This window comes from Indicator indicator, chromosome 5 (assembly GCF_027791375.1).
Source record: "Indicator indicator isolate 239-I01 chromosome 5, UM_Iind_1.1, whole genome shotgun sequence".
Classification (NCBI taxonomy): Eukaryota; Metazoa; Chordata; class Aves; order Piciformes; family Indicatoridae; genus Indicator; species Indicator indicator.
In genome coordinates this window covers 906,289-967,236 of record NC_072014.1, presented here as the reverse complement: position 1 = coordinate 967,236, position 60,948 = coordinate 906,289, and the positions used below count along the sequence as shown (strand labels likewise).

The following is a 60,948-nucleotide window of genomic DNA, read 5'->3' as shown; positions in this document are numbered from 1 at the left end:
AGGAACTTCTGCACTGTGAGGGTCACAGAGCACTGGAACAGGCTGCCTGAAGGGAGGTTGGAGCCAGGAGGGGACAGCCTCTGCTCCTTGGGGGCAAGGGACAGGAGCAGAGGAAATGGTTCCAAGCTGCAGCAGGGCAGGTTCAGGCTGGATGCTAGGAAATATTTCTTGGCAGAGAGGGCTCTCAGATGCTGGAATGGTCTGCCCAGGGCGGTGCAGGAGTCACCATCCCTGGAGGTGTTCCAGCAGCCTTGGAGCTATGCTGAGGGACATGGTTTGGTGCTGACCCTGCAGTGCTGGGCGGAGGCTAGGACTGGATGAGCTTGGGGGTCTCTTCCAGGCAGATGTATTCTGTGATTTTCTCACAGAAAGCTTTTGAGACATGTTTTCAACCACTGACTGTGAGTGATTTTTCTAGGGCTGTGATGTGCCTGCCAGGAAGGCTCCTGGGGCCATTTTCTTCATCAACTTAGAGAGCTGCTGCCACACTAAGTTCCTGTCTAGATGTGTTCTGAACAGATTTCCTATGACCACTCATTGCAGTGAATACAGCAGGACCTTTTTCACGAACAAACAAACAAGGCTCCTAGGAGGCCTTCTTGTGGCCTTCCAGGATCTGAAGGGGGCTACAAGAAAGCTGGGGAAGGATTTTTGAGGGTGTCAGGGAGTGATAGGACTGGGGGGGAATGGAGCAGAACTAGAAATGGGGAGATTGAGATTGGATGTTAGGAAGAAGTTCTTCCCCATGAGGGTGGTGAGACACTGGCACAGGTTGCCCAGGGAGGTGGTGGAAGCCTCATGCCTGGAGGTTTTTGCAGCCAGGCTGGATGTGGCTGTGAGCAACCTGCTGGAGTGTGAGGTGTCCCTGCCCATGGCAGGGGTTGGAACTGGCTGATCCTTGAGGTCCCTTCCAACCCTGACAATTCTGTGATTCTAAGCAAGCCAGCCCCCAACTCCCAACACCACAAGGTGCCTGGGATTGAAGTGGAACACAGAAGCAGTTTACCTGTCAGGCTCACTTCCCTCCTTCATTCCCTGCTCTTCATTGGTAGGTTACTAAGGACAAATCATCAGTCACTGACCTTGGCTCAGGGTGACAGCCCCAGTGAGATAACTCTGGACTTATCCTGGGCAGCAACAGGTCCACCAAAGCCTAATCAACCACAACCATTTAGCAAATATGTTGAAATGCAACTTTTTGGCAAGGTGGGTGAGGAGAAGCATCTTTGTTTTTCATTGCTATGGCAAAAAGGAAAAAAAAAAAAACAATGGGAGGAATGAAAGGCAGCAGAAAACTTTTATTCAGAAGCTGAAATGGTGTGCTTTACCCTGACAGTTAATACTGAACCCTTCCAGCATCTGAAATGGCTCCAGGAGAGCTGGGGAGGGCCTTCTGACAAGGGCTTGGAGTGACAGGATGAGGGACAGACAATGGCTTTGAGCTGGAAGAGGGGAGATTGAGACTGAAGAGAAGGAACAAATTTTTGACAGTGAGGGTGAGGACAGATTGGAAGAGGTTGCCCAGGGAGGTGGTGGAAGCCTCATCCCTGGAGGATTTTGCAGCCAGGCTGGATGTGGCTGTGAGCAACCTGCTGTAGTGTGAGGTGTCCCTGCACATGGCAGGGGGGTTGGAACTGGATGATCTTTATGGTCCCTGCCAACCCAAACCATTATCTGAATCTCTGAACCTATAAACTGTGCCTGGGGGGTAGCTTGTTTTGCCCTGCAGCTGGAAGGGAAGACCATAGCACAGGGCTGTGGATTTGGCATCAAGCAGAAGACCTCCAGCTCTTTTTGCTGCAGTTAGGGCTGCCTCTCTGAATACTAAATCTGCACAGTCCATGAGTGAAATTCAATAAACAAGCATCAGCTGAGTGGCGAAGGAACTGAAAACAAACATAATTGGGATTCCTCTCTTTCCAGTTTGTTTCTCACCATCTCCTGCAATATTTTTTTTCCCTTTTCTTTCCTCTTTCTTGATCTCTGATTTTAGCAACTGTGGACAGAACATCAGAATCTCTTCCACAATAGAGTTGTCCCTAGCATGAATGCAGTGGCATCATCATAGAATGGGCTGGGTTGGAAGGGACCTCCAAGGCTCATACAGTTCTACCTCTCTGCAGTCAGCAGGGACATCCCCAACTGGATAAGGTTGCCCAGGGCCTCATTGAGCCTCACCTTCAATATCTCAATCACCTCCCTGGGCAACCTGTTCCAGTGTCTCCCCACCCTCACTATCAAGAATTTCTTCTTCCTGGTTCATGGAACCATTGAATCATAAAATCACAGAATCATAGAGTCACAGACTCATAGAATCATGAAACAGTCCAGGCTGGAAGCAACCTCCAAAGCTCATCCAGTCTGACCCACCCTGCTGACATCCCCAACTAGTTCAGGTTGCCCACAGCCCTATCCAGCCTCACCTTCAGTATCTCCAGGGGTGGAGCCTCAACCACCTCCCTGGGCAACCTCTTCCAGTGTTCCACCACCCTCATGCTGCACAACTTCTTCCTCACATCTAATCTCAATCTGCTCTGCTCTACTTTGAAGCCATTGTCCCTGCTCCTGTCCCTGCAGGCCTTTGCAAACAGTCTCTCTGCAGCCTTCTTGCAGCCCCCTTCAGGTCCTGGCAGGTTGCTCTTAGGTCTCCCTGGAGCCTTCTCAGACTGATCACCCCCAGCTCCCTCAGCTTGGCCTTGTAGCAGAACTGCTCCAAGCCCCTGATCAATTTCATGGCCTCCTCTGGACCCTCTCCATCAGGTCCATGTCCTCCCTACCCTTGGGTGTTCTCAGTCACCACAAAAAGGCAAATTCTTAGAGCAGCTGTTTCCCCTAAGCACACCCAGATGGATCAGCTCCTACAAGGGGCAATGCCACCACACTCAGACCCCTACAACCCACCAAGAGCTTTAAGCTCAGCCACATTCTTCATTTGCACTTCCCCAAGAGGCACACAAGCACAAGAAGTGCTGCAGAGCCTGAAAACTGTGCCTGTCATGCACTTCAATGAGTCAAGACCTCAAGCAGGGATGTCAGAACCCACCTCAGCCCTGCAGGGTCAGGAAAAGGAGACCAGGGCACAGTCAGACACCAGGCAGAAATGCCTGGATTCAGAGATACAGCTCACAAGGACAACTTAGCCCAGTGAATGCTACCTCACAGCCAAAGGAACACGGAATAAGGCTGGATGGACAGGGGCACACCACCCCAGGACAACAGCAGGGAGATCACTGCTTGACACTGCTCAGGTCTGTGAGCCACAGAGACCTCCCCTACATTCCAGAGGAAGATGTGGCTCAGCCAGCACCAGTGAGAACCTACTGCTCAGCAGCAGACAGAGAGCAAGAGCCCAGGCCTTGCCTCAACCCAAGTGAGGAACCATTGCTGCTGGGGGGGAGCAGGACCCAGCACATGCTCCTGGGACTGACCCTCTGCCACCACCTGCACACCATACCCATGGGGCCACAGCCCCCCATCTGGGGCCATGAGACATCAAAACCCCCAGGGTGAGCTAGCTGCAAGGGGCACCAAACCACACAGGGCTTGCAAGTCCCACAGGGCTAGCAGAGTTAAACAGCACAGGGCACCTAAACCCCACAGGGACAGCCATAAGAGACCCCCTAAAACCCACAGGACTCCCTAAACCTCACAATGCCAGCTGCAAGGGGCCAGAAATCACACAGGACCCCCTAAACCTCACAATGCCAGCTGTAAGGGGCCAGAAATCACACAGGACCCCCTAAACCTCACAATGCCAGCTGTAAGGGGCCAGAAACCACACAGGACCCCCTAAACCTCACAATGCCAGCTGTAAGGGGCCAGAAACCACACAGGACCCCCTAAACCTCACAATGCCAGCTGTAAGGGGCCAGAAACCACACAGGACCCCCTAAACCTCACAATGCCAGCTGTAAGGGGCCAGAAACCACACAGGACCCCCTAAACCTCACAATGCCAGCTGTAAGGGGCCAGAAACCACACAGGACCCCCAAAACCTCACAACGTCAGCTGTAAGTGGCCAGAAACCACACAGGACTCCCTAAACCTCACAATGCCAGCTGTAAGGGGCCAGAAACCACACAGGACCCCCTAAACCTCACAATGCCAGATCTAAGTGGCCAGAAACCACACAGGACCCCCTTAAACGTCCCAATGCTAGCTGCAAGGGGCCAGAAACCACACAGGACCTCCTAAACCTCACCATGCCATCTATGAGAGGCCATAAACCCCACAGGGCTCTCTAAACCTCACAATGCCAGCTGTAAGGGGTGATAAACCACATAATACCCCCTAAACCACACAATGCCAGCTGTAAGGGGACATAAACCCCACAGGGCTCCCTAAATCTCACAATGCCAGCCACATGCAACCCCTAAATCCCACAGTGCCCCTTAAATCCCCAGGCAGCCAGCTGCAAGGAACCTTGAACACCACATGGCTCACTAAAGCAGGAAAAGGCAGTCCCTAAACCCAACAGGACTCTCTAAGCCCTACAGGGCCAGCTGACAGGGGACCCCAAACTCCAAACTGCCAGCTGCAATGGCTCTCAAATCCCCACAAGAATGCCTAAACCCCACAAGGTCAGCAAGAACAGAAAGGGCTCCTTAAACCCATAGGGTCATCTGCAATCCTAAAACGCATCATAAACCTGACAGGGTCAGACAAAAAGAATATCCAAACCCCGCAGAGTCTGCAAGTCCACACAGCCAGCTCAGAGGGCCCTGAACAACCACAGGGCTCCCTAAATCCCAGAGAGCCAGTTGCAATGGGTCCTAAACTCTACAGGGCACCCTAAATCCCACAGAGCCAGTTGCAAGGGTCCCTAAACCTTACAGGCTCCCTAAATCCCACAGAGTGAGTTGAAAGGGATCCTAAACTCTACAAGGCTCCCTAAATCCCACAGAACCAGTTGCAATATGTCCTAAATTCTACAGGGCTTCCTAAATCCCATAGAACCAGTTGCAATTGGTCGTAAACCCTACAGGGTTCCCTATATCCCACAGAATGAGTTGCAATGGGTCCTAAACACTACAGGGCTCCCTAAATCCTAGATGGCTGCTGCAAGGGCTCCTAAACCCTACAGGGCTCAACAAACACAAACAAACAAACAAGGCCAACAAACAAAGAAAACATACAAGCAAAACAAAAATTAAAAAGAATAAAAAAAAGGAAAAACGAAAGAAAAATAAAGAGGAAAAAACAAGAGGGAAAAAAATTTAAAAGGAGAAAAAAATTTTTAAAGGAGGAAAAAAAAGAGGGGGGGAGAAAGAGAGAGGGGGAGAAAGAGAGAGGGGGAGAAAGAGGGGGGAGAGAAGAGGGGGGGAGAAAAGAGGTGGGTAAAATAAGAAGGGGGGGGAAAGAGGAAAATAAAAAGAAAAAAAAAAGAGAAAAATATTAAAGAAAAAAAAAAGGGGGGGGGGGGAAGATATAAAAAAGCCACCAAAAAAGCCACACTAAACCCCCCAGGGCCGCATGCAAGAGGGTCCTGAATCCTCAACTGCTCTGTAAACCCTCCCGAGCCGAGGGGTCCGGGAGCAGCGGAGGGAATCGTACCCGGCAGCAGCTGCCTTCCGGGGCGGGGCGGGGCGGGGCGGGGCGGAGCGGGGGCGGGCAGCGGCGAAGCGAAGCGGAGGGGGGACGGCCGCACCATGATGGCGCAGCGGGCGCTGCCGAATCCCTACGCGGACTACGACAAGTCCTTGGCCACCGGCTACTTCGATGCCTCCGGGAGGGTGAGTGGGGCCCGGGTGAGGCGGCCGGGGCGGGAGCTGGCCCTTCCCGCGCTGAAGCGCGGTGTCAGAGAGGGCCCTCCCGGGGACACACCGCGCTTCAGGGCGGGAAGGGCCAGCTCCCGCCCCGGCCGCCACGCCAAGGCAGGCACCCGGGAGGCCAGCCTGCGCCTTCGGGTACCTGGGAGGCCAGCCTGCGCCTTCGGGTACCCGGGCACCCAGCCTGCCCCTTCGGGTACCCGGGCACCCAGCCTGCCCCTTCGGGTACCCGGGCACCCAGCCTGCCCCTTCGGGTACCCGGGCACCCAGCCTGCCCCTTCGGGTACCCGGGCACCCAACCTACCCCTTCGGGTACCCGGGCACCCAGCCTGCCCCTTCGGGTACCCGGGAGCCCAGTTTGCTCCTTCAGGTACCTGAGGCTCTCACAGAGACCTGCCTGCTTAAAACCCACCTAGCTCCCTGGCTGTGCTCCCACCGGGGGTGCCCAGTTTGCCAAGACTCCATCCGCCTTGCCGCTGTTTCCTTCACATTTGGGGTTGGTTTGTTGTCTTTTTTTCCCCTCCAACAGCTGACCCCCGAATTCACACAGCGGCTGAATAACAAAATCAGGGAGCTGCTCCAGCAGATGGAGAGGGGCCTGAAGTCTGCCGACCCTCAGGACTGCACCACGTACACGGGTTGGGCAGGTAGGGTGGCCGATCCGGTCGGACTCAGCAGGAGCTCTCCAGAGCCTGATTTCTAGGTCAGGCCAAGGCAGACCAGGGGGCTTAAGGCCACTTGAACGACCACCCTAGAACCGTATCAAGAATGGTGCTGCTTTCAGGTGCTTTAATCTATTAAGAGGCTGTCTTCAGCTGATTTTGAGGTGCAGAGGGAAGACTGGTGTTGCAGGGCAGTACTTGGGCTTGTCTTGGTTAAGAATGCTGAACTTAGGTGGCAGAGAAAGCCAGCACCCGCTTGAGAACAAAATGGTGGTGCCTTTGAAGGGACTGGTTCCAAATCTGGCCCTATTGGGGCTGGTGGCAAGTAAATGGTGCCCCGTGAAGCAGGCACATGTGTGTGGTAGGTCACTAACCTGCAAGGAGGCCTTGCATATGGCAGTGGTGAGCTTATGGCCTGAGGGTAACATCCCATCTTTTATGTGTGGGCTGAATTTTATCTTGTGACATTGTCTGATTGGCAGGTTGTTCCATTCCTGTGCCCCAGGTAATGCCCCTCCACTTAGCCAGGGCTAGTTCTGCTCCAGTACCTGCTGGAAGGAGCAGAAATGCAAATGTGAGTATAACGAAGGTTGAAACCTTCCTCACACTAACTCATGTGTGCAAAGCTTCCAGGAGCTTGTCGTCCTCCTGTTCTGCGTTTTCAGCCTGGGTTTCCTTCCTTGGGAGCATGCCATGCCTTCCCCTCCCTGTTCCTACCCACTGGAGCCAGGCAGGACACACCTTTCTCCACCACCTCATCCTTGGCTACAGCTGGGTGCTTTGTCAGCTTTCCAGCCTTCTGCACTGTGCCAGGCCCTAGGGTCCCTCCCAGCCCTTGAGTAGTTGCAATTAATCTCATGCTTATTGCAGGATTTTTTTTTTTTGCTGTTTTTTTTTGTTTTTTTTTCTTTTGAGGTTTTTAGCAATAGACTGCAATCCTAAATGACATCTTTCTACATTTATAGGATGGGTGTGGCTGGCTTGTGCTTGGACGCTGTGGAACTTGATGCCAACAGTTTGCTGGTGTTCATTGTGTTGGTGCTAAATTAACACCGCAGCTTGATGGCACCCCTGCCAGAAAAGCCTGCTTAAAAATTTTTGTTGTAAGGTAGACAGGGAGCACTCCAGAGCAGTTCCTAAGAAACTCTAGGATGCCTGTATTAAATTCTAGCGTGGGAGAGCATTGATTTCATCACTTGCTGCCTGGCAGCACACTGCTGCTGCTGCCTGCAAATTAGTGCCTTTTTGTTCAGCGTTGCCTGATTGCACCTTGGGAGACAGCTTCAGTCTTCCAAAGCCTGTGTGACCCTGCTCTAAGGTCCCCTAAGATGAAAAGCACTCTACATAAAGATGATCTGCAGTCATGAGGGTGCTGCTTGTCATGGAATCATAGAATCATAGAATTGTCAGGGTTGGAAGGGACCTTAAGGATCACCCAGTTCCACCCCCTCTGCTGTGGGCAGGGACACCTCACACTAGATCAGGTTGCCTAGAGCCACATCCAGCCTGGCCTTAAAAACCTCTGGAATTGAGGCTTCCACCACCTCCCTGGGCAGCCTGTCCCAAGTTGTTATGATGGTAGAGCCTACCTCTGGCCAGCATAATTCAGGAGCTAAAGCAGGAGGACAGTTAGGAGTACTCTGTAAGGCTGCAGGAAGATAACCACCTTTGCCCAGAGCCCATGTGCCCTTCCTTAGGGTGGCTTTAGGGAGCTTTGTGTTGTCAAGTGATTGTACTGTGAGTGCTGGAGTAGGATTTCAGGTCACTGTTATTTGGAAGGGAGTTGCTCAAGAGGGACTCTTCTCTTTTCCTCCCAGGGATCATTCTTCATAATAGCAGCCTTCTAGTACCTCAAGGGGGCCTAAAAGAAGGCTGCAAAGGGTCTGTTTGCAAAGGCCTGCAGGGACAGGACAAGGGACAACGGAAAGCAGCTCCACAGATAAAGACCTTGGAGTGCTGGTGGACAGCAAGTTCTCCATGGAACAACAATGTGCACTTGTGTCCAAGAGAGCCAATGGGATCCTGGAGGGCAGCAAGAAAAGTGTGGCCAGCAGGGCTAGGGAGGTTCTGCTCCCCCTCTGCTCTGCTCTGCCCTGCTGAGACCACAGCTGCAATCCTGTGTCCAGTTTGGGGCTCCCCAGGTCAAGAGAGACAGAGACCTGCTGGAGAGAGTCCAAGGGAGAGGCAGGAGGATGCTTAGGGGACTTGAGCATCTGCCCTGGGAAGAGAGACTGATAGCCCTGGGGCTGTTTAGTGTGGAGAAGAGAAGGCTGAGAGGGGATCTGATCAATGTCAATAAATATGAGGGGTGGGTGTCAAGTGGAGGGTGCCAGCCTCTTTTGGGTGGTTCACAGTGATAAGCCAAGGAACAGGGAGAAACTCCTTTCCAGTGAAGGTGACAGAGCACTTGAGCAGGCTTCCCAGGGGGGTTGTGGAGTCTCCCTCTCTGGAGCCTTTCAAACCCCACCTGTAGTCTGCGTTCCTGTGCAGACTACCCTAAGTGCTCCTGCTCTGGCAGGAGGGTGGCAGGACCTGGTGATCTCTTGAGGTCCCTTCCAACCTCTGATATACTGTGATACTGTGTTTGAAATGAGAGAAGAAGACATGTGGACTGGATGTTAGGAACAAGTCCTTTAACCATGAGGGTGGTGGAATACAGGAATAGGTTACCCAAAGTGGTAGTTGAGGCCCCAGTGCATGGAGATATTCAAGGTGAAGCTGGACACGGCTCTGAGCAACCTGATCTAGTTGGGGATGTTGCTCACTGCAGGGGGGTTGGACTAGATGCCCTTTGGAGGAGCCTTCCAACCCAGAGTATTCTATGATTCTACGATTCACTGAGCACACAACCTTCTTGACTCGGCTAATAAGATTGGAAGAAAGCCTGGACATGCTTCCTGCAGGTCACAGCCAGGCAGCAGAGTGAAGTCTGCAGATGTTAGGCTGTACTTTGTCATCCCACCAGCTTTTCTAATCCTGGCTGCATTAATTTATTCAGTGCTGGTTTCCAGAGACACAATTAATTGGGCCAAGACAGCAGCTTTTCCCTGTAATTGCTTGTGTAGAAAAGCCTTGTTGAGTATCTCCTTATGTAAATCATTGCCCAGCAGGCTGAAAGTAACCTGCACCCTAGTGGCTGCTAATAAGAGAGGTTTGAAATGTGGCTCACTGAGCACAAGCCCTGTGTGAAATGGAGAATCCTTCAGTGTCCTACATCACACCCAGCAGCACACAGCATATGCTGCTGTTGTACTTCGGGGCCTGATTCTTTCCCAACAAACTTGAGAGAGCCCTGTCTCCCTGACCTGTGTTTGTGCCAAGGAAGCCTTGGTGACACGGACAGTGGCACTGAGGCTCCCTCAGCACCAAGTTGTGTGCTGTGGCTGACAGGCTGGAGGGAAGGGATCCATCCAGAAGGACCTGGACAGGCTGCAGAGCTGGGTCCATGGCAACCTCATGAGGTTCAACAAGACCAAGTGCAAGGTCCTGCAGCTGGGTCGAGGCAATCCCAGGCAGGGACTGGCTGGAGAGCAGCCATGAAGGAAAGGCCTTGGGGGTGCTGCGGGAGGAGAAGCTCACCAGGAGCCAGCAGTGAGCACTTGCAGCCCAGAGAGCCAAGCAGAGCCTGGGCTGCAGCAAGAGAAGTGTGGCCAGCAGGGCCAGGGAGGGGATTCTCCCCCTCTGCTCCACTCTGCTCAGACCACACCTGGAGCTCTGGGTCCAGTTCTGGAGCCTCTGTTCCAGGAAGGATCTGGAGGTGCTGGAAGGTGTCCAGAGAAGGGCCATGAGGATGAGCAGAGGGCTGGAGCTGCTCTGCTCTGGAGACAGCCTGAGAGAGTTGGGGTTCTGCAGTCTGGAGAGAAGAAGGCTCTGAGGAGACCTTCTTGTGGCCTTCCAGGATCTGAAGGGGACTCCAAGAAAGCTGGGGAGGGACTTTTAAGGGTGTCAGGGAGTGATGGGACTGGGGGGAATGGAGGTTTTTGCAGCCAGGCTGGATGTGGCTGTGAGCAACCTGCTGTAGTGTGAGGTGTCCCTGCCCATGGCAGGGGGGTTGGAACTGGCTGATCACTGGGGTCCCTTCCAACCCTGACACTTCTGTGAATTTATAATGCTATGATTCTATGACTTTTTTCCCTGGGTCAACAGAAGATCTCTGAGCTCTTTCTTACTGTGGATGGCAGGTTTGGAACTGCTCCCAATTAGGTCAAGAAATCTCTTGTGGCAACCCAGTGTCCTTTGTGAAAAGGCCTCATTGCAGCTTAGCTCCTGGTGGACAAGGAGGCCTGTTCAGAGCCATCTAATAAGCATCCCTGTGGTGGAGCTAACACCTGTCCCTTTTACCCTCTGTTCAGCATGAAGGGGAAGCTTTGTCTCAGGGCTGCAGTTCTCCCACCAGCAGGACTGTTTGCAATGGTAATGCAATCCAACATAAAGGACAAGGCTGAACCTGCAGGGAAGTTGAGGCTCAGCATTACTTAGTTCTCTTTGATCAGCAGAATGGTCCTGTGGATGAGCTCTACTTACAGCATGGTGCAGTGCTTTAGCTCTTTAGCAGGACCTCCAGTGATGACAGCTCTGTTGAAAGCAGTGGTTGCTGAAGTCAGTGGTGCCAAGCCCAGCTGGAGAGCTGTAGCCAGGGGAGTCCCCCAGGGATCAGTGCTGGGTCTTGTCCTGTTCAACATCTTCATCAATGCCATTGATGAGGGGACAGACAGACAGACAGAGTCTGCTCAGCAGGTTTGCTAATGACACCAAACTGGGAGGCTTGGCTGAGACCCCTGAAGGCTGTGAGGCCGTTCAGAGACTTGGACAGACTGAGAGCTGGGCAGAGAGGAACCTAATGAGGGTCAACAAGGAGAAGTGCAGAGTCCTGCACCTGGGAAGGAAGACCTCACCTGGAATATTGCATCCAAGTCTGGGCTCCCCAGTTCAGGAAGGACAGGGATCTGCTGGAGAGAGTCCAAGGGAGGGCTGCAAGGATGCTGAAGGGCCTGGAGCACTGCCTGGGGAGGAGAAGCTGAGAGCCCTGGGGGTGTTTAGTGTGGAGAGGAGAAGACTGAGAGAGGATCTGATCAATGTCTATCAATAGCTGAGGGCTGGGGGTCAGGAAGGAAGGGACAGGGACAGGCTCTGCTCAGTTGTGCCCTGTGATAGGACAAGGGGCAAGGGATGGAAACTACATAACAGGAAGCTCCACCTCAACATGAGGAGGAACTTCTTCACTGTGAGGGTCCCAGAGCACTGGAAGAGGCTGCCCAGAGAGGTTGTGGAGTCTCCTTGTCTGGAGCCTTTGCAGCCCTGTCTGGATGTGTTCCTGTGTGACCTGTGCTGGATTCTCTGGCCCTGCTCTGGCAGGGAGGTTGGACTGGAAGATCTCCAGAAGTCCCTTCCAACCCCTAACATCCTGTGAAGTTGTCACCAACCAACTGATGCAAACAATTCCATGTCCACTCTGTCCATTCTAGTCTCCTCCTCTGCCCTACTCAAAAGAAACCTCTACTGCAAAGACCCCTCTGCACCTACAGTGCTGTTCACACAGGACAGTAGAAGCAGAGGGGTGGTGTTTGCTGCCCTCCTGAAGATGTTAAACAGGCTGTATGAGGGACATGCAAAATTGAATTTGCCTCCTGATTCCCTGCAGTGAGCAAGTACCTCGGACATGAACACTCCAGGGTCCTGGTGCCCTGCACCCTGGAGATGGCAGTTTCAGTCATGAGAGCCCTGCTAAAGGATCTGCTGTCAGCAGCACATGATCACTGCAGTCCTGGACCATCAAGTGATGTCTGCTGCATTGTCCATTATGTGTGGCTGTGTAGGAGGTCTTACACTGCAAAGCAGAAGTGCTGGAGCTCCTCTCCTATGCAGACAGACTGAGAGACTTGGGGTTGCTCAGTCTGGGGAAGAGAAGGATCCCAGGAGACCTTCTTATGGCCTTCCAGGATCTGAAGGGGGCTACAGGAAAGCTGGGGAGGGACTTCTGAGGGTGTCAGGGAGTGATAGAACTGAGGGGAATGGAGCAAGACTAGAAATGGGGAGATTCAGATTGGATGTTAGGAAAAAGTTTTATACCATGAGGGTGGTGAGACACTGGCAGAGGTTGCCCAGGGAGGTGGTGGAAGCCTCATGCCTGGAGGTTTTTGCAGCCAGGCTGGATGTGGCTGTGAGCAACCTGCTGTAGTGTGAGGTGTCCCTGCCCATGGCAAGGGGTTGGAACTGGCTGATCCTTGAGGTCCCTTCCAACCCTGACAGTTCTGTGATTCTATGAGTGAAAAATTGAAGTCTGAAGAAACTACAGAGAAAGGTCCAATAGTAACCAGACCAAAGCCCACACATCTTCAGGAGTAGCAGGCCACAGGCAGCCACTGCATGGAACTTCAGCTGGAAACAAAATCATGACTCTTACTCAGAGGTCACAAAAGTAGGTCACATTTCCAGCTGGGACTGTGCACACAGACCTTCAGGGCACACAGAAATGGAGCAGCTCCACAGCTTTCCCAGCCCCATTTGCCTGATGGTGCCATGTGTGTGTAGCACTTAAAGCCTGCCAAGCAAACACCCTGCCAGCCAGCACACCCCACCTAGTCAGGTTGGGTGAGGAAGGTATTGCTGGAGAGAGAGTGAGCTAGAGCTGTGGAATAGCTCCTGCATAGCAAAACTGCCTAGCTGGGCAGCCTCATCCAGTGGAAACTTGCCTCCAAGCTGCCCTGCTCTGAATTTTGCTGCATGTAGCTTGGCACATGGGTCAGTGTAGGATATCCTGGAATCACAGAATGGGCTGGGCTGGAAGGCACCTCCAAAGCTCATCCAGTCCAACCCCCTCTGCACTCAGCAGGGACATCCCCAACTAGATCAGAGCCCTGTCCAGCCTCACCTGCAGTATATCCAGGGATGGGGCCTCAACCACCTCCCTGGGCAACCTCTTCCAGTGTTCCACCACCCTCATGCTGCACAACTTCTTCTTCACATCCAATCTCAATCTGCTCTGCTCTACTTTGAAGCCATTGTCCCTGCTCCTGTCCCTGCAGGCCTTTGCAAACAGTCTCTCTGCAGCCTTCTTGCAGCCCCCTTCAGGTCCTGGCAGGTTGCTCTTAGGTCTCCCTGCAGCCTTCTCTTCTGCAGGCTGAACACCCTCAGCTCCCTCAGCCTGGCCTCACAGCAGAGCTGCTCCAACCCCCTGAGCACTTTCCTGGCCCTCCTCTGGAGCCTCTCCATCAGGTCCATGTCCTTCCTGTGCTGAGGGCTCCAGAGCTGCACACAGCACTGCAGGTGAGGTCTCAGCAGAGCAGAGCAAAGTGGCAGAATCACCTCTCAGGCTCTGCTGGCAATGCTGCTTTGGATGCAGCCCAGGCTGCCCTTGGCCTTCTGTGCTGCAAGCTCACCCTGCCTGCTCCTGGCCAGCTTCTCATCCCCCAGCACCCCCAAGGCCTTTTCCTCAGGGCTGCTTTCTCTCCCCTCCTCCCCCAGCCTGTCTTGACAGTGAGGATTGTTCCAGCCCAGGTGCAGAACCCTGCACTTGCTCCTGTTGAACCTCATGAGGTTCCCCTGGGCACCACCTCTGCAGCCTGTCCAGGTCCCTCTGGATGCCATCCTGTCCCTCTGGGGTATGCACAGCACCACTCAGCTTGGTGTCAGCTGCACACTGCTGATGGTGCCCTCACTCCTCTACCCAGATAACTCTATTTGGTATCAGTCTACATACGTCTGTAAGTGTTGCCTCTATACATGGACCTGCCCTCCTGTGCTGCCTTTCCTTCCTTTTGGGCTCACAAATAGCAACAGAGCATGCAGTGGGCTGAATTGGAATGCTTGGGAGTATGAATTCCTTGAGGAATGAGTTGAGAAGATTTGCTTTGTGCTCTTTGCAAGGCCTTTGTGTTTTAAAGAATAGAGGAAGCCAAGTGATTTGGGGATGCAGCTCACCCCTTCCATCCTTTAGTACAGGTCAGTGGTGTTTTGGAGTCTTCCAAAGATGCTTGGGGCTGGGAGGAAAGGAGGTGAGAAATGTTTTAGAAGAGGCAAAGAAGGCAGAGGAAAACAAGGCTGAGCCATCTGCTTTCTAATAATTCAGCTCTAGCATTGATCTTGGCATGGTAGTTATGCACACAATTAGGGTGGTATGATGGCAGTGGGAATAGAAGCTACTTGTAAAAGCAGAGAGTTGTATATTAAAGCAGATAAGTCAAGAGTGCTAGTTGTGCTCAGCTAGCTCTCAGGCCTATTAAAGCCTAGGTGCTAAATAAATCAAGGAGAGCCACTTGACATTTGCTAGTTGGAAGAAGGCTCCCCTTTAAAGAAGGGCTTCATATCCACAGCCTTACAGCCTTGAGTGATGGCACTGTGCAGCTGAACTCTCTCTGGAAATACTGACACCGAGCTGAGAGTGAGGAGCAGGCTATTAGCCTGAGCAGGAAATGGCAATCTGCCCTTACTCTACATGTGGAATTGAAGTGTCTGTAGCACAGAGCTTTGCAGATGGGAAAACAACCTCCATTTGGAGCTGTCCTCACTGCCATGAAAAGGAATTTTGCAGCATGCTTTCCCCCCTTCACCTTACCCCATCAAAATCTGCAGAGGTTGGCTCTCTTAAAATAGGCTTAAATGTAGGACCTGAGTCCTCTTGAAATGGTTACTGGTAAGGGGAGAAATGAGCTTTTCTCAGAGTGATGTAGGGCCAGTAGCTTTCTTCAGGGCATGTCTGAGGATGACTTTGAGATCAAAGGGGTGGTTAAAAGTGGCCCTTTTCAGACACAGACTGAAGACTCCTCAGTTACCTCAGAGCTTGATGAAGGCAGGGCAGGTAGAGGCAAAAGACTGCAGGGGATGTGTGACTTCTGAGTGGGGCAGTTGTTCCTGTAGCTGCCTAGCCAATTGAACACCTCCAGGGAGCACCATGCAGCCTTCTCCAGTGGTCCAGGTAGATGTTTGTTTCAGACAAGGGATATCTCATGAGTTATGTATTGCCAAGGAGAGTTGGGCAGCCCCTGATCTAGGATGCAGCAGGTGTAGGGCTTGGCACCAGCCCAGCAGCAGGAGATCACAGGATCACACAGAATCACAGAATGGTAGGGGTTGGAGATGATGGAGCTGTAACGATCTTGTGGGTGCTTCTCTGTGGGAGGGGAGAAAACAACCAAAAAAGAGCCCAGTGGGATGTCTTAAGGGTGCTGCTTCTCAGTGCTGATGGATGAGATGTCACATTTTGTAAAGCCCAGCCAAGTGACAAGCCCTTTACCTGTAGCATGGGAAAAAACTGCTTGAGGTGGGGTAGCATCTTGGCACTGGTCTGCTACAAGTACCACTTGCACTTGGAGGTTTAGTTCTTTTCCTTCCACTGTTTAGCAGCAGTCCCAGATCCAGTTGACAGATTTAGATGGGTTTGTGTAGGGATCATAGAATAGAAGCATAGAATGGTCCAGGCCAGAAGGGACCTCCAAAGGTCATCCAGTCCAACTCCCCTGCAGGGACATCCCCAACTAGATCAGGTTGCCCACAGCCCTGTCCAGCCTCACCTTGACTATCTCCAGGGATGGAGTCTCAACCACCTCCCTGGGCAACCTCTTCCAGTGTTCCACCACCTTCATAGTGAAGAACTTCTTCCTAACATCCAATCTAAGTCTGCTCTTCTCCAGCTTAAAGCCATTGCCCCTCATCCTGTCATTGCAGGCCTGTGGAAACAGCTTCCCTCCATCCCCATCATCAGACTCCCATCCCCTTCTGCTCCTCATTACTAACACTACATAAGCTACATCTCAAAAGCTCTGCTGCCCTTCAGGACCTCCTGGGTGGGACACTGCTGTTTGTCTTACCCTGCAGCCCACTCGTGAGCAGCATCAGGTGCAAGGAGGTCAGCAAGGAGGACAAGCTGTGGTTGCTGCAGCAGCTCTGAGATGTGCTCAAGAAGCCCATCTAGAACACTTCTGCCCTAAATGAGGCTGAGGACCAGGCTGTGAGGTTCACTCCAGCAGCCAGGGAGCATGGTGGGCAGGGTGAACCTTTCTGCTGTGTGTTCCTTTTGCAGGCATTGCTTTGCTGTATTTACACCTGCATGATGTGTATGGAGACCCATCCTACCTTCAGGTGGCCCATGAGTACGTGAAGAAGAGCCTGAGCTGCCTGACAAGACGATCCATCACCTTCTTGTGTGGAGATGCTGGGCCCCTGGCAGTGGCTGCTGTTGTCTACCACAAGCTGCAGAGCCACAAGCAGGCAGAGGACTGCATCACTCGGTAAAACACTGGCCTGTGCCTTTGTCCTGACGTTCCTCTTGCTCACAGAGATGCTCTGGGCTTGCACCATGTGCTCTCCACCAAGCCTGAACGTGGCCTGCATCAGCAATAGTGTGGCCAGCAGGAGCAGGGAAGTCATCCTGCCCTGTGCTCAGCACTGGTTAGGTCACACCTTGAATGCTGTGTCCAGGTCTGGGCTCCTCAGTTGAAGAAGGACATTGAGAGACTTGAATGTGTCCAGAGAAGGGCAGTGAGGGAGAGGTCTGGAGCAGAAGGCTGGGGAGGGGTCTGGAGCACAGCCCTGTGAGGAGAGGCTGAGGGAGCTGGGGGTGTTTAGCCTGGAGAAGAGGAGGCTCAGGGGAGACCTCATTGCTCTCTACAACTCCCTGAAGGGAGGTTGTAGCCAGGTGGGGGTTGGTCTCTTCTCCCAGGCAAGCAGTGCCAGAAGGAGAGGACACAGTCTCAAGCTGCACCAGGGGAGGTTTGGGCTGGAGGTGAGGAAGAAATTCTTCCCAGACAGAGAGCTTGGCCATTGGGATGTGCTGCCCAGGGAGGTGGTGCAGTCACCATCCCTGGAAGTGTTTCAAAGCAGCCTGGATGAGGCACTCAGTGCCATGGGTGAGTTGATTGGATGGTGTTGGGTGAGAGGTTGGATTTGATGATCTCAAAGGTCTTTTCCAAGCTGGGTAATTCTGGGATTCTGATTCTGTGGTGTGTTGCAGCCTTACATGAGAGAGAATCCAGTAATGCAGCAAGGCAGCACAGACTTGTTCTGCCCTGGGGCAAGGGCTAGGTTGAGGACAAACACTTGGCTGACAGCCTGCAGGTTGGGGAGCAAGGATGGTGTTCATCTGGCAGGCTTAAAAATAGTTCTGGTAAGCACAGGGAGGGAAAAATGCGAGTGTGAGCTTGCAGCACAGAAGGCCAAGGGCAGCCTGGGCTGCATCCAAAGCAGCATTGCCAGCAGAGCCAGAGAGGTGATTCTGCCACTTTGCTCTGCTCTGCTGAGACCTCACCTGCAGTGCTGTGTGCAGCTCTGGAGCCCTCAGCACAGGAAGGACATGGACCTGATGGAGAGGCTCCAGAGGAGGGCCAGGAAAATGCTCAGGGGGTTGGAGCAGCTCTGCTGTGAGGCCAGGCTGAGGGAGCTTGGGGTGTTCAGCCTGGAGAAGAGAAGGCTGCAGGGAGACCTAAGAGCAACCTGCCAGGACCTGAAGGGGGCTGCAAGAAGGCTGCAGAGAGACTGTTTGCAAAGGCCTGCAGGGACAGGAGCAGGGACAATGGCTTCAAAGTAGAGCAGAGCAGAGTGAGATTGGATGTGAGGAACAAGTTCTGCACCTGAGGGTGGTGGAACACTGGAAGAGGTTGCCCAGGGAGGTGGTTGAGGTCCAATCCCTGGAGATACTGAAGGTGAGGCTGGACAGGGCTGTGAGCAACCTGACCTAGTTGGGGATGTCCCTGCTGAGTGCAGAGGGGGTTGGACTGGATGAGCTTTGGAGGTTGCTTCCAACCCAGACCATTCTGTGATTCTATGAACGTTTAAAAACCACAGAAGGTGAGTTTTGGTATTTTTTTCCAACCCCCTAAATGTAGCTTTACAGCCATGTTGATGAAGAGCAGAAATGTGGTAGAATTGTTAGGTTAATTGTGTCACTCATTTCCACTTGCTATTTGTTAAAGCTAGGATTGGCAGCATCCCTTTCAGCTGCTGAGTGCAGCTGCTTATGATTCATTTATTTCTGTTTCCTGCCTTTCCTCAGCTGTTTTCAGAATGTATTTTTGTTGGGTACTTAAGAGAAGAAAAGGACAAACAAGGTGTCCTACAGTCAGGTCAGCCTGTGGCAGAGGAAGGAAAAAAAGTTAAGGAGCTGCACTTGCAAGCTTGAGGGAGTGCAGCTTTCAGAATGTGAGAAAAAAAACAGCCCTGCAAAGATTTTCCCTTTATGTCTGGTCAGCACAAAACCAGGACAAAAAGCCTGACACTTCAGAATAGCACTGAGTGTCCTCCAGCAGCCATCAGCAGGTGATACATAATACCAATTAAAAAAGCCTTAGGTGTGGGAATCAGAGGTGCCTGCATGGTTTGGATGCCAAGTCCCTGCTCCCCTAACTAACAGTGGCAGTTGGTTTCTGTGGCTAGCACAGAATCACAGAATGCTCTGTGTTGGAGAGGACCTTAAAGATCATCTGCTTCCAGCTCCACTGCCATGGCCAGGGACATCTCCTCCTAGCCCAGGTTGCTCAAGGCCTCATCCAGCCTGGCCTTGAACACCTCCAGGGAGGAGGCATCCACAACCTCCCTGGGCAACCTGTGCCAGTGTCTCCCCACCCTCACTGGAAAGAATTTGGTCCTAATATTCAGCCTAAATCTTCCCTCTTCCAGCATAAAGCTATTTCCCCTTGTCCTGTCACCACAAGTCCTTGTAAAAAGTCCCTCCTCAGGTCTCCTATAGCCCACCTCAAGTACTGGAAAGCTGCTCTAAGGTCTTCCTGGAGTCTTCTCTTCTCCAGGCTGAACAGCTCCAACTCTCTCAGCCTGTCCTCACAGGGGAGGAGCTCCAGTCCTCCCCCATGATATGCTCAGTCTGAAAACAGAACTCTCTTTGTTCTTGAAATAATCATCAGTGGTTTGGTCTTTGCTTAATACTGTGTCAGGGTGGTGAATCTCACTCTGATTAATGTATTTGCTGACAAAAAGGGAACTAATCTGTCAAGGAGTACTGGCCAGCTGTAAATGCATAAGCCCCTCGTTGTGAAAAATCCTGAGCTGATCTTCTCTTGCAGCAGCATCCCCCTCCCCACATCCCTCCTGTTCTGCCTGCAGTTTCCAGGCAGGATGGGCACTGATGATTAATTCTGCACTGCCATCTAATGGCAGAGCCTTGCAGATTGGTTTCTCCATGCCTCTGAGAGGAGGCAGCAAGAAAAATGTGGTGTTCTGGAAGGGACCTTCATCCTGTCCTTCCTCTGCCACCAGTTCCCACAGCAGTTAGCCTTGTCATGCTGCCTTTAAAAGGAGAGAAAGAGCTCTCTCCATCCAGACTCTGAAGTGGGTTTTGAGTGTGCTGTTTAGTTACAGAGGAGCTGCTAAGTCATGCAGTGCAGGTGCCTAGGGAACACCCTTCTCTTACACCTGTGGAGAAGGAGGGCCTCCCTCCATGGCGTTCTCTCATCTTTTAAAGCACCTCAACTTCACAGAGCCTGAGCAGAGAATCTGTCAGCCAGGTTCTACCTCCTTGCAGGAGAAGAGGCAGAAGCTTGCTTTTTCTCAGCTCCTTGCTCTTGCCTAAATGAGTTCACAGTATCACAGCAGCATAGTACCTTAGAGGTTGGAAGAGACCTCCAGAGATCATCCAGTCCAACCCTCTGCCAGAGCAGCAGCACCCAGAGGAGTATGCACAGGAATGCATCCAGGTGGGGCTGGAAAGGCTCCAGAGAAGGAGACTCCACAACCTCTCTGGGCAGCCTGCTCCAGTGCTCTGGCACCCTCACACCAAAGAAGTTCCTCCTCCTGTTGAGCTGAAACCTTCTCTGGTCCAGTTTGTCTCCATTGGTCCTTGGCTTCTTGCTGTGCACCACCCAAAAGAGCTTGGCCCCCTCCACTTGACCCCCAGCCCTCAGCTGTTGAGAGACATTGATCAGATCCCCTCTCAGCCTTCTCTTCTCCAGCCCCAGGGCTCTCAGTCTCTCTTCCCAGGGCAGATGCTCAAGTCCCCTAAGCATCCTCCTGCCTCTCCCTTGGACTCTCTCCAGCAGGTCTCTGTCTCTCCTGAACTGGGGAGCCCCAAACTGGACACAGGATTGCAGCTGTGGTCTCAGCAGGGCAGAGCAGAGGGGGAGCAGAACCTCCCTAGCCCTGCTGGCCACACTTTTCTTGTTGTCTCCCAGGCTCCCCTTGGCTCTCTTGGCCACCAGGGCACATTGCTGTCCCATGCAGAACTTGCTGCCCACTAGGACTCCAACAAGTGTGCTTTTGTGCTCTACAGAGGCTAGTATTTCAAGGCAGCCCATTTTCTAAGAGCTGGTAAAACCCTGAGCTGTGTTCCAGCAGTCCTCTTTTCCCTGCCATCTCCCACTAGTTCAGAAGGTGAAAAGTTAGCTTTTAGAGCCAGTGGCATATGAAAATCCCACCTTGCTTTCCAGGGGGTCTTGCTTTCCCTCTGTCCGGAATGTACTGATTTTTTGGCAGCGGAGGTAACAGGTTGATAGGTGAGCAGGAGTGCATTTTCCTTCAGGGATCTTGATTTACCCCCTCCCATCTGAGAAGCACATTGTGCCTGCCATCAGGCCAGCAGTGTCCCAGCCACCTCTTGCTGCCTGTGTGCCATGCAGCCCTGCCCCACATCAAAGGCTGGCAGGCTTCCTCCCCAGCTGGAGGTAGAAGCAGTAATGCATAAAGAGCATCTCCTTGAGATTTCCCCAGGAAAAGAAGATTTCACATCCAGCCCTCAGAAAAGGCCTTGGTCTACCTGGCCTTCAGCAAGGCCTTTGACACTGTTCCCCACAGCAAACTCCTGGCCAAGCTGGCAGCCCATGGCCTGGACAGGTTCACTCTGTGCTGGGTTAGGAACTGCCTGATGGCTGTGCCCAGAGAGTGGTGGTGAATGGTCCCACTGCCAGCTGGCAGCCAGGCACTAGTGGTGTCCCCAGGGATCAGTGCTGGGCCCCATCCTGTTCAATATCTTTATTGATGATCTGGACAAGAGGATTGAGTCCATCATCAGTAAGTTTGCAGATGACGCCAATCTGGGAGCAGGAGTTGATCTGCTAGAGGACAGGAGGGCTCTGCAGAGGGACCTTGCCAGGCTGGACAGATGTGCAGAGTCCAAGGCCATGAGGTTTAACAAGGCTGAGTGCTGCGTTCTACACTTTGGCCACAACAACCCCAGGCAGTGCTGCAGGCTGGGGACAGAGTGGCTGGAGAGCAGCCAGGCAGAGAGGGACCTGGGGGTTGCTGGTGGAGAGCAGCTGAAGAGGAGCCAGCAGTGTGCCCAGGTGGCCAAGAAGGCCAATGGCATCCTGGCCTGCATCAGCAATAGTGTGGCCAGCAGGAGCAGGGAAGTCATCCTGCCCTGTGCTCAGCACTGGTTAGGGCACACCTTGAGTGCCGTGTCCAGTTCTGGTCTCCTCAGTGTAAGAAAGATGTTGAGATGCTGGAAGGTGTCCAGAGAAGGGCAGCAGGGCTGGGGAGGGGTCTGGAGCACAGCCCTGTGAGGAGAGGTGAGGGAGCTGGGGGTGTTTAGCCTGGAGAAGAGGAGGCTCAGGGGTGACCTTCTTGCTCTCTACAACTGCCTGAAGGGAGGTTGTAGCCAGGTGGGGGTTGGTCTCTTCTCCCAGGCAAGCAGCACCAGAACAAGAGGACACAGTCTCAAGCTGTGCAGGGGGAAGTTTAGGCTTGAGCTTAGAAAGAAGTTCTTCCCAGACAGAGAGCTTGGCCATTGGGATGTGCTTCCCAGGGAGGGGGTGGGGTTGTGTTTAAGAAAAGCCTGAGTGAGGCACTCAGTGCCATGGTCTGGTTGATTAGTTAGGGTTGGGTGATCAGTTGGACTTGATGATCTTGGAGGTCTCTTCCAGCCTGCTTGATTCTGTGATGCTGTGCAAACCTCAGCTGTGGGTATTTTTGTTGATCCACCCTTCTATTGCAACGGGCGTTTCCCTTACAGCTCTCTGGGAGCTGAGCATCACCAACCAGCATCCATCTGGCCAGCCTGCTGCTGGGCACAGCCCATTTGTCCAAACACACGGTTTTCCTCCCTGGAAACCCTCCTCTTGCTCTGCCTTCCTTGAACTTGGGTACAGGGGACATGAGCAGGCATCAGGGCTTGCTTTTCAGCCCACACTGCTTATTCTAGCCTTGAGTGTAAAGGCTGTCTCCTGGGTTTAATGTGCAAGAGCTCTCCCCCCATGGAGCAGTGCATATCTCCAGTGGCACAGGAGGAGATGGGGCCTTGAGCTACTGCTCTCTCCTTTCTCCTTCAATATCCCTGCTCACTTTGAGTCCAGTGCCAAGGGCAAGTTTTGTGCTGAGGTAAGTCACAGCTCAGCAGCCTCTGTCTGCTCCAAGGGTGCTGTAGACATTTGGTTGCTTCTTCCTTTTGCAGCATTGTCTGCCCAGGAGCAAAGACTGCCAAGCCACCTTTTGTGCTCCTCACACTGCTGTGACAGGGAAGCCCTGCACACACACAGCTGTCCTGGCTGGTTTGTCAGCCCTCTCCCTGTTGCACCTGCAGCAGGAGCAGCTGAAGGAACAGCCTGGAAGCCACTCAGGTTGGTATTTTGAAAGTGATGGCATTTTTCTGACTGCTGTCTCAGGAGTGAGGAGAAGAATAAAGCCAGAGGCAGTCCCATGCCTGCCTGCTGCTCTGTGTGACAAGTAGCAAACTTAAGGGAGGAAATGCATACAGAATGCATTGGGCTGCAAAACACCAGTCTGAAGAGCTGCCAGTCTCTGGTGACACTACAGGAATGTCACTAACCTTGCAATGTGATAATGATGGTAAAGAAAATGCCTCACTCCAGCACCCCTCTCACTCTGGGATGAAGCCTGCTGCCAGAGTCCTGCAGCTGGGAAGGAAGAAGAAACTGCAGCAGGACAGGTTGGGAGGGGATCTGCTGGAGAGCAGCCCCAAGGAGAAGGAGCTGGGAGTGCTGGTGGACAACAAGTTCTGCATGGGACACCAATGTGCCCTGGGGGCCAAGAAGGCCAATGGGGTCCTGGGGTGCATTCAGAGGAGAGTGTCCAGCAGAGCCAGGGAGGTTCTCCTCCCCCTCTCCTCTGCCCTGCTGAGATCTCACCTGGATTATTGCAGCCAGTTCTGGGCTCCCCAGTTCAGGAGGGACAGGGATCTGCTGGAGAGAGTCCAAGGGAGTGCTGCAAGGATGCTGAAGGGACTGGAGCACTGCCTGGGGAGGAGAGGCTGAGAGCCCTGGGGGTGTTTAGTGTGGAGAGGAGAAGACTGAGAGGGATCTGATCAATGTCTATCAATAGCTGAGGGCTGGGGGTCAGGAAGGAAGGGACAGGGACAGGCTCTGCTCACTTGTGCCCTGGGATAAGTCAAGGGGCAATGGATGGAAACTGCAGCACAGGAGATTCCACCTCAACATGAGGAGGAACTTCTTCCCTGTGAGGGTGACAGAGCATTGGCACAGGCTTCCCAGAGAGGTTGTGGAGTCTCCTTCTCTGGAGCCTTTGCAGCCCTGTCTGGATGTGTTCCTGTGTGACCTGTGCTGGATTCTCAGGTCCTGCTCTGGCAGTGAGGTTGGACTCTATGATCTTGGGAGGTCCCTTCCAACCCCTAACATCCTCTGAGCCTGTTACCCAGAGAATGGCCTGACATCTCCCATGGCACAGGCAAGAAGGAACAAATCAGGGTGTTTGAGCTCCAGCCTCACCACTTGGTTGCAATCCTTGGAGTGTTCTCTGATCTTCCTCCTGTGCATTTGTCCTTGCAGCTTGCTCCACCTGCACAAGCTGGACCCTCGGGTGCCGGACGAGCTGCTGTATGGGCGTGTGGGCTACCTCTATGCCCTCACCTTTGTCAACAGGCACTTTGGAGAGGAGAAGATCCCTCAGAGTCACATCCAGCAGGTACTGCAGCTTCTGCTGCTTTCTTAGGTGTTTCTTCCCATGCAACTCAGCTTTCGGCTGGTAGCAACTGAATAAGAACCAGCAGTGTGCCCAGGTGGCCAAGAAAGCCAAAGGCATCCTGGCTGGCATTAGAAATGCTGTGTCCAGCAGGAGCAGGCAGGGGATTGTCCCCTGGGACTCAGCTCTGGGGAGGTCACACCTGGAGTGTTGTGTCCAGTTTGGGGCACCTGAATCCAAGAGAGATGTGGAGGTGCTGGAGGGAGTGCAGAGGAGGGCAAGGAAGCTGGGAAGGGCCTGGAGAAGAAATGTGATGAAGAGCAAGTGAAGGAGCTGGGGATGGTTAGTGTGAAGCAGAGGAGGCTGAGAGGAGACCTCCTGGCTCTCTGCAGCTCCCTGAAAGGAGGTTGTGCAGAGGTTGTGCTGCTCTCTTCTCACAGCTCATTAGCCAGAGAAGAAGAGGGAAGAGCCTCAACTGCAGCAGGGCAGGGTCAGACTGGACAGGAGGAAGAATTTTTTCCCCTCAAGAGTGGTCAGGGATTGGACTGTGCTGGGCAGGGAGGTGGTGGAGTCCCCAAGCCTGGCTGTGTTTGAAGGTGGTTTGGCTGTGGTGCTTGGGGCTGTGGTTTAGGGGTGAGCCTTGTAGAGTAGGGTTGTGGGTTGGACTTGGTGATCCTGAGGGGCTTTGCCAACCTGAATGTCTCTGTGAGTCTGTGGTTCTGTAATACTCACTTCTAGTTATAGAGAACCATGGCATCAGTAGAGAAACAACATCCTGGTATCACTGCTGCCCTTCTTGCACAGGGACAGAGCCCCACCCCATCTATGTAAATCCACATCAGTCCCAAACTGCCATATATTTCACTCCTGCTTGGGCAGAGAAACAACTCTTGTTATGTGTCCAAGAGAGCAGCACTTTCCTTACCTGCATTTGTTCCTATCCACAGGTCTGTGAAGCAGTTGTGGCCTCAGGAGAGAGCTTGGCCAAAAGGAGGAACTTCACAGGGAAGAGCCCTCTGATGTATGAGTGGTACCAGGAGTACTATGTAGGAGCAGCCCATGGCTTGGCTGGGATTTACTACTACCTGATGCAGGTAAGGGGCACTGGAGATGGACTGTCCTCAGCAGCTATTTCTTGTTCCTTTGAATTGGCTCTTGGTGATGTATCTGCTCCTGCAGCTGGGTCAGGGCAATCCCAGGCACCAATAAAGGCTGGGCAGGGACTGGCTGGAGAGCAGCCCTGAAGAAAAGGCCTTGGGGGTGCTGGGGGGAGGAGAAGCTCAGCAGGAGCCAGCAGTGAGCACTTGCAGCCCAGAGAGCCAAGCAGAGCCTGGGCTGCAGCAAGAGAAGTGTGGCCAGCAGGGCCAGGGAGGGGATTCTCCCCCTCTGCTCCACTCTGCTGAGACCACACCTGGAGCCCTGTGTCCAGTTCTGGAGCCTCTGTTCCAGGAAGGATCTGGAGGTGCTGGAAAGTGTCCAGAGAAGGGCCATGAGGATGAGCAGAGGGCTGGAGCTGCTCTGCTCTGGAGACAGCCTGAGAGAGTTGGGGTTGTGCAGTCTGGAGAAGAGAAGGCTCTGAGGAGACCTTCTTGTGACCTTCCAGGATCTGAAGGGGGCTCCAAGAAAGCTGGGGAGGGACTTTTGAGGGTGTCAGGGAGTGATAGGACTGGGGGCAACAGAGCAAAACTAGAAGTGGGGAGATTGAGATTGGATGTTAGGAAGAAGTTGTTCCCCATGAGGGTGGTGTGACTCTGGCAGAGGTTGCCCAGGGAGGTGGTGGAAGCCTCATGCCTGGAGGTTTTTGCAGCCAGGCTGGATGTGGCTGTGAGCAACCTGCTGTAGTGTGAGGTGTCCCTGCCCATGGCAGGGGGGTTGGAACTGGATGATCCTTGAGGTCTCTTCCAACCCTGACCATTCTGTGCTGTCAGGCTGGGTAAGATCCCTTGCCTGATGGTCTTGCTCTTTCAAGTGCATCATGTATCCTCACCTCTGAAAGCCTTCTCCAAGTCTGAGTGTGAATTTCCCATCTCCCTGGAGCTCTGTAGAGCAGTGTTACCTGTGTTACACCAGCAGCTTCACATCATGGATGCCTGTAGATCAGCTGGGCCTCAGCTGCTCCCTCTTAACTGCTTACAGAGTAATTCCCAGTGGGTGATGGCTGTGGTCTCCCTGTGTTTTCTGAGGTGGTTACTTGGAGCAATCTGGTATCACTGTACTCAGCTCTGGGGAGGCCACACCTGGAGTGCTGTGTCCAGTCTGGGGCACCTCAATGCAAGAGAGATGTGGAGGTGCTGGAGGGAGTCCAGAGGAGGGCAAGGAAGCTGGGAAGGGCCTGGAGAAGAAATGTGATGAAGAGCAAGTGAAGGAGCTGGGGATGGTTAGTGTGAAGCAGAGGATGCTGAGGGGAGACCTCCTGGCTCTCTGCAGCTCCCTGAAAGGAGGTTGTGCAGAGGTTGTGCTGCTCTCTTCTCACAGCTCATTAGCCAGAGAAGAAGAGGGAAGAGCCTCAAGCTGCAGCAGGGCAGGGTCAGACTGGACAGGAGGAAGAATTTTTTCCCCTCAAGAGTGGTCAGGGATTGGACTGTGCTGGGCAGGGAGGTGGTGGAGTCCCCAAGCCTGGCTGTGTTTGAAGGTGGTTTGGCTGTGGTGCTTGGGGCTGTGGTTTAGGGGTGAGCCTTGCAGAGTAGGCTTCTGGGGTGGACTTGGTGCTCCTGAGGGGCTTTTCCAACCTGAATGGTTCTGTGATTTTTTGATTACAGAGTGAGAATCTGTGATAAATGCATGGGCAAAGAGATTCCTGTTCAGATCTAGGGAAGTGGAGATGTCTTTGTTTCCACATCAGGGCCTGTATGTCAGTGGTGAGTCTTTTGATAGAGCTCTGCAGTGCCTGAAGCAGGCAGGGCAAGCCATTTGGAGCTTTGCTTTGATGCTTTCTCCCAGTTTTGCACTACTCTTTGGAGCTCTGGGAATATTCCCTCAGCTCTGAATTAGGGTGGGAATTCCCTTCTATGGGTCCCTTTGTGCATAGAGTTACAGTGCCTTAAGCTCTTAAGAACATAACAGCAATAAATAACATTGCATTTGCAAAGCCTTGGGGCTGTCCCCTGAGGAACACAAACTATCTGAAGGTGGCAACCTGCAGAGAAAGAGGGAATGTCTTTCATCAGCCCCACCTCTCCCAGCAGCTCAGGAAAAAGCCACCATCTTTCCAGGATTGGAGCTTGCCTTCAGAGCCAACCCTCCAAATTCAAGTCCTTCTAAGTGGAGTTCCTGTGTCTATAACCTTCTCACATGACTCAGAGGAGAAGAAGTGGTTGGTGTTTTCTGAGCAGGAGGAGGATGTGAGGTGGTGATTGCCCAGGAACACAGAAGGGCTGGTTGGGAGCAGGCATGGCCACAGTGTGCTGTGAGCCCAGGGAATTGATCAGGGAGGAAAAAAGTGTGAGCTTGCAGCCCAGAGAGCCTGTGCCAGCCTGGGCTGCATCAAAAGCAGCATGGCCAGAGGTGGAGAGAGGGGATTCTGCCCCTCTGCTCTGCTCTGCACTGGTGAGACCTCACCTGCGGTGCTATGTCCAGATCTGGAGCCCTCAATACAGGAGGGACATGGACCTGAGCTTAAAGCTCTTGGTGGGTTGTAGGGGTCTGAGTGTGGTGGCATTGCCCCTTGTAGGAGCTGATCCATCTGGGTGTGCTTAGGGGAAACAGCTGCTCTAAGAATTTGCCTTTTTGTGGTGACTGAGAACACCCAAGGGTAGGGAGGACATGGACCTGATGGAGAGGGTCCAGAGGAGGCCACGAAATTGATCAGGAGGTTGGAGCAGCTCTGCTACAAGGCCAAGCTGAGGGAGCTGGGGGTGATCAGTCTGAGAAGGCTCCAGGGAGACCTAAGAGCAACCTGCCAGGACCTGAAGGGGGCTGCAAGAAGGCTGCAGAGAGACTGTTTGCAAAGGCCTGCAGGGACAGGAGCAGGGACAATGGCTTCAAAGTAGAGCAGAGCAGATTGAGATTGGATGTGAGGAGCAAGTTCTGCACCATGAGGGTGGTGGAACACTGGCACAGGTTGCCCAGGGAGGTGGTTGAGGCTCCATCCCTGGAGATCTTCAGGGTGAGGCTGGAGAGGGCTGTGGGCAACCTGATCTAGTTGGGGATGTCCCTGCTGACTGCAGAGGCGTTTGGGCTGGATGGCCTTTGGAGGTTTCTTCCAACCCAGCCCATTCTACGGTTCTATGATTAGCACTGAGTCCATGAGCTTTAATGTTTTAAATCACTTTAAGTCTGCCATAAAATACTGCTTGGGCTTCATGCCTCTCTGACATATGAAGTAAAAGGAGCCAGGATCAGTCAAGCATGGTGCACAAAAAGCCTTGGGGAAAGCAAAGAAAGGAAATACGGAGAGGGGAGCATTGAGCTTTTATCTCTAATGGTTTTACAGCACAAGTATTGATTTTTAATTTTTCAAATTGCCAGCCTGGGAACTGTGTGGCCCTTAGCTAAGGCCTGCTCATTGCAGTCTGCTGCAGGAAATCAGAACTGCACAGATTTCATGTAGGGCCAGAGGACACTTGGATGCACACCCTCACTCCTGTCTGAGGGCAGCAGATATGTCACCTCCTTGCAGTTCCCCAAAAAACATCTGTGGCCATGCAGCTCCACAGCTCCCCAGCTGGGCTGGCCCAGCAGCTGGGGCTCAGCTGCACCAAGTGCTAGGAACCATTCCTGGTATTCATCTTTCATATGGATGTTAGGCAGTGCAGGTCTTGGCTCCAGCTATGGCTACCTGAAACTATTCCTACACATCTGTATGAAAACAAGCAGCAAGGCCTCCTGCTTAGAGAGCCAGGTGACAGGGTGTGGGGCAGGGCTTGTTTCTGGGGGTGCAAAGGTATGACTGGGAGGCTTGGCTGAGACCCCTGAAGGCTGTGAGGCCATTCAGAGACTTGGGCAGACTGAGAGCTGGGCAGAGAGGAACCTAATGAGGGTCAACAAGGAGAAGTGCAGAGTCCTGCACCTGGGAAGGAAGAAGAAACTGCAGCAGGACAGGTTGGGAGGGGATCTCCTGGAGAGCAGCCCCAAGGAGAAGGAGCTGGGAGTGCTGGTGGACAAGTTCTGCATGGGACACCAATGTGCCCTGGGGGCCTTCAATAGGATCCTGGGATACATTCAGAGGAGTGTGTCCAGCAGAGCCAGGAAGGTTCTCCTCTCCTTCTCCTCTGCCCTTGGTGAGGCCCCACCTGAAATACTGCATCCAGGTCTGGGCTCCTCAGTTCAGGAGGGACAGGGATCTGCTGGAGAGAGTCCAAGGGAGAGCTCCAAGGATGCTGAAGGGACTGGAGCACTGCCTGGGGAGGAGAGGCTGAGAGCCCTGGGGGTGTTTAGTGTGGAGAGGAGAAGACTGAGAGGGGATCTGATCAATGTCTATCAATAGCTGAGGTCTGGGGGTCAGGAAGGAAGGGACAGGGACAGGCTCTGCTCAGTTGTGCCCTGGGATAGGCCTAGGGGCAATGGATGGAAACTGCAGCACAGGAGGTTCCACCTCAACATGAGGAGGAACTTCTTGACTGTGAGGGTGACAGAGCACTGGAACAGGCTTCCCAGAGAGGTTGTGGAGTCTCCTTCTCTGGAGCCTTTGAAGCCCTGTCTGGATGTGTTCCTGTGTAACCTGTGCTGGATTCTGGCAGGGGGGTTGGACTCCATGATCTCCATAGGTCCCTTCCTACCCTAAGGATTCTATGATTCTGTGATTTCCAGAGGTCCCTTCCAACCCCTAGCATCCTGTGATCCTGTGAAGTCCCTGCAAAGGGCAGAGCAGCCTGGGGCCAGGTGGGTGTTCGTGATGCGAGGAGCCTGTGCTGAAGCAATCATTTCATTTACAAGGAGCAGGAGGGGAGGTGGCCACAGCTGGCTTTTTTTTTTTTTTCACTTTTCAGCCAGCCCTTGGGCCTGTGAGGAACAGATAGAATGGGGAATTCTCCCTGCTTTTAATGCTTTCTCTCTCTCCTAGCCTGGCCTTGGAGTGAGCCAAGTGAAGCTGCACAACACAGTCAAAGCCAGCGTGGACTACGTCTGCAGCCTCAAGTTCCCCTCCGGCAATTTCCCTCCCTGCATCGGTGACACCAGGGACCTGCTGGTCCACTGGTGCCATGGGGCACCTGGGGTTATCTACATGCTTCTCCAGGCCTACAAGGTACCACAAGTCTTGCAAAGGCTCTTTGGGCACCCCAAAATGAAAAAAGATTCTGTTGAGACCCCCCACTCTGCACACATACTTGTGGGAGTAGGTTGGCTTGGTGCAATGAAAGGAGGTCAGGGGGACTGAGAGGGAAATTGCAGCTGAGTGATGGTGGTAGCTGGTAGTGTGCAAAGCCATGGGCATGCAGCTCCATTCAGCACATCAAACCCATCCTGCTTCAAACTAAGCAGCAAAGTCACAGCAGGCAGACGTCAGCAGGAGAGAAGCTAATGATCCCAAGCCTGCCCATTCACACAGGGAGGAGTCCATCATCAGTAAGTTTGCAGATGACACCAAGCTGGGAGCAGGAGTTGATCTGTTAGAGGGCAGGAGGGCTCTGCAGAGGGACCTTGCCAGGCTGGACAGATGGGCAGAGTCCAAGGCCATGAGGTTTAACAAGGCTGAGTGCTGGGTGCTGCACTTTGGCCACAACAACCCCAGGCAGTGCTGCAGGCTGGGGACAGAGTGGCTGGAGAGCAGCCAGGCAGAGAGGGACCTGGGGGTGCTGGTGGAGAGCAGCTGAAGAGGAGCCAGCAGTGTGCCCAGGTGGCCAAGAAGGCCAATGGCATCCTGGCCTGCATCAGCAATAGTGTGGCCAGCAGGAGCAGGGAAGTCATCCTGCCCTGTGCTCAGCACTGGTTAGGCCACACCTTGAGTGCTGTGTCCAGTTCTGGGCTCCTCAGTTTAAGAAAGATGTTGAGATGCTGGAAGGTGTCCAGAGAAGGGCAGCAAGGCTGGGGAGGGGTCTGGAGCACAGCCCTGTGAGGAGAGTCTGAGGGAGCTGGGGGTGTTTAGTCTGGAGAAGAGGAGGCTCAGGGGAGACCTCATTGCTCTCTACAACTCCCTGAAGGGAGGTTGTAGCCAGGTGGGGGTTGGTCTCTTCTCCCAGGCAAGCAGCACCAGAACAAGAGGGCACAGTCTCAAGCTGTGCAGGGGGAAGTTTAGGCTTGAGCTTAGAAAGAAGTTCTTCCCAGACAGAGAGCTTGGCCATTGGGATGTGCTGCCCAGGGAGGGGGTGGGGTTGAGGTCCCTGGAGGTGTTTAAGAAAAGCCTGAATGAGGCACTCAGTGTGATGGTCTGGTTGATTAGGTAGGGTTGGGACTTGATGATCTTGGTGGTCTGTCCCAACCTGGCTGATTGTGTGATTCTGTCATTCTCTGTGCAGAAGCTATCTCCTCAGCAGGGGGACATGTTTCATGTCTCTGCAGGTCTTTGGGGAACCACAGTACCTGAATGATGCCCTGCAGTGTGCAGAAGTGATCTGGCAGCATGGCTTGCTGAAGAAAGGCTATGGGCTGTGCCATGGGACAGCAGGCAATGCTTATGGCTTCCTAGTGCTCTACAACCTCACTCAGAACATGAAATACCTCTACAGGGCCTGCAAGGTAAGAGCCTGCATGAGGAAGGCACTGGGCATGATTCACTTCTGCCTTTTATGTCACTCTCCTTGACTTTGAAAGTCAATTCCTAGTGTGGCAGAGATGCAGCTAGAACTGTCTGCACCAGAACAGTCCTTCAGCAGTTGCTGATTCACAGAATCACAGAATGGTCTGGGCCAGAAGGGACCTCCAAAGCTCAGCCAGCCCAACCCCTCTGCAGTCAGCAGGGACATCCCCAACTAGATCAGATTGCCCACAGCCCTGTCCAGCTTCACCTTCAATATCTCCAGGGATGGAGCCTCAACCACCTCCCTGGGCAACCTGTGCCAGTGTTCCACCACCCTCATGCTGCACAACTTGTTCCTCACATCCAGTCTCAATCTGCACTGCTCTACTTTGAAGCCATTGTCCCTGCTCCTGTCCCTGCAGGCCTTTGCAAACAGTCTCTCTGCAGCCTTCCTGTGGCCCCCTTCAGGTCAAGCCTCACCTTAAATATCTCCAGGGAAGGGGCCTCAACCCCCTTCCTGGGCAATCTGTCCCAGTGTTCTACTACCCTCATTTGAAAGCACTTGTTTGAGAGCCTGTAGAGCAGGAAGAGCCTGCAGAAGCCTTGCTGTGCAAGGGATAATAATGCAAGGATGAAAGTGGTTGGGTTCTTTCCAGGTCTGCCTTTAACACAAGCAGAACACTTCTTGTTCCTCTCTTTCCTCAGTTTGCAGAGTGGTGTTTGAGCTATGGCCAGCATGGCTGCCGGACTCCAGACACTCCATTCTCTCTCTTTGAAGGTAACCTCCATCTCCAGGCTTCTGTTTTGCCCCTGGATCTGAGCCAGTCCAGCACCAAGGGAGAGCAAATACCTGCTCCACTGAAGCCTTTGCAAAACTCAGTGGAGAGGTTGGGAAGAAAATTGGATTCACTGGCGGTTACCCAGTCTCATGGCACAGACTGATGCCTTAGATGGGGCATCTCATCCTCTTGGGCCTCCTGCACACAGGTCTCCAGGGGAATTCTTTAATGAATAGAGGCCAAAGGCTGCCTTGTGGTAATTTGTAGGCTGGCTTCTCAGATGGTCTCTTTCCTGTGAGTTTGTAAGGATTGAAGCCCTTCATGGGCTTTCCAGTTCCATTCCACAGGTGAGCATGGAGCATGTGGAGCTGCTTTTGCAGGCCTTGTTAGCTCCTGTGGCATTTTGTGGGCAGCAGCAGGTGTGGCTGGAGGAGCCAGTTCCTCAGCTGGTGTTCCTCCTTGCCTTTGCTGTGGGCCAAGGAGCAAGGGCAGTCACGTCAGGGAGGGTCTGAGGCAGCACTGGCACAGGGGCCCAAGCTTTGTTAAATGTACTTCCAGGGAAAGGGGAAAGGAGGGAGTGGGGAAGACTCATCCTGAGTTTTCCCATGTGATTTCAACACTTAATGAACTTCAGGATGCTTTTCCCCACTGATGCACCTACAGTGCCTGGGAAACCTTGGAAGTTACTTAGATCCCCCAGAAGACATTTTCCTGTCTTGTGTATTGCTGGCTCGGTCACCCCCAGGGTAACTGATGAAACAGGGATGCCCAAAGGAATTCTCTCTGAAGCACTTTGTGTTTTCCTCTCCCCAGGAATGGCTGGAACAATTTACTTCCTTGCTGACCTGCTGGTACCAACCAAGGCAAAATTCCCTGCTTTTGAACTCTGAGCCTGGCAGTTTCCTGCCCTTTTCCTTCGGCACTTGGAAAAGAGCTTCAGAGCTGCTTTCTCCTTCTTCCAACCCCTTTGTTGTTCACCTAACTGAACATAAACCCACTCCCCCCGAGGGCATGCTGAGTTCTCTTAACATTTCTAGGCCTCTCATTGCATCCCTTCAGCTCAAAAGGTATTGCTGGAGTCTCTTAACAGAGGGCTGCAGGTGGGGGCAAAGGAGGAAGGGTGCAGTGTTTTGCTGGTGGCTATAGAAGGTTGCTATTTTATGTGCCCCATTTCCTGGGAGAGAGTTTGCCATTGAATGGACCTTCAGCCATTTAATTTTGCTGCTAATTTGGTTTGGTTTGTGTGCTGACAAACAGTTGCAGGAATTTCACAGGGTCACACAGGATGTTAGGGGTTAGAAGGGACCTCCAGAGATCTTCCAGTCCAGCCCCCCTGCCAGAGTAGGGCCATAGAGTACAGCACAGGAACACATCCAGACAGGGCTGGAAAGGCTCCAGAGGAGGAGACTCCACAATCTCTCTGGGCAGCCTCTTCCAGTGCTCTGTCACCCTCACAGTTCCTCCTCATGTTGAGGTGGAACCTCCTGTGTTGTAGTTTCCATCCATTGCCCCTTGTCCTATCACAGGGTACAGCAGAGGAGAGCCTGAATTTAGATGTCTTTGGTTAAACAAAAGGTGAAAACCTGAGCCTGTGGCCCTGCAAGTTGCTTCTAAGTGTTGTTTGTAAGGCAGTTCAGTAGCTGGGCTGGTCCACCCCAAGTGAATGTGGGTGATTGTGAAACCTCTCATGTTCTTTTCATGGCACACTGCAAGTGGCACAGCTGGAAGTGCCACGTCAAAGCCTCCTCCTGAATTCCCACCCGTCTGCTTGCAAAGCAAAGGCTTAACTGTAGCTCTTCCCTGCATTTTTTTTCCCAGTGACAGATAAATAACCCACTGGCTATAGTGCTTATTTACTGTCTCTTGTTAAACCCTGCAAAAGGCCATTGATAACTGATGCAAAACTCCAGTCTGGAAGTGAGCTAAGCATGCTTGCTGCTGTGGGCTCTTCTTCATTTTGCAGGCTCTCTTTCAAATGCTGTTTGAACATGAGAGGTGGCAGGTGGTGGCAGGCCAGCAGCAGCAGCATGGGAAAAGCACTGGAGTGCACTTAGCTGTGTCAGTGGTTCTGGTTCACCTCTTACCTGTGTAGATGTTGTTTAGATGCTTTGGTTTAGAAGCTTTCCTCAGCCTGGATCATTTGAGTCACTTGTTTGCCTTGCTCCTGGTTGTTGTAGTTTGGTGTACAACCACCCATCCACCCAACTGCAAGAGCTGCCCCAGCTTCAGCAAGCAGACCAGCTGCCTGCAAGGGGTGAATCAGTTTGTCCACCCTTAGGTGATACTGTGCTGGTTTGCAGCCCTTAGGGAGCTGACCCCCTAAGGCCCTTCCTTAGAGCTGAGTGAGCACCGAGCACAGGGGCAGGCCCTGGTACAGCCCTGCTGCTTTGCACTGCTTGAGGGCAGCTCCTCAGCCTGGGTTTTGCTCTTTGAAACGCCTTCTCAGTGAGTGTCTCAGGCCACCCAGGAGCAGGTGACCTCCCAGCCAGCACACTCCTTAATCAGTGGTAGTGAAGCAGGGGGAGCAGGGCTGGCTCACGTGTGCCTGAACACAAGCAGCCTGGCCACAGTGGCACAGGCAAGGCCCTGGAGCACCTTATGGATGGGCTGCTCCACTCCTGGCAGGCTGCCTGTTCCCTCAGAGCCCAGCCTCCTGCTGCCATCCTGTTTCTGGAAGCTTATCAGGAGACAGCCTGAGGCAGAGAGAAGCTCAGCTGCTTTAGGCCAAGCATCCCAGTCAGAAGCTTCATGCTGGTGCAGACTCACACTGGTCATCCCCCATCACTCATGGGGCCTAAACAACACGTGGAAGGAAGTGGCCAGAAGTGAGGAAGCACAGCCTTGAGAGCAGGGTTTTGCTGATCAGTTTGGGGGTAGGATCCTGAGGCCTGCTGTAAGTTACCTCCCAGCTTGGCTGGGATGATGGCTGGGATGCTGGGCTTCTCCTGGTCACTGCTTCTGCAAGGGCAAGGGTTTTTGCAGCCTGGTGGCACAGCAGCATCGCATCCCAGGGTCCTTAGACTGCTCAGGGGATCACCAGAACCTGGTGTACAACTGCACTGTTTAATAAAAATGCTGAAAAAAGTAAGCTTTGGGTTGTTTTTTCCCCCCTGCTTTGTGACCAGGACTCAGGTCTGAAGAGGCCAAGGTATGCCAGAGTGGCTGCACTGGTGGCTCCTGGAGGCTCAGTGGCCTCCCACTCCAAACAAGAGCGTTGAGAGTATGGCACAGATGTTATCTGGCTTCAGGCCTGTGCTTTCCCTCACTGGCCTTGCTTTTCCCCTTGTCTCCATCCAAGGCTGCATCCTCCCTGCTGTGGTTTCCATTGAATCACAGAATTTCAGGGGCTGGAAGGGACCTTGAAAGATCATCTAGTCCAAACCCCCTGCCAGAGCAGGATCACAAGAAGAAGGAGACCACAGTGCTGCAGGTTAATCTTAGCTGCACCAGAATATGGCTGCATGCAGCACTGGCCCCCAGAAAGAGGGTGTGGATCCTCCCAAAAACATACCCTCCTGCCCAGCAGGAGGAGGAACTGGCTGCCCTGGGGAGTCTGGACTGTCCACCAGAGCCTCTAAGATCAGACCACACAGGGTGATCACAAAGACAATCCTGCCCTCTGGCAGAAGCATAAATGAATCATATAGAGAACTTGTTCCTCAAATCCAATCTCAATCTGCTCTGCTCTACTTTGAAGCCATTGTCCCTGCTCCTGTCCCTGCAGGCCTTTGCAAACAGTCTCTCTGCAGCCTTCTTGCAGCCCCCTTCAGGTCCTGGCAGGTTGCTCTTAGGTCTCCCTGGAGCCTTCTCAGACTGATCACCCCCAGCTCCCTCAGCCTGGCCTCCTAGCAGAGCTGCTCCAACCCCCTGAGCATTTCTGTGGCCTCCTCTGGACCTGCTCCATCAGGTCCATGTCCTTCCTATGTTGAGGGCTCCAGAGCTGGATGCAGTACTCCAGTGTCTCACCACCCTCAAGGGGAAGAACTTCTTCCTAACATCCAGTCTGAATCTCCCCATTTCTAGTTTTGCTTCATTCCCCCCAGTCCTATCACTACCCAACACCCTAAAAACTCCCTCAGAGCTTTCCCTTCTGATACTGGAAGGCCACAAGAAGGTCTTCTGGGAGCCTTCTCAACAGCCTTCCATCCCTTTCTCACCTTTCTCCTCTTTGTTCATGTTTTTCCACCACCTCAGCCAGCTTCCAGTGGGGTTTTTTCTTGGTAACACCCAAGAGCATGTGGGTCCAGTGATACCATTAAGTCTTGGTCCAGTGATACCATTAAGTCTTGCTCCAGGTCCCAGCACAGGCAGCTGATTTGTTGCAAGATCATAGAATTAATCATAGAATCATAGAATCAGGGTTGGAAGGGACCTCAAGGATCATCCAGTTCCAACCCCCCTGCCATGGGCAGGGACACCTCACACTACAGCAGGCTGGCCAGAGCCTCATCCAGCCTGGCTGCAAACACCTCCAGGGATGGGGCCTCAACCACCTCCCTGGACAACCCATTCCAGGCTCTCACCACTCTCACGGGGAAGAACTTCTTCCTCACATCCAGTCTGAATCTCCCCACTTCCAGATTTATTCCATTCCCCCCAAGTCCTGTCACTACCTGATAGCCTAAAAAGTCCCTCCCCAGATTTCCTGGAGCCCCCTTCAGATCCTGGAAGGCCACAAGAAGGTCACCTCAGAGCCTTCTCTTCTCCAGACTGAACAGCCTCAACTCTTTCAGTCTGTCCTCATAGCAGAGCAGCTCCAGCTCTCTGCTCATCCTCATGGCCCTTCTCTGGACACCTTCCAGCACCTCCAGATCCTTCCTGGAACAGAGGATCCAGAACTGGACACAGAGCTCCAGGTGTGGTCTGAGCAGAGTGGAGCAGAGGGGGAGAATCCCCTCCCTGGCCCTGCTGGCCACACTTCTCTTGCTGCATGTCCCTCATACAGCCTGTTTAACATCTTCAGGAGGGCAGCAAACACCACCCCTCTGCTTCTACTGTCCTGTGTGAACAGCACTGTAGGTGCAGAGGGGTCTTTGCAGTAGAGGTTTCTTTTGAGTAGGGCAGAGGAGGAGACTAGAATGGACAGAGTGGACATGGAATTGTTTGCATCAGTTGGTTGGTGACAACTTCACAGGATGTTAGGGGTTGGAAGGGACTTCTGGAGATCTTCCAGTCCAACCTCCCTGCCAGAGCAGGGCCAGAGAATCCAGCACAGGTCACACAGGAACACATCCAGACAGGGCTGCAAAGGCTCCAGAGAAGGAGACTCCACAACCTCTCTGGGCAGCCTGTTCCAGTGCTCTGTCACCCTCACAGTGAAGAAGTTCCTCCTCATGTTGAGGTGGAACCTCCTGTGCTGCAGTTTCCATCCATTGCCCCTTGTCCTATCCCAGGGCACAACTGAGCAGAGCCTGTCCCTGTCCCTTCCTTCCTGACCCCCAGCCCTCAGCTATTGATAGACATTGATCAGATCCCCTCTCAGTCTTCTCCTCTCCACACTAAATACCCCCAGGGCTCTCAGCCTCTCCTCCCCAGGCAGTGCTCCAGGCCCTTCAGCATCCTTGCAGCCCTCCCTTGGACTCTCTCCAGCAGATCCCTGTCCTTCCTGAACTGGGGAGCCCAGACTTGGATGCAATATTCCAGGTGAGGTCTCAGCAGGGCAGAGGAGAGGGGGAGGAGAACCTCCCTGGCTCTGCTGGACACACTCCTCTGAATGCCCCCCAGGACCCCATTGGCCTTCTTGGCCCCCAGGGCACATTGGTGTCCCATGCAGAACTTGTTGTCCACCAGCACCCCCAGCTCCTTCTCCTTGGGGCTGCTCTCCAGGAGATCCCCTCCCAACCTGTCCTGCTGCAGTTTCTTCTTCCTTCCCAGGTGCAGGACTCTGCACTTCTCCTTGTTGACCCTCATTAGGTTCCTCTCTGCCCAGCTCTCAGTCTGTCCAAGTCTCTGAACGGCCTCACAGCCTTCAGGGGTCTCAGCCAAGCCTCCCAGTTTGGTGTCATTAGCAAACCTGCTGAGCAGACTCTGTCTGTCTGTCTGTCCCCTCATCAATGGCATTGATGAAGATGTTGAACAGGACAAGACCCAGCACTGATCCCTGGGGGACTCCCCTGGCTACAGCTCTCCAGCTGGGCTTGGCACCACTGACTTCAGCAACCACTGCTTTCAACAGAGCTGTCATCACTGGAGGTCCTGCTAAAGAGCTAAAGCACTGCACCATGCTGTAAGTAGAGCTCATCCACAGGACCATTCTGCTGATCAAAGAGAACTAAGTAATGCTGAGCCTCAACTTCCCTGCAGGTTCAGCCTTGTCCTTTATGTTGGATTGCATTACCATTGCAAACAGTCCTGCTGGTGGGAGAACTGCAGCCCTGAGACAAAGCTTCCCCTTCATGCTGAACAGAGGGTAAAAGGGACAGGTGTTAGCTCCACCACAGGGATGCTTATTAGATGGCTCTGAACAGGCCTCCTTGTCCACCAGGAGCTAAGCTGCAATGAGGCCTTTTCACAAAGGACACTGAGTTGCCACAAGAGATTTCTTGACCTAATTGGGAGCAGTTCCAAACCTGCCATCCACAGTAAGAAAGAGCTCAGAGATCTTCTGTTGACCCAGGGAAAAAAGTCATAGAACCATAGCATTATAAATTCACAGAAGTGTCAGGGTTGGAAGGGACCCCAGTGATCAGCCAGTTCCAACCCCCCTGCCATGGGCAGGGACACCTCACACTACAGCAGGTTGCTCACAGCCACATCCAGCCTGGCTGCAAAAACCTCCATTCCCCCAGTCCCATCACTCCCTGACACCCTCAAAAGTCCCTCCCCAGCTTTCTTGGAGCCCCCTTCAGATCCTGGAAGGCCACAAGAAGGTCTCCTCAGAGCCGCCTTCTCTCCAGACCGCACAACCCCAACTCTCTCAGGCTGTCTCCAGAGCAGAGCAGCTCCAGCCCTCTGCTCGTCCTCGTGGCCCTTCTCTGGACACCTTCCAGCACCTCCAGATCCTTCCTGGAACAGAGGCTCCAGAACTGGACACAGAGCTCCAGGTGGGGTCTGAGCAGAGTGGAGCAGAGGGGGAGAATCCCCTCCCTGGCCCTGCTGGCCACACTTCTCTTGCTGCAGCCCAGGCTCTGCTTGGCTCTCTGGGCTGCAAGTGCTCACTGCTGGCTCCTGGTGAGCTTCTCCTCCCCCAGCACCCCCAAGGCCTTTTCTTCAGGGCTGCTCTCCAGCCAGTCCCTGCCCAGCCTCTATCGGTGCCTGGGATTGTCCTGACCCAGCTGCAGGACCTTGCACTTGGTCTTGTTGAACTTCCTGAGGCTGTCATGTGTCCAGCTCTGCAGCCTGTCCAGGTCCCTCTGGATGGATCCCTTCCCTCCAGCCTGTCAGCCACACCACACAGCTTGGTGTCATCAGCAAACTTGCTGAGGGTGCACTCAATGCCACAAGATATTTTATTTTAGTAACTGGGGGGAGGGGGGTTATGCATTGAGAAGAACAACAGTTTCCTCCACAGCTCCCTGCCCAGAACTCTGAGCACTTTAGCCAAAGTGTCTCCTGCATCCCTTCAGCTGCACCAGAGAAAGAAATCTGAAGGCCAGGACCCAGGGAGGAAATCTGAACAACTTGCAACCTTAATGAATCACAGAATGGTTTGGGCTGGAAGGGACCTCCAAAAGCTCATCCAGTCCAACCCCTCTGCACTCGCAGGGACATCCACAACTAGAGCAGGTTGCCCAGAGCCCTGTCCAGCCTCACCTTCAATATCTCCAGGCATGTAGCCTCAACCTCCTCCCTAGTTCCAGTGTTCTGCCACCCTCATGGTAAAGAATGAATGAATTGTGTGAAGGCTAAAACCCTCCTGACCAGGAGGTAGTAGATGTGCCCAGAATAAGCACCTAAGGGAATGTATTAGAGTCCAGCTAGGCTTGCCCCTGGCCAGGGAGCTGGCCGGGGACAGCCCTAGCTGGAGCGTGGGTGGAGGTGGCCTCGGGAAGGGGCTGCCTGCCCCAGCAGGTGGCAATGCAGCCTGACAGCAGCAGTCCCTCGGCACTGCCAAGTGGGAGCCTGCAGCCTCGGCGGCTGAGCCCTGCCTCCGGAGAGCTCTTGGGCAGCCTGGGCAGCCGAGCAGCACACGCAGCCGAGCTTGTGTCTGTGTGCAGTGCTGTGGGGCCTGACAGAGGTGAGAACTGTGGAAGCCATTCAGCATGGCCTGGACGTGAGTCACATCTCCTCAAACCCCACCAGAACAAAGGCAGCACAGCTGTCCTGCCTCCAGCTCCTCCACAAACTACCAGAGGGGAGGGCAGCTCCTGCTGCTCTCCAGCCACATGGTCAGGTCTTTCCAGACACACTCCACCTGTTGGGTACAGTCATAGAATAAATTGTCAGGGTTGGAAGGGACCTCAAGGATCAGCCAGTTCCAACCCCCCTACCATGGGCAGGGACACCTCACACCACAGCAGGTTGCTCACAGCCGCATCCAGCCTGACTGCAAAAACCTCCAGGCATGAGGCTTCCACCACCTCCCTGGGCAACCTCTGCCAGTGTCTCACCACCCTCATGGGGAACAACTTCTTCCTAACCTCCAAGCAACTCTTTAGAGTGAGGGTGCCAGAGCCTTGGAGCAGGCTGCCCAGAGAGGTTGTGGAGTCTCCTTCTCTGGAGCCTTTCCAACCCCAGCTGGATGCATTCCTGTGCAGACTCCCCTTGGGTGATGCTGTTCTGGCAGGGGGGTTGGACTGGATGATCTCTGGAGGTCCCTTCCAACCTCTAATGTACTGTGGTACTGTGATTGACTATCTCCCTGAATCAGCCAACACATCTTACACCTTCTGCTTGCCTTTTCACTTTCATCTCCCCTGCTTTTCCTTGCTTTCCTTGGCAGCACTCATTTTCTGGAGACACCACTTCTGTGGTGTAGACCTGGAGCTGTGCAATGCTCATGAAGCTGAGCTGACTTAAGAACAGTTTAGGACCAAGCCCTTCTGCAACAGCTGAAAGTAGGAGTCGGGGACAGTGCAGCTCTGAGCAGCTGATTGAATTTCAGGCATAGCTAATGGGCCTGTTTGTGCCTGACCTTAACAGCAGCTCCTGATATATGATTAAAGGATCCCAGCACATCTGACAGCTTGTTTGTTGTTACTTAGCAGAGAAGCAGCAAAGTCTTCCACCACTCAGGATATCCTTCATCAAACATCCCTTTCCTGTGAGCTGGAAGCAGAGGTGACATCCCTCTCCATTTAACACTGACATATTTACAATCACAGAACTGTCAGGGTTGGAAGGGACCTCAAGGATCAGCCAGTTCCAAACCCCTGCCATGGGCAGGGACACCTCACACTACAGCAGGTTGCTCACAGCCACATCCAGCCTGGCTGCAAAAACCTCCAGGCATGAGGCTTCCACCACCTCCCTGGGCAACCTGTGCCAGGGTCTTACCACCCTCATGGGGAACAACTTCTTCCTAACATCCAATCTCAATCTCCCCACTTCTAGTTTTGCTCCATTCCCCCCAGTCCTATCACTCCCTGACACCTTCCAGCACCTCCAGATCCTTCCTGGAAGAGAGGCTCCAGAACTGGACCCAGAGCTCCAGGTGTGGTCTCAGCAGAATGGAGCAGAGGGGGAGAATCCCCTCCCTGGCCCTGCTGGCCACACTTCTCTTGCTGCAGCCCAGGCTCTGCTTGGCTCTCTGGGCTGCAAGTGCTCACTGCTGGCTCCTCTTGAGCTTCTCCTCCCCCAGCACCCCTAAGGCCTTTTCTTCAGGGCTGCTCTCAGGTGGGTGCTCACCAGCCAACAAGTCCAACAGATCTCATCATGAATGGCCACCCTTGAAGCCTGTGGGTGACAGTACCCTGCTCTGCTTCCACTGCAGTGAGGAAGCCAGCCAGCTTTGGGGAAGCTGCAGAGTAAGTAGGTGCTAAAAACTACTCCAGAGCCTTAAGAGGGGAAAAAGAGAAGGACTGAGGTGAGCCATTTGCCTCCATGGCTTCATAGCTGGGGAATTTCTCTCTGGCAGGACACTTGTCCTTGCCAAAAGCTCTGCTTGTGGCTGCTGCAGGTTGCTGCAGCATTTGCAATGATCTCAGGCAGTAATCGAATCCACTGGCAGGACTTTGCCAGCCACAAATCCCCTTGGAGCTGGACCCATAAATAGTTCCTCTGTAGTATGCAGCTGCACAGAGGGCAGCAGCAAATGTTCCCTGTGGTGGCTGTTGGCTCTAATCAGCTTAACTGAGGGCTTGCTTCATATTTCCACCGTTTGGCTGAGTTTTATTATAGCTACCCCTCCTTAAGAATGCCTCCCAGTGCTGAGGGGGAGACCCCAGCAGTGCCAAGGAGCTTCCTCACAGGGGATAGCCAAAGCACCTCTTCATTGCAGGCATTTCCCCTTACCCCAGCAGCTTTTTGGAGCTGTTTCATAGTACTTTGCTCTCTCAGAGGTGTTGCTGATCCATACAGGCACCCCCAGGAGTGGATGGGAAGGGGTCCATAGAATTTTACAAGTAGCTGAGGAGAAAAAAAAAAACAAAGGAAAAAAAGAAAAAGAGAGAGTCCTCAGAAGGAAGTCTAAGAGACTCTGAGAGGGTCATGGAGGCAGCCTGAGAGAGTTGGGGTTGTTCAGTCTGGAGAAGTGAAGGCTCCCAGGAGACCTTCTTGTGGCATTCCAGGATCCAAAGGGGGCTACAGAAAGCTGGGGAGGGACTTTTGAGGGTGTCAAGGAGTGATAGGACTGGGGGGATGGAGCAAAACTAGAAGTGGGGAGATTGAGATTGGATGTTCTGAAGAAGTTGTTCCCCATGAGGGTGGTGAGAGACTGGCAGAGGTTGCCCAGGGAGGTGGTGGAAGCCTCATGCCTGGAGGTTTTTGCAGCCAGGCTGGATGTGGCTGTGAGCAACCTGCTGGAGTGTGAGGTGTCCCTGCCCATGCAGGGGGGTTGGAACTGGATGATCCTTGAGGTCCCTTCCAACCCTAACAATTCTGTGGTTCTATGATAAAACTCAAATGCTGGATGAGAGCATATCCTACATGCAGGGATACCCTTATTGGGAGTATGTGGCTTGTTTATCCCCATAGGGAAAGAGGACAGCTAAGGTGGGCTGCAGTGAGGTGAAAGCCACAGCAAGATGCAGCACAGCAGCTCCCAGAACAGGGCTTCAACACCCTGCCAGGCTGCAGCAGTCAGGCTTGGCAAGCCTGGCAAACCCAGCTGCAAAGTGCTGGGCTCTGCACCAACAGTGGGAAGTTGCCAGTGGAAGCATTTGGGAAGCCCTGACCACAGAGGATGAACTGCAAGGTGTTTATACCACCCAGAGCTGAGCAATGTCCTGTGCCAGCGTGGCTGGCCCTGTGCTGTGCATACAGAGAAGACAGAGCCTGATGTTGGGATCCCAAAGGAGGCCAACTGTGTGCAGGTGTTGGGAGCCAACAGACCCTTCTAAAAACAGCACATTCATCTCCCATTGTCATAGAAGCACAGAATTGTCAGGGTTGGAAGGGACCTCAAGGATCAGCCAGTTCCAACCCCCCTGCCATGGGCAGGGACACCTCACACTCCAGCAGGTTGCTCACAGCCACATCCAGCCTGGCTGCAAAAACCTCCAAGGATGAGGCTTCCACCACCTCCCTGGGCAACCTCTGCCAGTCTCTCACCACCCTCATGGGGAAAAAATTCTTCCTAATATCCAATCTGGATCTCCCCATTTCTAGTTTTGCTCTGTTGCCCCCAGTCCTATCACTCCCTGACACCCTCAAAAGTCCCTCCCCAGCTTTCTTGGAGCCCCTTCAGATCCTGGAAGGCCACAAGAAGGTCTCCTTGTAGCCTTCTCTTCTCCAGACTGCACAATCCCAACTCTCTCAGTCTGTCTCCAGAGCAGAGCAGCTCCAGCCCTCTACTCATCCTCATGGCCCTTCTCAGGACATGTTCCCCCTCTCTTTTGATAGCTTCCCAATAGCAATATTGGCCAAGAAGGCCAATGGCATCCTGGCCTGCATCAGCAATAGTGTGGCCAGCAGGAGCAGGGAAGTCATCCCGCTCTGTGGTCACCCTGAGTGCTGTGTCCAGTTCTGGGCTCCTCAGTTGAAGAAAGATGTTGAGATGCTGGAAGGTGTCCAGAGAAGGGCAGCAAGGCTGAGGAGGGGTCTGGAGCACAGCCCTGTGAGGAGAGGTGAGGGAGCTGGGGGTGTTTAGCCTGGAGAAGAGGAGGCTCAGGGGAGATCTCATTGCTCTCTGCAACTCCCTGAAGGGAGGTTGTAGCCAGGAGGGGGTTGGTCTCTTCTCCCAGGCAGCCAGCACCAGAACAAGAGGACACAGTCTCCATCTGCACCAGGGGAGGTTTAGGCTGGAGGGGAGGAGAAAGTTCTTCCTGAAAAGAGTAATTGGCCATGGGATGTGCTGCCCAGGGGGGTGGAGGAGTCACCATCCCTGGAGGTGTTCAACAAAAGCTTGGATGTGGCACTTGGAGCCATGGTTTACTTGTCAGGAGGTGTTAGGTATTGGGTAATAGGTTGGACTTGATGATCTCTGAGGTTTTTTTCCAACCTGGTTGATTCTGTGGTTCTTTAACAGTTCCAACTCCCCGGTTCTTCATCACATTTCTTCTACAGGCCCTTCCCAGCTTCCTTGCCCTCCTCTGGACTCCCTCCAGCACCTCCACATCTCTCCAGGATGGAGGTGTCCCAAGCTGGACACAACACTCAATCATACTTTGTCATACTACAATGGGTTACATTTTTACACCACTTTCTAAATGCTCAGAAGCTGTTGAGGAGGACATTGTTTTCTAAAACTCCCAAATGCACAAAGATAGAACTGAAAGCAATGCAAAATTAATAACCTGTCTCCAGCATGATGCCTCCCAGGTCTCATGAGAGAGTATCTGGGGGGAAAAAAAATCCTTGCAGAAATGCTTCTTTTCCAAGATGTAAGAACATCTGAGTCATTTCTCCTTCAACTGAGCCATTCTCATCACACTCTGCCACCAATCACTGCCTGCACTTCCCAGTCAGGAGGTGCAACCATGGCAGTGAGAATAGCCTTGGCTGGTTTCACAGCTGCTGCGAAGCAGGTGACAAACCTATGAGATTGAGTTAATTGACTTTAAAGTGTAAGAAATATTGTGTCCAGTTCTGGGCCCCTCAGTTCAGGAAGGTCCTCAGGGAATTGCTTGAGAGAGTCCAGCACAGAGCCACAAAGATGCTGAAGGCAGTGGAAGATCTTCCTGATGAGGAGAGCCTGAGGGAGCTGAGGACTCTGGAGCTTGGAGAGGAGGAGCCTGAGAGGTGACCTCATTGCTGGTGCTCAAGATGTGCAGGGGGAGTGCCCAGAGGCTGAAGCCAGGCTCTGCTGGGTGATGCCCAATACCAGCACAAGGGGCAGTGGTGGAAGCTGAGGCAGAGGAAGTTCCATGGAAACAGGAGTGTGTCGGTGTGAGCTGAAATTCCCCCCCACCGACAATAACCAGGCTAGCTCAGTCTGGAAGCAAATGAAGGTTGTATTTACAAGCAGAGTCTAAAATCTACAATGAAATGCAATGAATATGTACAAATATACAAAATTCACAACATTCACAAATATATACAATCAACAGAAAAGCACAACCGATCTCCCTTTGCTTCTCCCCAAGGGAACCCTCCCAAAGGGGCCTCCCTCTCCCAGGAGCTTCCCCCCCAGACCCCCTGGACAGAGAAGCAGAGTTAGTTAAGCAGAAAGTTGTTAACTTAGCTGCCAAGGTCAGTGTGTTATCTTCTGCCAGAAGAGAAGAAGAAACAGCAGCCAGACAGCCCAGCAACTGCCCCCACTGCCGAACGCAGAATGTGCAGAGTGCCTACTTTGTTTTGGGTAATAGTTCTTAAACATTTCTATCTATCCAATGGAAGTGTTTAGAACAATCGTTATTTTGCTTTCTTACACCCAATAGTGACTTATTTACATTCTTTCACTTTCTCTGTTTTGAACTTTGCAAGGAAAAAAATTAAAAAGACAGTTTCAAACCATCACAGTCCACCCCTTCTAAACAATTCCATTGGCTGCTACTATCATTTATCTAATCTAAAATAATATCTACAACAACAGGTGAATAAAGACCATAGTCCATTCCGGCTATCTCAGATGTGGATGATTCAAAAGGGTCAAATCACAGGAAAAACAGCAAACAGCTTGTTTCCTCATAGATGGAGCGAAGGAAGGAACAGGGACTCTCAGGTGACTCAGGGCTCTCAGGGTTCGTGCACCGTAGATCTCATGGACTCTCCTCTTGGGCACGATGCTGTGTCTGCACAACACTCTGAATTTAACCTCTCTCAGCCAAAGTTAGATTTCTTTGTGGAATACACTGAATTTCACCATTTTCTTGCATCACCCAATAGGTGTGACCAGGACCTTCAGCAGAAACCACCCCTTGGACAGGTTTGGCCTCTCCTGAAGGAGAAAATACCCAAACAGTTTTGCCTAACAGATTCTTTTCTCTGATAACAGGAACTCTATCACCTTCTTCCTTTCGCAACAAATCTGATTGGACAGGTCCAGCTCGATTCACTGAACCTCTACTATTCACTAACCAGGTTGCTTGTGCTAAATGTTTCTCCCAGTTTTTCAAAGATCCACCCCCCATGGCTTTGAGAGTGGTTTTCAGCAAACCGTTGTAGCGTTCGATCTTCCCTGCAGCTGGTGCATAGTAGGGAATGTGGAATATCCACTCGATGCTGTGCTCTTTGGCCCAGCTTTTTACAAGATTGTTCTTGAAATGAGTTCCATTGTCTGACTCAATCCTCTCTGGAGTTCCGTGTCTCCACAGGATTTGTCTTTCCAGACCAAAAATGGTGTTACGTGCAGTTGCATGAGGAACTGGATAAGTTTCCAGCCATCCAGTGCTTGCCTCTACCATAGTCAGCACATACTGCTTACCAGATGGAGAACGAGGTAGAGTGATGTAGTCAATCTGCCAGGCTTCACCATACTTGTACTTGGACCATCAGTCACCGTACCACAAGGGCAACCCTGGGAAACTCTTGCAGCTAGATCTGCCTGATGATTGTGGTGTTGTTCCTCTGTAGCTTTGCTCTTAGGAATGTGAGCATCGATGTGTCTCACTTTCACTGGGATTCTCTCAATACGAGCAGCAATGTCTTGCCACAGATCTGCAGCCCAGATTGGCTTTCATTTTCTCTGCCAGCCATTCTTCTTCCAGTCTTTCAGCCAACCCCACAAGGCATTGGCTACCATCCACGAGTCGGTGTAGAGATAAAGCTTTGGCCATCTCTCACGTTCAGCTACGTTAAGAGCTAGCTGGACAGCTTTTACCTCTGCAAATTGACTGGATTCTCCTTCTCCATCTCTCGCTTCTGCAACTCTGCGCGTTGGACTCCACACTGCAGATTTCCATCTCCGCTTGTTCCCAACAAGACGACAGGAACCATCTGTGAACAAAGCATATCTCTTTTCATCATCAGACAGATCACTGTAAGGAGGAGCTTCCTCTGCACGAGTTACTCTCTCCTCTGGAGGTTTAGCACAGCTTGTGCCTTCTGGCCAGTTTGTGATCACCTCCACCAAACCAGGCCTTTCGAGATTTCCCATTCGAGCTCTCTGTGTTATCAGAGCCATCCACTTAGACCAGGTAGCATCTGTTGCATGATGTGGTGAAGAACCTTTGCCTTTGAACATCCAATTCAGAACTGGCAATCTAGGAGCTAGAAGAAGTTGTGACTCAGTTCCAATCACTTCAGAAGCAGCTTTCCCTCCTTCATAAGCAGCTAAAATCTCTTTCTCTGTTGGAGTGTAGTTTGCCTCTGAGCCTCTGTAGCCACGACCCCAGAAACCAAGAGGACGTCCTTGTGTCTCCCCTGGAGCTCTTTGCCATAAGCACCAGGTTGGACCATTGTCACTTGCGGCTGTGTACAGAATGTTCTTAATGTCTGGACCAGTTCGGACAGGTCCCAGATCCATCGCTTGGACTACCTCTCGCTTGATCTGGTCAAAGGCTGCTTGTTGCTCAGGACCCCATTGGAAACTGTTTCTCTTTCGAGTCACATCATAGAGAGGTTTCACAATCTGACTGTATCCAGGAATGTGCAGTCTGCAAAATCCCACTATGCCTAAGAAACGCAGAGTTTCTTTCTTGTTGATGGGATTTGCCATGGTGGAGACTCTGTTTATCACATCCATTGGGATGTGACGGCGACCATCTTGCCACCGCACTCCCAGAAACTGGATTTCTCTGGCAGGTCCTTTCACCTTGTCTCGCTTGATAACCAAACCAGCTTGCAAGAGAATGTCAATGATTTTGTTACCTTTCTCGAAGACTTCTTCAGCAGTCTCACCCCAGACGATGATGTCATCGATGAACTGAATGTGTTCTGGAGCTCCACCTTTCTCCAAAGCATCATGGATCACTGCATGGCAGATGGTTGAACTGTGAATCCACCCCTGGGGCAAACGATTGAATGTGTACTGAATGCCTCTCCAGGTGAAAGCAAACTGAGGCCTGCATTCCTCTGCTATGGGAATAGAGAAGAAAGCATTAGCAATGTCTATGGTAGCATACCATTTGGCCTGCTTGGATTCCAGCTCATATTGGAGTTCCATCATGTCTGGTACAGCTGCACTCATGGGTGGAGTTACTTCATTCAAGGCACGGAAATCAACTGTCAGACGCCACTCTCCATTCTGCTTTCTCACAGGCCAGATTGGACTGTTGAAAGGTGAATGAGTTTTGCTGATGACCTTCTGACTCTCCAACTGATGAATCAAGTTTGAAATGGGCACCAAAGAGTCACGGTTGGTTCTGTATTGTCTGTGATGCACAGTTTGAGAAGCAACCGGCAGCTTTACATCCTCTATCTCATGTTGTCCCACAACTGCAGATTCATCTGAAAGCTCAGGTCTAATAGACAACTTCAATTTTCCTCCATCAATTTCTACAGTTGCTATTCCAAAGCTCATTTGTAACCCTTAGGGTCTTTAAAACGCCCTTCTCTCAGAAAGTCAATTCCCAAAATACAAGGTGCATTAGGACCTGTTACAATAGTATGTTTCTTCCACTGCTTCCCAGTTAAACTTATGTCAACCTCTATCTTAAACAACTCTTGAGATCCACCAGTGACTCCCTGAATAGTTATAGATTCTCCCCCTTGATAATTTGATGGTATAATGGTGCACTGAGCTCCTGTGTCAACCAAGGCCCTGTACTTCTGAAATTTTGAAGTGCCAGGCCACTGGATGTACACATCCCAATAGATTCTGTTATCTCCATTATCCCTTACCTCCCCCTGGCGGAAGGCAGGGCACCCCTAATGGTGGGAATTACCTCCACATGTACAGCTGGCACAACGTCCAGCACCAGAATTAGGATCACTGTTGGAGCTATCAGAGTTGTTCTGGGAAACTGAGGAAGTGACAGCTACCCTCCTGGTATTGCTACCTCGGGATCTGCCCCTCTGCAGCTCCTGTAACCTCTTGAAAAGATCAGAAGTTGGTTGACCATCCCATCTGTTCATGTTCTCACCAAACTGATCACGCAGAGTTATCCAGATACTGCCACGTGATTGCCTCTGCTGTCTGTTTTGGTTTGACCTATTCTGGAATGGCCTCCTTGGAGCATGTCTGTTCCTAACAGTTGAAACTTGTATCCATCTGGAGGAAGAGGAATCAGAATCATCCCCCTTCATCAAGTTGGTTATGGAGGTTTTAAGTTCCTCCTTCAGCTCTTTCATGCAATTCTCCATCTTTCCAGACAAAGTTTCAAAGAATGTGCAAGACTATCCTCCAATTGCCTCATTTGATCAGTGAAATAGCCAACAGTGGGAGGCACTCCACCATAATTTCTTGCCACAATCCTGCTTGCCAGAATAGTAGCATAATTAGGAGGAGCAAGCTTAATGAGCTTTTTGGCAAGGCCTGTTCCAACAGGAATTTCATCAGGATTCAGAGTCTTATGATCTCCATACATTACTTCTCTCACAGCAAATTCTCTCAGACGCTTGATTCCCTCAGCTATTGTGGTCCAAGGCTTAGGGTTCCATGGTAAATCATCTCTGCTGGGGTACCTCAGCGAGACTGCCAGTAGGAGGCGTGCCCACAGAGAAACTTTACCAATGCACTTGCCTAGGTGCCTGTCTATGCCTGTATCCTTTGAGAGCATCCCCAACTGAGAGGCTGACTTGTCGCCTACCACCAATGCTGGGGCTCCCATATCAAAACACCTGGCTAGCCAAGACAGGACTGGCTCATTATCTCCTCTGATGTAATCCTTCCTCACATGTCTAATTTCCTGTCTGGGTGCATTAGCTGACTGTATGTCATCCTCATCATCCTCATCATCATCCTGAGGTTGCTGTCCCCATAATCCTGTTGTAATCCTCCGTTGAATTTCCTTGAGTTCAGAGGCTCTGCCAGCAGTTGCTAATCTACCAGGGTCTACATCTTGACCTACATCTCCATCATCCATGTGGGGTCTCAAGAGGTCTGCCAGAGTTTTAAGGCTAACCCTCTCTTCCTCACCAGAAGGATCTTTCTTAACAGAGGGACCCTGAGTAGAAGGACCCTCATCTCCATCTGCACCATCTCCTGCAGCATCTGCATCTCCTCCTGCAGCTCCTTTACGCTTTCTGCTTACAGTGGCCACCAAATTTACTGGATTGGTTTTCACATTCACAGCAGAGTTGGAAGAGCAAGTAGCCTTATGTCTTTCTTGACACAGTGCTATCAGTAGCCATATGATTATTCCAAGAAGCAACAAAATTAAGGCTAGCACAAGATATCTAGGGTACCACTGGTTCCAAAGACCCTCTGTAGTTGTAAGAGGAGTAACAAACTCAAATGTGTCTGCTAGCAGATCCATAGTTGAGTTACCATAGCTTCTTAGCCCAATAAGACCACAACAGAATTCACCAACATTCAGTAACTTGTTCTTAACCCAAAGAAATTACTTATATGCCACATATCTCACAATCTTGCCTATCATGCAAGAAATGGCCCATCTGTAGACAATTGCACCGATAATAGATGAAATAGAATGACTCAGAATCCAAAACAGCTTCATTTTGCTTCCTAATCTGAGCAGAAATAAATCAAACAAGCAATCGAGCCCCGAGTTGGAGCGCCAAAAATAAAAAGTGTGTCGGTGTGAGCTGAAATTCCCCCCCCACCAACAATAACCAGGCTAGCCCAGTCTGGAAGCAAATGAAAAGCTGTATTTACAAGCAGAGTCTAAAATCTACAATGAAATGCAATGAATATGTACAAATATACAAAATTCACAACATTCACAAATATATACAATCAACAGAAAAAGCACAATCGATCTCCCTTTGCTTCCCCCAAGGGGACCCTCCCAAAGGGGCCTCTCTCTCCCAGGAGCTTCCCCCCAGACCCCCCTGGACAGAGAAGCAGAGTTAGTTAAGCAGAAAGTTGTTAACTTAGCTGCCAAGGTCAGTACGTGTTATCTTCAGCCAGAAGAGAAGAAGAAACAGCAGCCAGACAGCCCAGCAACTGCCCCCACTGCCGAACGCAGAATGTGCAGAGTGCCTACTTTGTTTTGGGTAATGTTCTTAAACATTTCTATCTATCCAATGGAAGTGTTTAGAACAATCGTTATTTTGCTTTCTTACACCCAATAGTGACTTATTTACATTCTTTCACTTTCTCTGTTCTGAACTTTGCAAGGAAAAATTAAAAAGAAAGTTTCAAACCATCACACAGGAGGAAGAGTTTTTTCCCTGTGAGTGTGACAGAGGCCTGGAAGAGGCTGCCCAGGGGGGTTGTGGAGTGTCCCTCTCTGGAGATATTCCAAACCCCCGCTGGATGTGTTCCTGTGTGACCTGCTCTAGGTGATGCTGCTCTGGCAGGGGGGTTGGACTGAATGAGCTTTGGAGGTCCCTTCCAGCCCCTAACACTCTGTGATTCTGTGATCCCACATCTCACAGGCTGCTGCCAGCCCATTAGCTATTGCACATCTCCCCTTCTCCCTGCCTCTGCCCAGGCCTGCCAGCTCAGCCCTTCTGAGAACCATCTAGAAGGGTGAAGGTTCCACCCACAGCCACAAGCAGAATTCCCAATCTCCTGATTCACAGATCCCTCAGAGAGTCACAGGATATTAGGGGCTGGAAGGGACCTTGAGAATTCATCCAGCTCAGGTAGAGGTAGGGAAGTTGTGCAGACAACCCTGCTGCTGCCAGGCAGCACCGCCCAACCCTGCCAGCCTGCCAGAGGGCTTGCTGAAGGTAGGCAGGGCACAGGGAAGTAGGCTGCAGGGGAGTATGATCACAACCCTGTCCTTTGCCCACAAACAACCCCAGTCCCTGTGAGCCCTGAGGAGTACACAGCTCCCATAGCAACATAGGATTGTCAGGGTTGGAAGGGACCTCAAGGGTCATCCAGGCAGGGACACCTTACACTACAGCAGGTTGCTCACAGCCACATCCAGCCTGGCAGCTGTGGTCTCAGCAGAGAAGAGCAGAGGGGGAGCAGAACCTCCCTACCCCTGCTGGCCACACTTTTCATGCTGCACCCCAGGCTCCCATTTGCTCTCTTGGCCACCAGGGCACATTGCTGTCCCATGCAGAACTTGCTGCCCATCTGCACTCCAAGCTCTTTCTCCATGGAGCTGCTCTCCAGCAGGGCATTCCCTAACCTGTCCTGGTGCCTGCTGTTGTTCCTCCCCAGCTGCAGGACCCTGCCTTTGTCCTGATTGAACTCCAGGAGCTTTGCCTGCAGCCAGCTCTCAGCCTGTGCAGCTCTGGTTGGATGCAGCACAGCCTGACAGGTGTCAGCCACCCCCCAGGTTGGGATCATCAGAACTTGCTGAGGGTGCACTCAGTGCCCTCAGCCAGGTTGTTGATAAAGGTATTGAACCAAACTGGGCCCAGGACTGATTCCTGGGGAACACCACTGGCCACAGGCCTCCAAATTGACTCTGTGCCACTGATGCCAACCCTCTGAACTCTGCTGTGGAGCCAGTTTGCAATCCACCTCACTGCCCAGCCATCTATGTCACATCTCCTGAGCTTTTCTATGAGGATGTTATGGGAGACAGCATCAAAAGCTTTACTGAAGCCAAGCTGTATGACATCCATCTTCAACTCCAGATAAATCACTGCACAAAACCATTCAGGTATGACCCAGGGTTGGCAGCCTTGCATGGGCACAGTTTTAGGGCTGAGACAAAAGAGCATGGAGAGAGAAAATAACTAACTGGCAGCTTGTAAGGGCTGTGGGAGGGTAAAGAGCTCCATGCTACATGGACATACAGAAGGTGGAAACAAATGCATTAAAGGGGGGGTGGGGGGTGGGGAAACGCATGCTAGGAGTCTCTTCTGAATGTGAAAGAGAGAGCTGGAAAGCACACTGCAGTGTGATCCTCTTAAAGAGAGCAGGAAGTCAGGAAATTCCCAAGAGCTTTGATTTCCTGAGGGCTGCAAAACCTTTGTCTCACAACAGCCCTGGGATGGCCATTCACCCCCAAGATGTGGTCCCTGGGCATACACCTTTGGCACATACACCTTTGGCCCTGGCAAAGGTGTGCCAGTCCCCTGTCAAACTGTTCCCGTCAAGTCAGCTTCCAAGCATTTGCAAAGGCTGCTGCTTCAACCTGCTGGGTACCAAACTCCTGTTTGTACATCTTCCCATACCTCTCCCTGTGCCCTGAACCTGTTCAGCAGCCTGCCTGGATGGATTTAGAATCACAGAATCATTGAATGGACCTCCAAAGCTCATCCAGTCCAAGCCCTCTGCACTCAGCAGGACATCCCCAACCAGATCAGGTTGCCCACAGCCCTGTCCAGCCTCACCTTGAAGATCTCCAGGGATGGGGCCTCAACCACCTCCCTGGGCAACCTGTTGTGGCAGTTTAGGCTGGGTGCCCCCTGCCACTGCTGCATGAGATACACCTCTGCTGTCCCAGGTACTCGCCCAATAGGGGTGGACACAGGAAAAGGTGTATTTCTACCCATAAATCCTGCGCCCTATAAAGACATCTGCAGAGTCATTCTCTTCCTCTTTCTTCCCTCTCTGCTCCCACGGGAGATGTCCTCTCTTATCGGGTAATGCCGGGGGAGTATCCTCAAGGTGTCTTAGGCCTGTCTAGGCCTAATGCCAGGAGGAGAATGGAGGGGGGGCCAGTCTCAGACCTGGCCAGCCTGAGACTTGCCTAGCAGTGGGAGGGGGAAGAAAGAGCCCTGGGGTTTTGGGTAGACCCTCAGGTGGGAGGAAGGCAGGATTGGGAAGCTTTTGGGAATTCTGTGAGGGGTTCTGTATGCTTTAGGATGTTCTTTTCTACTATGCTTTGTAGTTTGTAGTTCTCTGTAGCTTCACCAATTGCTTTTCCATTTAAACTTTCCATCACTCTCCAATCCGTTTGTGTGAGTGTCATTCTTTTGTCCCTTTCGGGGCAAGAGAGGATCTGTCTGGCCTCAAACCAGCACAGATTTTTGGTAGCAGAGGATGGTTACTGTGCTGAACTCTGCAAATTGGATTGGAGAAGTGCAGGGGTGGAAAAGTTAAAATGGTATCTGGGCATTGTTCGTATTGGGTGGTTGGGCTCAAGGTTTTTTGCTGGGGTGACCGTGTGGGTGTTTTATGGGTTCTGAGGGGACACCCTGGTGTGTAGCCATGGCGTGGAATCCTGTCTGCTGTTCTAAGGCGGCACTGGCAACTTTATAGCTACAGGCACTGGGGAAAGCTTAAGACTGCAGTGCCTGTCCCTTTCCCTTTTGTTCCCCATGGCGCCAGCGGCGAGCAGAGTGGCGCAGAGCCGAGGAAGGGGGAGGGACAGTCGGAAGCAGACCAGGGTCAGCTTGTCCCGCGGCGGTGGGGGCTGGCCGCAGCGGGAGGTGAGCGATGGCTCCCGTAATCAAGAAGGCGAGTGGTGGCTCCAGTTCAAAAGCTGCTTCCGAGGACCCAGGGAGCAAGTATAGCTTTGGCTGGAAAAGCCGCTCGTGTGGCCCGAGGGGTGGCGGCGGTTTGGGTCTGTACGGCGGCTGCAGAGGTGACGGCAGCTCTCGCTGTTATCTCTCCCCTGACTTTCGGACGCGTTCCGAAAATGGCGCCTAAGCACCTGGCTCCGCCTCTCTTCTCGGCTGGCTGCAGTGCAACCACGCCCTCTCTGGGGGAGGGCTGTGTAGCCGGATGCCTCCATGCCTCAGCATGCGTACGCTCAGGGGGAGCGGTGTGCCTGTGCGTGGTGTGCATCCGTATTAGCCTCGGGCTGCGGCTGGAAGCGGTCAGCACTGGGCTTGGGAAAGGTCCGTGCAGCTTTGGAAAGTCTCAGCGTGCTGTTGCCTGCAAGGGGTGGAAGGAGTCGAGTCGAGGAGCCTGATTGTTCTGACTCGATTGCCCCAAGGGGTGGAGACATGCCACTTGAGTGGATGGAGAAATGTTTGATTGAGAAGTTATGAGGTTGTTTCCAGGTGGCCAGGATGCTCCATCGGATCCATGAAGAGCTCACCATGCCGAGGAATGAACTCTGCGTCGCTGGGAGGTTCCATAGGATGAGGGAGAAGAGCTGGAATGAACTGTGACCTGAGCCCCAGGGAGAGACTTTTCGGAAGGACGCCCAGATGGAGACTTGGACTTTGCCAGACATGTCATCTAAGAACTGTCTCTGATCTGATGATATGTTTTGGGTGCAGGAATTACGGGTATGAAATAAGGGGTGGGATGTGGAAGTTTAGGCTGGGTGCCCCCTGCCACTGCTGCATGAGATACACCTCTGCTGTCCCAGGTACTCGCCCAATAGGGGTGGACACAGGAAAGGGCGTATTTCTACCCATAAATCCTGCGCCCTATAAAGCCATCTGCAGAGTCATCCTCTTCCTCTTTCTTCCCTCTCTGCTCCCATGAGAGATGTCCTCTCTTATCAGGTAATGCCGGGGGAGTATCCTCAAAGCGTCTTAGGCCTGTCTAGGCCTAATGCCAGGAGGAGAATGGAGGGGGGGGCAGTCTCAGACCTGGCCAGCCTGAGACTTGCCTAGCAGTGGGAGGGGGAAGAAAGAGCCCTGGGGTTTTGGGTAGACCCTCAGGTGGGAGGAAGGCAGGATTGGGAAGCTTTTGGGAATTCTGTGAGGGGGTTCTGTATGCTTTAGGATGTTCTTTTCCACTATGCTTTGTAGTTTGTAGTTCTCTGTAGCTTCACCAATTGCTTTTCCATTTAAACTTTCCATCACTCTCCAATCCATTTGTGTGAGTGTCATTCTTTTGTCCCTTTCAGGGCAAGAGAGGATCTGTCTGGCCTCAAACTAGCACACCTGTTCCAGTGTTCCACCACCCTCATGCTGCACAACTTCTTCCTCACATCCAATCTCAATCTGCTCTGCTCTACTTTGAAGCCATTGTCCCTGCTCCTGTCCCTGCAGGCCTTTGCAAACAGTCTCTCTGCAGCCTTCTTGCAGCCCCCTTCAGGTCCTGGCAGGTTGCTCTTAGGTCTCCCTGGACTCTTCTCTTCTCCACGCTGAACACCCCCAGCTCCCTCAGCCTGGCCTCACAGCAGAGCTGCTCCAACCCCCTGAGCACTTTCCTGGCCCTCCTCTGGACCCTCTCCATCAGGTCCATGTCCTTCCTGTGCTGAGGGCTCCACAGCTGCACACAGCACTGCAGGTGAGGTCTCAGCAGAGCAGAGCAAAGTGGCAGAATCACCTCTCTGGCTCTACTGGCAATGCTGCTTTGGATGCAGCCCAGGCTGCCCTTGGCCTTCTGTGCTGCAAGCTCACCCTGCCTGCTCCTGGCCAGCTTCTCATCCCCCAGCACTCCCAAGTCCTTTTCCTCAGGGCTGCTTTCTCTCCCCTCCTCTCCCAGCCTGTACTGATAGTGAGGATTTCAGCTTCTGCTTTTATCCTCCTCATGTCACCATTTCCCATTACGTTCTTTTTCTCCGTAATTTGAACCCAAATCATACAAGAGGGAATGCAGAGTGCACCACACTGTTCCTGGTGGCCCCAGAGACCCCATTAGAAGCAGACTGAGCTGTGTCTGGCTCTTTATAAGCCCAGCTGTAATAAATGCTTTGCAAAGTGAAGTGAGCTGAGGCACCTTGGGGTTGGAGAATGCTCACCTTCAAAATCCATGAGATGAGGCTGCAAGGGGGCTTGGTTGGCTTGTGGCTTGGTTTTTTTGTTTGGGGTGGGTTTTTTTTGGTGTCTTTGGATTGGTTTGGGTTGGGTTTTTTTATTGTTGTTTGTGGAGGTTTTTGCTTTGGTTTGTGGTTTGTTTTGTTTTTAAGAAGAGAGTGGTCATCAGATTGTGAAACCCCAAAAGTGGTCTCTGCAAATCACTTGTGACAGATCCTTGGGCAATAAATAACAATTAGCATCCTCATTACAGAAGAAAAAGTAGCTCTGCAGCAGAGTACACAGAGGGGAAGAGCAGCTCTCAGCTGCTGAAGCTGCCAGAAACGTACTCACAGAATTGGAAGGGACCTCAAGGCTCAAGTAGTTCCAACCCCCCTGCCATGTGCAGGGACACCTCACACTACAGCAGGTTGCTCACGGCCACATCCAGCCTGGCTGCAAAAACCTCCAGGGATGAGGCTTCCACCACCTCCCTGGGCAAGATGTTCCTCCTGGCAGATGTCCTCTTATCCCAGGAGCCACTTTCTGCTGTTCTCTTCAGCTGCCTAACCCTGAGCTGCAGCCAACCGCAGCTCCTGTCCTCCATCCAGCAGACAGACCACAAGAGCCAACATTCAGAACCAGGCTGAGGCTGGAGGTTGCTCCTTCCCCTTCAAGAGCCAGCACTGAGCAGCAGAACACACTTGGCAGGGGCTTTGGGAACTGAGGAAGGTTTGTTTGGAGCTGTGCTGTGAAGGAGGCAGATCTGCTCCATTGCAGAATGACAGAATTACTCAGCTTGGAAAAGAACTTTGAGCTCATCCAGTCCAACCTCTCACCCAGCACCATCCAATCAACTCACCCATAGCACTGAGTGTCTCATCCAGGATGCTTTGAAACACTTCCAGGGATGGTGACTCCACCACCTCCCTGGGCAGCACATCCCAATGGCCAAGCTCTCTGTCTGGGAAGAATTTCTTCCTCACCTCCAGCCCAAACCTCCCCTGGTGCAGCTAGAGACTGTGTCCTCTCCTTCTGTCCCTGCTTGCCTGGGATAAGACTCGATGATCTTTGAGGTCTCTTCCAATCTTCTTGATTCTATGATTCCAAGAGACCAACCCCCACCTGGCTACAACCTCCCTTCAGGGAGTTGTAGAGAGCAATGAGGTCTCCCCTGAGCCTCCTCTTCTGCAGGCTAAACACCCCCAGCTCCCTCAGCCTCTCCTCACAGGGCTGTTCTCCTGTGGCAGTTTAGGCTGGGTGCCCCCTGCCACTGCCGCATGAGATACACCTCTGGTGTCCTGGGTGCCCACCCACAGGGGTGGACACAGGAAACGACGTATTTCTACCCATAAGTCCTGCACCCTATAAGGCCATCTGCAAAGTCATTCTCTTCCTCTTTCTTCCCTCTCTGCTCCCACGGGAGATGTCCTCTCTTATCGGGTAATGCCGGGGGAGTATCCTCAAGGCCTCTTAGGCCTGTCTAGGCCTAATGCCAGGAGGAGAATGGAGGGGGGGGCAGTCTCAGACCTGGCCAGCCTGAGACTTGCCTAGCAGCGGGAGGGGGAAGAAAGAGCCCTGGGGGGTTTGGGTTTACCCTCAGGTGGGAAGAAGGGAAGGATTGGGAAGCTTTGGGAATACTGTGAGGGGTTCTGTACGCTTTGGGATACTCTTTGTCACTATGCTTTGTGGTTTGTAGTTCTCTGTAGCTTCACCAATTGCTTTTTCCATTTAAACTTTCCATCACTCTCCAATCCGTTTGTGTGAGTCTCATTCTTTTGTCCCTTTCGGGGCAAGAGACGATCTGTCTGGCCCCAAACCAGCACAGATTTTTGGTAGCAGAGGATGGTTCCTGTGCTGAACTCTGCAAATTGGATTGGAGAAGAGCAGGGGTGGAAAAGTTAAAATGGTATCTGGGCGTTGTTGGTTTTTGGTGGCTGGGCTCAAGGTTTTGTGCTGGGGCGACCGTGTGGGCGTTTTATGGGTTCCGAGGGGACACCCTGGTGCGTAGCCGTGGCGTGGAATCCCTCCTGCTGTTCCGAAGTGGCAGGGGCGATTCTATAGCTGCAGGCACTGGGGGAAAGCTTAAGAATGCGGTGCCTGTCCCTTTCCTTTTGTTCCCCGCGGCGCCAGAGGCGAGCAGAGTGGCGCGGAGCCGAGGAAGGGGGAGGGACAGTCGGAAGCAGACCAGGGTCGGCTTGTCCCGCGGCGGTGGGGGCTAGCCGCAGCGGGGCGGTGAGCGGTGGCTCCCGCAACTCAAGAAGGCGGGCGGTGGCTCCAGTTCAAAAGCTGCTTCCGAGGACCCAGGGAGCGAGTATAGCTTTGGCTGGAAAAGCCGCTCTTGTGGCCCGAGGGGTGGCGGCGGTTTTGATCTGTACCGCGGCTGCAGAGGTGACGGCGGCTCTCGCTGTTATCTCTCCCCTGATTTTCGGACGCGCTCCGAAAATGGCGCCTAGCACCTGGCTCCGCCTCTCTTCTCGGTGGGTTGCAGTGCAGCCACTCCCTCTCCGGGGGAGGGCTGTGTAGCCGGATGCCTCCACGCCTCGGCATGCGTACGCTCAGGGGGAGCGGTGTGCCTGTGCGCGGTGTGCATCCGTATTAGCCTCGGGCCGCGGCTGGAAGCGGTCAGCACTGGGCTTGGGAAAGGTCCATGCAGCTTTGGAAAGTCTCAGCGTGCTGTTGCCTGCAAGGGGTGGAAGGAGTCGAGTTGAGGAGCTTGATTGCTCAGACTCGATTGCCCCGAGGGGTGGAAACATGCCGCTTGAGTGGATGGAGAAATGTTTGGTTGAGAAGTTATGAGGTTGTTTCCAGGTGGCCAGGATGCTCCATCGGATCCATGAAGAGTTCACCGTGCAGAAGAATGAACTCTGCGTCGCTGGGAGGTTCCATAGGATGAGGGAGAAGAGCTGGACTGAACTGTTACCTGAGCCCGAGGGAGAGACTCTTTGGAAGGACGCCCAGATGGAGACTTGGACTTTGCCAGACATGTCATCTGAAAGTTGTTTCTGATTTGATGATATGTTTTGGGTGCAGGAATTATGGGTATGAAATAAGGGGTGGAATGTGGCAGTTTAGGCTGGGTGCCCCCTGCCACTGCCGCATGAGATACACCTCTGGTGTCCTGGGTGCCCACCCACAGGGGTGGACACAGGAAACGACGTATTTCTACCCATAAGTCCTGCACCCTATAAGGCCATCTGCAAAGTCATTCTCTTCCTCTTTCTTCCCTCTCTGCTCCCACGGGAGATGTCCTCTCTTATCGGGTAATGCCGGGGGAG

The 60,948-nt window shown here is 52.6% G+C and overlaps 1 protein-coding gene across 1 annotated transcript; it reads left to right on the top strand.

The window, feature by feature from the left end:
• The first annotated feature begins 5,648 nt into the window (after positions 1 to 5,648).
• LANCL1 (LanC like glutathione S-transferase 1) lies at positions 5,649 to 33,525 on the top strand. Its single transcript, XM_054381091.1, has 9 exons — positions 5,649 to 5,732; positions 6,298 to 6,415; positions 16,449 to 16,656; positions 24,109 to 24,244; positions 25,189 to 25,335; positions 30,243 to 30,425; positions 31,679 to 31,855; positions 32,562 to 32,634; positions 33,449 to 33,525. The coding sequence occupies exons 1-9, from the start codon at positions 5,649 to 5,651 to the stop codon at positions 33,523 to 33,525; spliced, it is 1,203 nt and encodes a 400-aa protein (XP_054237066.1).
• The last annotated feature ends 27,423 nt before the right edge of the window (positions 33,526 to 60,948 follow it).

Coding starts and splice junctions, on each gene's coding strand:
- LANCL1 (XM_054381091.1), top strand. CDS start 5,649: ATGATGGCGCAGCGGGCGCTGCCGAATCCCTACGCGGACTACGACAAG. Junction 31,856..32,561: donor ACCTCTACAGGGCCTGCAAG/GTAAGAGCCTGC, acceptor CTCTTTCCTCAG/TTTGCAGAGTGGTGTTTGAG. Junction 32,635..33,448: donor TCCATTCTCTCTCTTTGAAG/GTAACCTCCATC, acceptor TCCTCTCCCCAG/GAATGGCTGGAACAATTTAC.